Here is a 67746-nt window from a genome sequence, read left to right as displayed (position 1 = left end):
AAAAAAAAAAAAGAAAAGGACAAAGAGGGAAAGACTTTAGGGAGATTGTTTATGAGATCATTTGAGTCACTGAGGACAAAGATGTTACGCTGGCATCATACTTAATGATTTTGTCTAAGGTGTAAGTGTACAAAAGTGATCAGGATGTTGAAGCAGATATCTGGGGTTGAAAGAAGGCATTAAAGGCAATGCCAAAGTTCAGACATTGCTGACCATATCTTTTTAAATTAGCACATTTTGTAACATGGAGATTTTTCTTTAAAGAAAAGAAAAATGAAGAATAAATATAATGGTATAAAATTTCAAAACAAGATTGTCAGAGAACAACAATGGTTAATACGTTGCGTATTGTTATCTTCAAAGTAATTGCTCAGGTTATAAGATATAGACATAAAAAATTGCTCAAACGATAAAGACATAAACCTTTCTTTTCAACAAACTAGTAGCAATTAGTAGTATAACTACCTTAACATATATATATATATATAACTTGTATGTATATAAAGTTTGAATATATATAATTTGTATATATATAACTTGTATATTTATACAGTTAAGATAGTACCTTTGTCTCCACTTTTCCTTCACATTTTAGTATCTTCATACCTTCAAGAATCTTAAATAGTTAAACAATTAGCTGATTTTCACAGTCAATATGATTCCAATGGCAGAACCGTATCTTAGCAACTTGTAAGATAATGCATTGGATGAATTTGCCTCATCTTAATTTCACAAGCAAGTCCTTCCCCACCCTAGTACTCATGAGCGGTTCATAACAAAGTAAGAAGACACTCAGAAAGGAGCGGAGAAAGTGCTCATATCGCCGAGGAAATACACTTCAGTGGCGAACCTAAACTGGTCAGAATTGGATTAAGGGAAAGTAATCTCTTGGGTCTTTTGATTAGCATTGGAAATTGTGAAAGCGTTGTTCTTTATGTCTGTAGCAAACTGTTTTTTCTTCTTGTCTATAGTGAAACGTGGTTGCAAAAGTGCTTCCTTTTTCTGTGGGGGACTCAGTCCCAGACAGGGGTTAAAATCTGAGTTCATGAAATGTCGAGTCCAGGGAGAAGCAGCTACTACAAAGTGGCTCATTATGTTTTCTATCTGAAATAATTCTTGTTTTGCCCTTTACTTTCAGGATGAACGGAAGCTACAGGAGAGCTTAAGGCAAGGTGCCATCATTATCGCTACCTTAATGAAAGAGAGAAATTTTGCCCTCGTTGGTCAGCTGCTGGTAGCGTGAAGGACACAGAAAGAAATTGTCGTTCAGGCTTCTGAAGACACTTGCCTGTCTATCATCGCCTCTCCTTCCCCACCCCTGCTCCCTCTCACTGTCAGCAGGAGAAATGTTCCAGTTGTTTTGTACATCTTAGAAGTTAGGGAATGTGGTGCTTAGATAATAAAAGTGCATCGGTGTTTGTGTCTGTCAAGTTGGGTGTGTCAAATATAAAGAGTAAGTAGGTGAGCAACAACTGCTTTCGTATAAAGTATGTTTTCACCAAGTTCAAAAGTGAGAGTGAGATAATAATGGTGAGCTATTCCTTCAAGGAATGAAAATTTAGAAAACTTCAGTTATTATCTTAACTCTGTTATTTAATAAATCACAGTATAATGAATAAGGATCTAAAATTGTCCTCTCAACCTGTGACATTTTATCTTTTTCTCTTGTACTGGAATTTTCCAATCCATGAAATAGATTACAGAAAATAGAACTACTTTAAACATTCTTATCATTTGCCTCTTATTTCTGTAGATCCCTAAAGCAGATGTAATCTTTTGCTTTTTTGTTATTTTTAAGTTGACTTTTTAAATTTTTAGGACAATAAAAAATAAAAATGATACAGAATTTCAAAACAACATGATAGGAAATTAACAACGGTTATTATATTGCATATTGTTATCTTCAAAGTAGTTGCTCAGATTACCAGATATAGGCATGCAAAATTGATCAAACTATTAAGCATTAACTGTTTCTTTTGATAAACCAATAGAAATTAATAGTACAATTATCTTAGCTGTCTTGTATATATATGTATATATATATGTATTTCCCTTCCTTCTTTTCTCCTTTTTTCCATCACAGTTGTTCTTTCCTTTTGAGCAGTTTCTTTCCCTTTCATAACAAGCTAATGGGGGCTGGGGATTTAGCTCAGCGGCAAAGCGCCTGCCTGGCAAGCGCAAGGTCGTGAGTTTGGTTGCCGGTACCAGAGAAAAACCAAAAAAAGACCAAAAAAAAAAAAAAAAAAAAACCCAAAGAAAAGATAACAAGCTAATGTGAGAGTGACAATAGCTAATTCATTGCATATTGTTATTTTCAGAGTTGTCACTTAGACTACAAGATATAGGCATAAAAAATTGTCCAAACAATGTTAACACAAACCATTCTTTTCAATGAACAAAGAGGAATTAGTATAACTATTTTGTGTGTATATATATATATATATATTTTTTTTTTTTTCCTTTTTTCTTTTCTCCTTTCCCTCATCCCGGATTCTCTTTCCTTTTGAACAGTTTCATACCATTTCACAATATCCATTGTATATTCTGCATCTTGTTTACTCTGTCAGGTTCTTATACTAGGGAGACAATATGATGTTTACACCTGTGAGCCTGAGTTATTTCACTTATGAGTACGGTCTCGAGTTGCATCCATTTGCCTATAAAAGTCTCAAGCTTATCTTTATTTATGGCTGAGTGGCACTCCACTGAATAAAAGGACACATCTTTTTTATCCATTCCTTGGTTGATGGGCGTTTGGGTTGTTTCCAAGGTTTAGCTATTACAAATTGTGCTGCTGTAAACATAGGAGTACATGTATCACTGTGGTATGATGATTTTAATTCTTCTGGGAAGATACCCAGAAGGGGAATAGCTGGACTGAATGAGGATTCTAATCCTATTTTTTATTTTAAAGAGAATAAGAAGAAAGATAGAAATAAAATAAAACAGTTTCAAATTAGGCTAATAGGAAAGTAACAATAATGAATACATTGTGCATTGTCATTTTCATAATAGTTACTCAGAGTACAGGAAATAGGCATAAAATAATGTCCAGACAATATTAGAACAAATCTTTCCTTTCGATGAACTAAGAGAAACTAGCTATATCATTATCTTATCATATATATATATATATTTTTTCATTTTCCTTTCTTCTTTCTCCCATTAGTTTCTCCTTTCTTTTGACCAGTTTCTTCTCAATTCACAGTATCTATTACAAATTTTGGATCTTATTTACTTGTTCAGCTTATCACACTAATGAAACAATTCAATGTTTACCCATATGGGTCTGTTTTATTTCCCTTATGAGTATGGGCTCAAGTTGCATCCATTTACTTACAAAGGCCTTGAGTTTATCCTTCTTTATGGCAGAGTACTATTCCATTGTATTAAAAAAATATCTTTTTTATCTGTGCCTCAGTTGGTGAGCATTTGGGTTGTTTCCATGATTTAGGTACTCAAATTACACTGCCATAAACATAGGAGTACATATATCACTGTGGTATGTTGTTTTTATTCTTCTTGGAAGATACCCAAAAGGGGAATAGGTAGGTTAAATGGGACCTCAATCTTAGGTTTTTGAGGACTCTCCACACTAATTTCCACCATGGTTGCACCAGTCTGCACTCCCACCAACAAAGAAGAAGTATTCTTTTCTCCCTACAGCCCTTCCAGCATTTGTTATTTGTTGATTTCATGATGACAGCCATTCTTTCTGAGATAGAAACTCAGTGTTGTTATAATTTGCATGTCTCAGATAACCAGTGATGTTGAACATTTATTCATATATTTATTTGACATTTGTATTTCTTCATTTGAGAAGTATGTATTCATTTCAGATGCCCATTTTTGGGTTGGGTCTTTGAATCTGGTAGGGGTTCTGATTTTTTTCAATTCTTTATATGTTTTAGATATAAGTCCTTTCTTTGTCCGTGAGACAACTGGCTACAATTTTTCTTCCCACTCTTTGGGTTGTCTTTTAACTCTGTTGATTCCTTTTGTTGTGCAAAAGCTTTTTAATAAGGTAAGATCCCATTAGTTGATTGTTTCTAGGATTTTCTGTGTAGTCTGGGTTTTGTTCATGACTTCTGTGCCTATATCTATGTCTTCAAGATTTCTACCTATTTTTTCTTCCAGTAGATTTAGTGTTTCTGCTTTAATATTTAGATCTTTGATCCATTTTTAGTTTAGTTTAGTGCAGTGTGATAGACATGGGTTGATTTTTAGTCTTTGGCATATAGAAAGCCACTTTTTCCAACACCATTTATTAAAGAGGCTCTCCTCCTGCCAGTTAATGTGTTTATCCCTTTTGTAAGAGATAAAGTGGCTGAGTGTGTTTGGAGTTGCATCTGCATCTTTCATTTTATTCCACTGATCCTCAGGTCTGTCATTTTGCCAATACCGTGCTGTTTATCACAGTAGCTTTGTAGTATAAGTTCAAGTCAGGGATTGTGATCCCCCTGCCTTGCCTTTGTTTCTCAAAATTGCTTTTGCTATCCTAGGTCTCTTCTTGTTCTAAATGGATTTTAGGATTGTTTTCTCTAATTTTGTGAGGTATACTAATGGCATTTTGATTGGGATTGGTGTGGTTCAGAAAGGGAAGAGACAATGTTTGCTCACATTAAATTATGGTAAGTTCAAGAGGTAGTCGAGGAAAGAGAGGGTCAATAGGAGAAAACAAAAAAAGAAATGTAATAAACAGTAAAAAAAATAAAGGAAGAGAGAGAAGAAAGAAGGATAAAAAAGGGGCCAGGAACAAAGAAGAAAAAAAGAACACCAAAAATAACCAAAAGGGCTGTGGCTATAGCTCAGTGGCACAGGGCCTGCCTGGCAAGTGCAAGGTCCTGAGTTCAATTCCTGGTACAAAAAACAAACAAAAGAACCAAAAAAAAAAAAAAAAAAAGACAAAATACAGAGCAAAAGAAGACAGAAATCCAATCAGACAGGAACAGGATAGCCAATCAGATAAGGGAGAATAGAAGTAGTAAAATTCATAAGCCAATCACAGTTCTGTGGTAGTGTCCAAGATAGATCCCAGAAATGTGCTGTGTAGTCCAGCCAAGATTGTTGTCGGATTTGTGCTGGGTATGGAGCTGATCTTGCCTCTGGATTTGGGGCTTGGAGCTGATCTTCTGTTGGTGGAATTCTCCAGGCCCTTTGCTATAAATTGGTAGACCTGCCTGTTTATATTCTGCGTGGCTGTGTGCCGAAGCTCAATGCTGGTTCACCTGCCTTACCGACTGCTGGCTCTTTAATGCTGCTTCAGACTTTTCCACACTGCTGGTCTCCCCTGGACCTGCATGTGTACCCATGGCAGGGCCTGGTCTCACTTGTCACACCTGTGAGCCCCCACCAGGGCCTGCCCTGGTCTTGCTGGTTGCTGTGCCTACTGTAGGTGTGCTTGTCTCAAATCCAGTTATTCTTTCCAATTTCCATGGACACGTGCATCTTAAATATTAATATTTACCTTAAATTTAAATATTACTTGTATTTAGTCATTAAAGATGACCTTATTCTATAAGCACAGAAAATAGATTAGAGTGCATCATTCCAGGGCTTAGGCTGTGTGTGTAATTTATAAAAGTTGCATCAAAGGTTTTCCTTTAAAAATGGACAATATAATATCTATCTTGTAGAATAACTAACATACTAGATGACTTTTGTCTATATTTCTGAAGTATCAATACAATAGAGTTTAGATTTAAGAATAAAAGTAGGATACAATGAGTATGAGTAGTTATTACAATTCATCCTCCTAAATGAAGTGGGTTCTTTGAGTGTAGGCTTGGATCTAACTTCCTGGCTTCCCCACTTTTCCTCTCTCCAGGGATGTACGGAAACATAAATCAGTTCACTCAAGCCCTTGAGGGTGAAAGGATGTGGGTAGTGTGTAGATTTTGGTCAGAATGTCTACATCCCTGCTGAGGCCGTCAGCTGCCTGGTGAAAGGCGCGAGGGCAAAGTCCACACCCTGTGCTCAGGCAACAATGCTGTAAGATTTGGAAGTGCTCATAAAGGCAGAAGGGGAAATGTTACTAAGGTTTTACAGAGAGGGTGAGTGGCTTTAGAAAGAAGGCAGGAAACAGCTATGGCACAGCAAAATCACTGTACTCCATCTGTGGGATGCTTCCTGGGTCAGCATAGAGTTCAGTTTCACAAAGGAGTATTATAGTAAACAAGAATTTATCCTGGAGCAGTTAATGAGCACAGCCCTGAAGACAGAAGAACAAGATGAAGAAGAAGGAAGAGGAGGAGGAAGGGAGGAGGAGGAGAAGGAAATGCCCTCAGTCTTCACTGTTTAGATGAGGAAACTGGGACTCTGGGATCATACTTAACCTTGCCCAAGGTCATGTGCCTGCGTCATAACAAGAGGCAGGGCTTAACCTCAGGAAGACCGATACGTTTAAGCTTGTATCTCTGTAGAATAGTGACTTCTGGCAGAGACATCCAAAAGAGAGACTGTAGGGTGGAAACCAGAAGCACCAAGAGAACATGGAGGAATGGAGTGAGTGGGAGAGGCAATGTGTCCAGTGACGTGATCAAAGTGACTGACTTTCGAGCCGCCTTTCCAACACAGAAACTGGAGGCGTAGGTTAAGGAAATGAGAAGCTTTATTGGTCAAGAGATAAAGATAAATTATGTTACCGTTTGTAAGAGACCCAGAAATAACCTTACACTTAGGTTTTTAATCACTGCTTTGCAAATTTAATTACTTTACTATTCACTCTCACTCTATTTTCTAGAGTCCCTGGAGAAAAAAGTAATATTTCTATCTAAGGATTGATGAAATTGCTTCTGTGTATGGGAAGTTTCTGGAAAGACTTTTATTTCTGAATTCATGTTACATAATTAAATGCAGCTTAAAGCTTATCTTTCTAGGAAGTCAGCACTGAGCAATGTGATCAATGACATATTGGGGAGAAGTAGTTTTTTTGTTGAAGTATTCAGCTTAAGAGGTGACATTGCAAGTTTCCTTGTCTATAGATAAAAGTCAGATCCCTATCTTATGTGATCCATTGTTACTGCAGTCATTTTAATCATTTTGATTTAATAGAAAAATTATTTTATGCTGATTTATTACAACTCATTTTATTTCACACATATAAATGCAGCAATTTTATTTAAGTCAAATTAGAGAGCATTTTCTTATATTAAAAATGAAAGGAAATGTATATACACAATGGAGTACTATTCTGCCATAAAGAAGGATAAACTTGAGTCATTTGTAGGAAAATGAATGCATCTTGAGACCATAATGTTAAGTGAAATAAATCAGACACACCTGCTTAAATAGGGCATGGTTTCTTTCATATGAAGAACCCTAAAATATAAATAAAGAGATAGTAGGAATATAAGTATAAATGAAACATAATAGGAAATCGGGAGATAATGGGAATATAAATAAAAGATAACAGTAAGCAGGGAGACAGACCCTTTCCAAATGTGAGGAAGACCAAGAGATGGAGAAAGAGATGAAGAAGGGGAGGGAAGGAGTGAAAAAGGAGTAAAGATGTCTTACGTACCGATTCCATGAAGAATGTTATCCTCATGTTCTACAAACATGTACTAATAAACAATTTTAACAATAAATAAAAATCTGTAAACTTTACTGTTTTACTATTGAAACTGATTGTGGTTTCACAGAAGTTTAAATAATAATATTTAAGGGCTGGGGATTTAGCTCAGCGGCAAAGCGCCTGCCTGGCAAGCGCAAGGTCGTGAGTTCGGTTCCTGGTACCGGAGAAAAACCAAAAAAAAAAAAAAATAATAATAAAAAAAAAATTAAAAAAAAATATTTAAAACCTTAAGAAACCTGTTTAGAAGAAGAAATACTGAAGTTATTTTAAAAGTTGTTTGGAAATAGAATAAATACAGTATCTGAGGGTTGTAGGGTTTGTTAGCATGGTTGAAAATCAGTGAACTAGAAGTGACTAGTGGTGTTTGGCATTGCACTGCCTATGTCCTTTGTACATCTTTGTTTCAAAATTGTGAAAAATATGCATATTCTAAGAGGAAAACTAAACTATGAAGGATTCTAAATATATTCGCTCTACCAAAGTGTGTCAATAATTGATAAACAGCTAAACAAATTGATGTTTTAAAATCTGATGCCGTTTTCATTTACATTTAGAGCACATGTATATAACTTTCAAACTCTAAATAAATCTGAAACTATAACAATGCATTGCTTTGTATTTTAAAAAGATGGAATTTGAAATCCAGATTCATTATAAGTTGTATAATTTTTTAAAAATTGTAATACCCGGAATCTCAGTTGGATTTCTCCTTGCTCCCTGCATTTTTAGCAGGCTTCCTAGAAGTTACAGTGGCTGCTAAGTAGTGTATAAAAGTAACATACTCAAGCACAGTAGGACAAAGGATTGTGAGCAGCAGCGAGATGTGTTATTCTTCAGGAGTAATCTGTTCCTCGCCTTGCTTTCCTTCCACTGGAGGAACACGTGTTTACCTGGTGACCTTGGTGTTCGTCACGTGACCAGCTGTGGCCAACAAAGTGAGTCAGAAGTGACACTGTGCCACAGGTTCAACTCTTGAGACACCTGAGTTTCTGCTGGCTTTCCTTGACTTCTGCTACTGCCTAGAGGACACAGCCTGGCCTGCTGCCTGCAAAGGCAGCCTAGTGGCTACCTCCACTGACCTGCAGCTCACCCACAAAAGGATGAAAAGCCAAGCTGAGATCAGCAGAGCCACCTAACTCCATTTAGTTAGCCTCCGGCCAACATGTGAGCTAAATAAATGTTTATTGTTTTTTGCAAGTACTGAGTCCTGAGTCTTTGTGTTGCACCCCTTGGTCAACAAAGAAAGAAAATCTGTGGGAGTGTGGTGTTTATTTTCCTTCACACATCTAAGAAGAATCTGAGATTCACACTTAGCTCCACCAGGATGCTTACAGAAGAAAGCGTCGCTGGTCAGAGCAGTGAGCCCAAAGATTTGGGTAACTTGCTCCATATTCGGTAGTTTCTGAAGCAGAAAAGCAGACCTCAGTGTTTTGGAAACATTTTCAAAAGAGGTGAAACTTTCTTAGATGTAAAGTAATGAGTTAGAATTGTAGTTATGAAAACTAATAAATAATAAGAGCTAACACTGATTGATTACCTACCCTAACTTTTCAGCACGTTAAATGTACCTGATGACCCAACTATTCTTCATGGTAACTTTATGTGCAGGTAGTATACATGTCACCATTTAAAACAAGGAAACGGAGACATACATTTTAATTAAAGAACATTCAACAAAGCAGCAAGTGGGGAGAAATGAGGCTCAGATTTTCTTGTCTATCCTCAGAGTTTGTATTCCCAAGCACTATGCTGAGTGATATAACCAACCAAACCACTTTAGGATCACTTCAGAAAAGGCTCTCAAAGATAGATCTCTCAGCATTTTTCTTTAATAACAAGAGAAAATGGATAAAATTCATTGCTTTTTAGTGTTTCTGTATTCTTTCTTTGTTGAGCCCTTTGTAATCTAGCAAATATCCAGTATTTTGGAATCCACTTAGATCTGTGTGTGCAATCAGCAAAGACTGATACCCACTTCATATTATTAACGTCATCCCTGTGAGCGCTAAAGTTATTGGCATTTCCTCGGGCAATAAAAGATCAGACATATTTGGATAAGGAAAGAGGAAGGGGAAAAACAAACGTCAGTACTCTCTTGATTAACAAGACTGCCCTATAGCCATCTGTGCCTCAGCAGGACAGCTAGGGGAAATCCATCAGCCAACTTTATGAGAGAAAGGAAGAGCTAGAGAAGGGCTCCGGACCTGGAAAATATCTTCCCTTGCCTTGAAGTTCCCTTACTCACATATGCCCACCGATGTTTGTTCTTTAGGAATTGTGTGGAATGAATGGTGGCTGGGATGGTGAGCATAGCCAGAGTGGAGCCAGATTTTGTTGTTGTCACCATCTGCAACATTGGGTTCTTTGATTTTTATAAATGTCTCCACAGCTGAAATGCATTATGCAAATTAATTCTTTAGTGAGGATGCTACCAAATACTTCGAATAGTTGTTAAAACATCTGGATCTACTTAGCAGCATAGATAAAGCCTGGCTTGTCTATTGCATTTTTTCTTCCAATTTATGCTTAATTAATCTTCATGTGGTTTCTGAAGCAGGTCTGTATAGACCTTGTGATAGGACAGCTGCGCAAAGGCAGACACACAGATGAAATACTCGAGATCACCCCGTGTGCTAGAAGCCAGACTAATCCCTACTTTGGACAGTTTTTGTTTTTTCTAGAAAACTGGATCACAAAGAGAAAGGATTGTTTTTCACTTACGGTTTACAAAATCTGATTTACATATACATCCAGAATTTTACCTGGATAAGCTCCCTCATTTTCCCTTTTATAAAATTGCAAAGACTTCAAAAGACAAGTCTGGCGATCATTTTGACCTGAGTGGAGATGTGATTGGAGATACCACATATTGGTCAATTTCCAATTGAATTCCAAATAGAATTTCCACTATTCTGTAGATTGTCATAATTGGGTTATTTGGATAAGGTTTGGCAAGGACAAACCTTACATCTTTACATCTGAACCCTTCATTTGGTTGAAAACAGCTCTTCAGTCTAAGTGGATAGCAAAACATCCCTTTGAAGAGGAGGAAATAGATGATAAAATCTGTGTTTCTAAATTTCTTCAGTAGTTTGAAGGGATTTTTTTTCCATCCTGTGTGTGTTTTTAAAACCCTGTTAAGTTCATAGTTCCTTTTTCTTGTTTGAATAGAAAATAATTCTCTTTAATACCATCTGTGTTTTAAAAAATATGTGTTATTGAGCTGCCCCATTCAGGAATTCAGTTGCCTGTTTTCTCAATGGAGGTATGTATGACGTGATGGTAAAAGAATGCCATTCAAGACATTTCCGCCTGTTTGTTTCTTGGATCAGTTGCTGTTCACATAAATCTGGAATGAAGCCAAAAATGTATAACTGAATTAAGAATTTTGATATTTTCATTGTGAATATCTAAAAGTTCTGCCGTAAACTCCCCATGATAAATGTAATCATTATGTACTGCAACATGTACTAATAAGAGTATATAATAAAAAAAGCCTTCAAAAATTTTAAATAAATGCAATATGATATAATTGCAAGGAGAAGCAACTATAGGATAACTATTTTTAGCCTTGGTTTGGAAATCAATATTAAAAGTTTCAATTAATTATGCAGTTATATGTAACTTCCAAATAAATGGGATTTTAATTTTATTTCACTAAAGTTTTTTGCTTAATAAAGCAACTAGTCAATTCTGAAGCCACTATTCTATCTTTTAGCCCACTAAAATTTATAATATACAATTATTTATCTTTATCATTGGTAAAGAATTATTTCTTTCATATACCTGTGTAAGTCAGTGAAAACAGGGAAGGATGATTTGGAAGACAGAGATTTATTTTCCTCTAGAGATTTTTTGATACACTTTTTCTTGGAAGTGTCACTTTTGGCATATGAACTGAAAATTATGTTGGAAGAAATAAGGGATAATGTAGATCTGGTCTCTACATTTATGTAGGTATATATGTATTTATATTTAGTATTTATTATGTTTATTATTTGAGACAGGGTCTTGCTTCATAATTCAGGCTGGTCTCAAACTCACTATGTAGCACAAGCTGCCCTCACACGCAGGGTGATCCTTCTGTCAGCCTCCTGAGTGCTGGGATCATAGGTGTGCACCACTGCATTCAGCTTTCTTTCATCTTCAATGTTTGGTAAAATTTAAACTTAAAGCTCCCTCTTAACAAATGCAATCCAAAAGTTTAACTTTACCAGTATACTTTCATTAACTTCTCTCTCTCTCTCTCTCTTTCTGTCTGTGTCTGTCTGTCCCTCTCTCTGTGTATGCAGAGAAAAAATATCTGGTATATGTACATAATAAATACCTGTTTATACCTCATAATCAGACATAATTAACAATATTGATTGGCAATGAGGATTGAACACTTCTTTAAGTGTTCTATATCTTTTAGGTCGGCAGCCTTACTACTCCATTACATAAAAATAAGCTCACACCTTTACCGGATGGTTTTTAATCCTGAATTATTATAATATGAGCCCATGTGGCTTCTGCCAGAAACTAACCTAACTCGTAGTGTCTTCCCCAGCAATTTCATGCGAGCCCTAGCAGTCCCTCGGCTTCTTATGTTCTTCCTTTTTCACCTTGTCAGTGCTTTCATGCCCCTTTTGCCAATGATCCTCAGCAAAGCTGACACTGCGTTACTGTGTGCCCCCTGGAGGAATGGCCCGTGCACTCACAGACTCAGATCTGGCTGCTCTTCAGCTCATCGGGGCAGCTTGATTTCAGATGCATTGATAGAGCTAAAGACTGCACTCTCCCTGAGGCCCTGATACTCTTTCTATTGTAACAGAGACATGTACTACTGCTGGAGAGAAAAAAGGCAGACTGGTTACTCCAGCCGAGCCTGCCTCCACTTGAACACTTTCAATCCCTGCATGTTTGGCCTTAACTGCTGCTGAACTAGAGAGCAGGCAGTGTCTATTCTTACCTGGCCCCCATGCAGAGGGCTTGCCTCATTTCTTTATCGAGATTAATAGATAGTTACTCTGCTGAATGATGACAGAACCTTCAACCATTCCCTTCAAGGAAAATGCTCATGTGTCCAAGTTAAATACAAAATGGTGTGAATAATTACACACTTCCCAAAGGGTGGATATTTTAAACTTTAATGATAGAAGAGTCTGATTTTTAAAAATACAATTGAGAAAAATATTTCATGAGACTGAATAAATTGAAGATTAAGTTCTACCTGGAAACACAAGTATGGGCAAAGGATATATGGAAAAGCTTTCATAAAATCTCATTGATCTTTGGTATGGTAAAATAGTATGTTGGAGGCAAAGCAGCTATTTAATAATAATTGCCATAGTTTACCCTTTGCCAGACAATTTCTACCTTTTATGTGATATAACTTTCTTGAAAACTCAGTGATTTGTATATTACAGAAGAGCCTTCGGCTCAGAGGCCTCAGTGAGGATGTGGAGATCACAGCCAGTGAATGGTAGGGCTGGTATCCAAAGCCTGCTTGTTATACTTCCTATGTCCTGCCTCTTGGTCAATTACAATTAAGAGTAACAATAAGGAAATCATAGAGATAGTCTATAGATGTAGTGGTAAAACATTTACAGTACATTTACTCAGTTTTATTCCAGGCTTTTGTTTTGCTTCATTCTCCTATGGACTCCGGGCCAAATGCCAGAGTTAGCCATTACCAATGGATGCACCTCTCCTGATCACTAAGCTGTGAGCAGATCAATTCCCGGCCCCTAATGGTTTATTGAGAATCTTTTATGATCAAGCACTCTTGCTTCTGTGGAAATTGTACACAAAGACAAAAGGCTGGATTCCTATTCTTGAGACATTTTCTGCAAATGTGACAAAAGCACATGAATATTCTGACAATGGAGATGGCATATTCCAAAAGTAAGGTGTCACTGTTAGTGCTAGTTCAGAGGAGAGAACCTTCCAGTGTTTGCTGTGCAGAGAAAACTGTCTTGCGATCACCTTAATATTTGAGATTTGACTTAGGCTTCTACTAAACTCCTCTAAATTTTCTTAGAGGGATTCACATCGTTCGGGGTTCACACAGCGCTTGTAGTGTTTATTATGTATTATACTGATGCATTCTCCTTATATACCTTTGTTTGCTTCTAACATATAATCTCTGTGAGGCTGATTATTAAGTTTTAGCCATCTGGTTAACTCTAGCTGTTTTTAAAAGTAGCAGTAACCTGCTAAGATGTTTTCAAGCATAAACTATAATTCCAATCTAGTAGCAGTATCAACAATGCTTAGAGTAAGCCTTTATCTGCTGGAATATAAATCCTTGAGGAATTTACAGCCTTGTTTAAACAAGGAGACAGATTATATAAATCAAGTGATATTTAAGAATCCATTGAAATATATGCAGTGTGTTAGAATTGCAATTTATGAATTCATGTGTCCAAATATACCTTTTTAAGAAAATCAGATTATTCTTGATTTCAAGCTTTAATTCTATGAGATTAGAACAAAAATCCTTCCTGGGCATTTTTCAGACTCTTCTTGCATCAAAGATGCTGGGTCTTAAGCATCCAAGCATCAGAACTCTCTCTCTAGTCCCTACGCTATCCGCCTTCACTGTAGACCTTCAAGAATCCACTGTCCTACAAGGTCTGGGATCAGACACAGCCTACATTTCTGTACGCCAGTGTCCCATCCTCCTCCTTTTGTCCTCTAACTCTCTTTCTTTGATCGTTTCTCCTCCTGCCTTTTGTCCCTCACCCAGTGCTCATTAATACAATATAATGGCTTTCACACCACAAGCAACAGCATCTATAACTTTAGACTCTTTCTGCTTTCTTCCTTTCCAAATCTCGGGGCGAGGAATGAAAAAGCCAGGCTACAGGGTTTAAATATAAAGGTGAGAGTAAAGAACAAGGAGCAAAGTATCACAGATAAAACAAGTATCCCGCCTTCTGTGTACTGAATATTCAGGGAAGGATGCCTTTCAGGGCAGATGTCTGGCTCCTAACAATGCGTACCACATGGACCTCAGTCCTGCATCTCCAGTTGCTTACTGAAGGACACGTCTGCACGTGTTCGCATGCGATTATCTTTTTAGTTAGTCTTAACTGAAACTGACCCTCTGTTTGGCCCCGCCCCTCGGGCTTACTCCCTGAATTCATGGCTTGGTTGGGAATACTGACGCTCTGTCCTCTCCTTTCTCAGCTGTTTCGGTCTCTTGCCCTTTTACCGATATAATCACCTCTGCTTCTTTGAATGTTATTTAATCTGGGATTGCTTTTGCTCTTGCCATCCCTTCTCTATATGTCTTCCCCTCAACAAGCTACCCATGCCCTGTGTGGCGTGCTTTCCTGCAAACTGAGCAGCCCGGTCTGCTTCTGCCTTGGGTCCGAACTCCCTTTTTACACTCACGCATATCGTCCTCATCCATATGTTCCTCTTTGCACTTACATAATGCTTAATCCAACTTAAATTAGTTTGCCACTAAATCAGATTGGGATGGTTTTACATATCATTGTTTTCTTTGAATCCAGAATAATGAACTTTAGTGACAAGTGTGAAAGATGTCAGGCTAGCAAAAAGGCAGGTTCAATACTGGCGAACTTCTCCAGTTTTCTTTCCCTGTGTGTGCTCTGTAAATAACACTCTCATTTATGTTCCCAACACACTATCTTTGATAAATGCTACATGTCTAGCTAGCAAACCCTACATTTGTCTGTTCTTGTATCTTCCATTGCCTTGGTCCATGTCGTCTGCAGTCTGCTCCAGTATTTTCACGCACCGTGTCGCTTGAATGGACTCATACATGTCGGCTTTCTGACCACGTATCTGCTCAGTCCCTCCCTGATACTGAACTTTGACAGATGGCGCTGCTCTTTCTGGAAGCACATCGCCTGCCCTTTATTTATTCTGTTGCCATCCTTCCTACAATATTCTTTCTTGTTCCTGCTTGACTAGCATACATTCCCTGACCTTTCTCCAGTGCATTAGAACATACAAGTTTTAAACTGAATTCAGTGCTAAATTCACATGTAGAGTTGGAGAATACTAATTTGGGTGTAGTTTGCATCTAATTCGCATAGCTTCTCCTCAATTTAGGGGCAAGCACCATGTCTTGCTTTATAATTTGCATCCTTCCTCCTTAATTCAGTGGTATATATCATGTCATGGGCTGTTTTACAAGGCCCAGCCCTGCTTTTTGAACACACAGTGGACATTTCCTGGACAGGTAGCACGCTGATTTGGTCACATTAGTTGTGATAGGCTCGCCTCCTTTGAGAATGTGGTAGAAATAACTTTTACTACCAGCTGACTCTATTTCAAGCCCTGCAGTACTTGATGTACTGTATTTAATTTCATCTAATGGAGAATGCATGTTCTGGAGTATAACAGAGATCACTCTTTACACAACATGGGGTGTTTCTTTGGATAATTTTATTGCTTAGGCCCTGTTATAGTGATGATTTGTAATGCTTACTTGAAGGCAGGCACTTAAATGTACAGGAATTTAACAACATTCTCATACAAACAAAGGGAACAGGAAGAAAGGAAGGCAGCTGTCAAATCATTTATGAGTGGCCACTTAGTGAACGATCGGTGCAGTCCTCCTATGAAGAATACTTAAAGTATTGTGATAACTGGTGCTTGTAACAGGCTTTTAAAACACTCGGTCTTCTTTGAAGTCTATCTCTTTTCTTTAATTCTTTCCTGATGTATGCAAAGAACTCAAACTCTTGAAGTTCTTTTTATATATCTGCTGATTTAATGGAAGCTAAGCTCCATCTGGTGGTAGAATTTGCTTTTATGTTTGGATCTCAGTATATGCATTAACTGGGAAACAAAGCCTGTTTATAACTAACCATATAGCTAAGTATATGTACCACATATGTGTATGTTTATCAGGTTTTCTTATGTCACAAATGTTATAAAATATGATTGTTCTTTAACTTGACATTTAAAATACAGAATTCAATATATATTTCAAAAGTTTCATAATTTTCAGGGTATCAGTGATGACCAGAATGATTTTACTGTGAAAATCATAAATCAAATATCTCCTCTTACCTATGCCTCCTATTGAGATTTTTTTGAAAGAATTTGCCTAATTCTAATAAAAGAAGTTTATTAAAATTCATTTATACTTACTATACAATAAAAAATAAAATGCATAAATACTTGAAAATGTTGTCATAATGTAGATACATCCTTTGTCTGATATAAACACATGACAGTGTTATTACATATAGCCTTAATGTTAAATAACCTAATTTTGTCGCTTTCAGCTTTGTAAAGTCTTGAAAACTAGCCAGAGTTTACACACCGGCAAAACCTCTAGGTGGAATTAGTCCATAGGTCTATTTTGTTCTGTCTCCTCTAAAATTCTAAAATAAGTCCTACATATGAAAATTAGGAAATTTTATTGCAAAAAGATAGCTATTCAGCAAAGAGGGGCCTTTCCTTTGCAAGACAAGTGATCTCAACCTGAGAATAAGCTCCTTGTTTTTAGAAGGCACATACTTATGTTCCAGAGGTGCCACCACAACTTAATGAAACGCATTCTGTCTTCCATACTCCTTATTGAATGGTTATGTATCCATTTGTATTTATGACCACTGCAGTCCATTTGTGACCATTGTCCAAGAACTTCATAGTTTAGCAAAAGGACAAAATGAAGAGAGATCAGTGATTATCAACAACATAAAGGAAATACCACAAACACAGTTTAAAACCACTTTCTCTATCATTTTGCACTGTGCAACAGTGGTAGGGTAGGGTTACTTCAAATGGTATTTAAAAGAAAGGAAAATCTTTCTTAACTATGGCTGATACAAACTTTAAAGGTTTGGTTTCCTTTGAAATACAAACCCAAGCTAGAAAACAAACAAAACTATATTATTTTCAGTTTGAGATCATTTTAATGGTTTTAGGCATCTTTATATCCAACCACTTGTTACACAGAAATGATGGGCTTCAGACAGAGTAATTTTATAAGGACACACCGCTCCTCAGAAGAAAAGCTAAAGCTACAACCTTAAAAGTCATTTCTATCCTTACATTGCAGGAGAGAAGTCATAGTTAAAGAACTGTACACCTATGGTGTGTCAGGGATATGGACTTTGGACAACAAAAAAACATGATAAAGGCGCTTCAATAGGTACAAGGCATGAAAAGATAATTTTTTGCCCCCTAATATTTCCAGTCTCTACATAGATTGTGTAGATTAAAATGACTTCTGGGTATATTCCCAAAAGATCATGGTTGGTTTTGCCCACAGTTCAATGTATGTGGAAAGGCTCCAGCCACTGGTGTTAAAGACACAAAGATGATTGGATTCAGCTACATGGATTTTTGAGATAAATTTCAGTGGAAGCATTCAGGAATGAAGGATAGTAGCTCTGTGGTTAGGAGTTGATAGTTAAATCTGAGAATTTAGGCATTAAAATGTTGAGACTATAGATAAAAATGAAGTGTATAAGAAGGATTTTATATAAATAAATTGCAAGAATATTCTTTCCAACCTGGAAATGCTTTTCTGAAAGCAGAGAGGGAGTGGGAATAGTCTTTTGGGTTTATTATTGCCAAAGTACTTAGGGGGAAAAATCTTACATTTTTGTAGCCCTTTTAGGCTTTTGCAGCCCTTTTTTTCAGAATGGAGGATGTATTTTAACTATGACCACTATTGTGACACCATTTCTCGATATTTTTTGAGCTGCATGATATTGTGAGATTTTATTTCTGTTGCTTTTGAGCAAACAAACTGCTGAACCATTGTTTCAAAGAAATGATGGCACTTGTAAGACCCTTCTGTATTTTAGAAAATATCACCGAGCAGCACCCTGACTGTCAGGTAAGTGTAGGCAGACACTGCAGGTACACATACTTAAAGTGTGTAGAAGGCAGTCAAATCCTCGGGGCCCAGATATTCATGCAAGTAGATCTCTGTGCAGACTAGCATGGGACTATGCCAGGTTTGTGAGGAGAGGCCATGGGATGCTAACTGCAACTGCATGTAAACAACAATAATAGCATCAGATACATATGTCAGTAAGGTGTGATGGTCTGAAATGGATATTTAAATAAACCCTTCCTACAGAAAAATGTAGTTTGTTTTCCTTATCAGTCTGTGAGCTAAAACTCATCTCTGCAAGTCCACCCAGTTTCATGGTTCTGTCACCTGACTCAAATATTTATTGTTTTAAAGTATCGTGGTGACAGTACAAGCTATTGTAAAGTTTCTCATATTGAGGGATTTTTTTCCTAATGTTATTTGCTTGAAGTACAGCAAACACTAATCTCACTGCTCATCTTAGTATTCACAATTTTAAACGTTGTGTATGAAGTAGTCAGTCAGTGTTGGGTTAAGGAACCAAAAAGAATGGATCTGTGTCTGCATTTTATGTTCAGTTTAAGGAAGGATCAGCTCCAAGGCTTCTGCAGTCTGAGCTGGTCTCAGCTTGCCCTGAGCATCTCACAGTGTAATTGTCCCAAGCTCAAGGTGGTTCTAGAATTTAATGATAAATATTTTTCATTACAACCTCTAACTATTTGCTGGTGATGAAATGTAGTGCACATTTAAAGAAATCAAATTCTATTCCCACATAGAAGGAACATATTATTGAGAAATGATATATTTATCTTCAAATATCAACTTTAAGAAATTCATAAAGGTTTATGCATGATTTCCCCCTTGGGGGTTGTTATTTCAGACCAACTTCCCTATCATCCTATGCATTCCCTGCTTGTGTAAGATGCCTAAGTCTCTGGTGCTAAGTCTGATTCTTATTCTTCATTATTTACACAGAATATCAGCTGGGGATTTGTTAACATACTGCCTACTGGACAACATTACGAGAGACTCAGATCAAGTAGGCCTTGAGTCGCATGTGTGTAAATATTGCATGTGAATCTTGTGGTCAAATTCAAGCCCATACTTTGATAAAGGTTTCCTCCGATTGCTTGGTGTGCTTATGTAGCCACTTAGTTGTTCAGACGTCATTGCATGTCCCAAACAAATCTAACATCAAGTGACCCAACACTCCTCTGCCTCATACCTGCCTTCCCCACTGTATCGTTTGTGTGATGATTTTACAAAATTATGCTTGCAAGGAGACATAAGGCAAATAAAATTAATATAGAAAGGTCCTGTAGTTCTCATCTAAAGTTGTAGCCCTTTTCTATTCTATACCAGTTGTGCCATCTGCCCAAGTTAACACAACATCCTCCTGTTCTAAGTTTCATTGACTACACACCATTTCTGTCTCTCTTCCTACCAGATGCTTCTTCCAGCAGCAGATATTCCAAAAGGCAAATCAGTCAATGATGTTGTATAAATGAGAGCTAGTTAACGGGGTGAGTGCAAGCTTTCAGCCTGGGGTGTCCTCAGCAATAAGTGTAGTTTTTAGCAACTACTCAGTTGTACAGTCTGTGTTAACTCAAAGAAGCAAGTTTTCCTTCCAAGTGCGAAAATGATCTGACTTCCTTGCACACCGGATTGTAGTTAACCATTAGCATCCATATTGAAAAATACTTAACTTTGAATTTTAGAAACACCTTGGGCTTGGGGAAATAATCCAAGAATTTCAGGCTGAAGAGATCAGCTGAGGAATTAGATGAAAACGTTGGTCAAGGAGTCTGTAACATACTAGTAAGAATTAAGTTCAGTATGAAGCCTCTCTTTTCAGCTTTACTGTGGCAAAACTGACAAGTAAAAATTGTGTATATTCAAGATGTATAGTGAGCTATTTAAATATATATAAACATTGTGAAATGATTCAAGCTACTTAAAAATCTGTCACTCACATGCTTACCTGGTATTGGTATGATACAAATATTAAAGTTTTAAGCAGGTGTACAGTATATTTTATTAGCTATAGATATGGTGCTTCACACTAGGTCTCCAGAATTCATTCATCTTCAAACTGCAAGCATCCTTGCTCTTCTTCCCCTAGCAAGTACTGGAAACCACCTATCTATTCTTTCTGGCACAGTTTCTAGATTTTGAGTTTAAGGGGCTCATGCCGTGGTTGCTTCCTGTGCCTGGCTTATTTCACTGAATGCTATGTTCCATGTTATGTTGATGTTGCAAATAGCAGAATTTCCGTTATACAGGCTGAATAGTATTTCAGTGAGTGTACACTCACATCATATTTTCATATTTTCTTTGCCTATTCATTTGTCCACGAAGACCCCTTTCCTTATGTAGGCAGTTGTAAATAAAGCAGCAGACAATGTGGCAGTGTGCATGTGTCTGAGATAGGGTCATTAACCTTTTGGATAAATACCCAGAACTGGAGTTGGTGGATCACATGCTAATTTTATTTTTTAAGTTTTAGCCCATTTTGTGTTACTGTTGCACAGACTGGGTAATTCATTTCTTAAATTATTTCTCCCCATTCTACAGGCTGGGGAGCCCAAGATCAAGGGCCCAGCATGTGCCTACAGGCTTTTGCCTGCATCATCCCATGGCAAAGGACACAGAGAGGCTAGAGAGCAGACTCACAACTCTGAACCCTTTGTATCAGCAGGAATCCATGCAGAGAGAGCCCTTACAACCTAAAGGACTCCTATTCGGTCCTAAAACTTGCTTTTGGGATTAAGTTTCCAATGCATGCTTTCTGAGCTACACAGGTACACCACAGCACACTCCAACATAACCCCTTTTTATTTTCATTTTTTTTGTACCTGGAATCAAACTCAGGACCTTGTGCTTGCCAGGCAAGCACTTGTACCGCTGAGCTGCATCCCAGGCATAAACCCTTTTTAGTAAGAAAGATAAATGTGAGCATCTGGCAAGTCACAGTTCTACTAAACCCTGCTACTCTGTATACATAATTGTATTTTTGTGAATTTTTAGAAAGTCATTTAGGCTCCACAAAGTGTTTCTCTCCCTCTGCGGCCTAGCAAAAACAATAAGTTGCACAGTTCTTCCATTTAATAGAGGTTATGCAACTTGACACAGAGAGAACTATTTCTCAAAATGCAGAGGAATAAACACTTTTCAGGCATATTTATCTGTTTGAATTACTTTCGGATGCGGTGGGCCATATATAATGCCAAGAAGAGAACCACTTTACCATTGTAATTTCATAGATTTTTGAAATATTCTTATTGTGTTTCCCCTGGCTGCAACAGTCTATTTTTCTTCAATTTCAATTTTTTGTTAGCTCACCTTTGCGGTACACGATTATTACATTCCTCCTGGGGAGCTGGAACTTGTACCTAACCCATCTGCTTTTTAGTGCTATTGTTTTTCACTTCCCCCGTGGCTATTATTATACAGAGATGGTGCCTAAGTACACGGAAGAATAGGTTGGGTGGGAAGGGAGAAAATTCCTCCCAGGGTCTTCAAGGGTCCAAGAAGTGTGTATATATATATATTTATTTATTTAAAAGAGTAAAAGAAGGACAACATAGCAATAGGGGGATTCACTGAATTACAGACAAAGTGGTAGGACATTATCAATGGTTGTTATTTTACCTGTTGGTATCTTCAAGATAGTTTCTCAGGAAAACAAACAGACAAATCATAGTGAGTTACAGACAAAAATGGTAGGAAATTATCAATGGTTGTTGTCCTATACTTTGGTTTCTTCGAAGTGGTTTCTAGGGAAAACAAATACAGATATATATGAGTGATCAATTAAATAATCATTGACTATTCTCAATGGTTGTTGTTGAAAACACATAGAATAAACATACATCCACTTATAAAACAGCATAAGAACAAGAGAAACATTACAGAGTTATGGACAGATTGGTAGGAAATTATCAATAGCTGCTGTAATACATGTTGGTATCTTCACAGTGGTTTCTCAGGAAAACAAAGACATGCAAGAAAGATCTAACAAGTAGTTACAGCCCAAGGGTTGTGAAAAATAGCAGATTACCTTCTCATTAGTGACTCCCCTCACTGAGGTGTAACGGCAGGAAGGAAGGCCAGGATTGAAAAGAAAGACCTAGAGATCAGCACCAGTGTCCAGCAATAGTCCGTTTACTTTTTCCCCTATAGTCATGATTATGTGGGGCTCCTCCTTGAAGATAATGGTCTGGCCAGAGGGGGAAGGCAGAGTATGCCCTGGGCTCCTTCATTCCTGTTGGACCAGCTGGTAGGAGGGGTCTGAGCTCTGGGGCCTTCGCTTCAGAGGTCAGTCCAATCTCTAGTGGTCACCTTTACAGTCAGGGCATGGCCCAGGGGGGTTCTTAGGGCAGTCTCTCTTGAGGTGGCCTGGCTTTTGACAGCAGTAGCAGATGAACATAGTCAACAGGTTCTTCTTGGGGCCCCGAGAATCAGACTTAGGGTCTGTTTCTGTTAGTGCTGCAACAAAGGCAGCTGTTATTCTCGGTCTCTTTGTTTTCTCTCCTTGGCCTCCTCCTCATCATGGCTATAAAATACTGAGGAGGCATTTGTAATTACCAATATCTCAGGTGAGCTACTGGGGTAAAAGCCATTTTTTGTAGCTTTTTTTCTACTATTTCGGGCTGACTGAGTAATAAACTTATCTGTAATAAGAAGTGTATGTTATGAAGAGTAGAATTTGGATTTGGATTTGGTATAAACATAACCTCCTAACTATAGTTATCCTCAGATAGAGACTTCAGCTTTCGTGAGGGAGAGAATGACTGATTTCGAAGTTTCAGCCTCACTGAAACTGCTGAAGACATTTTCACTCAGGAACATGAGCACTTTGCTGAGGTAGGGGCCATTAAAAAATTGTCCACTAGAGGGAGTAGAACATCATAAATATTTCTTTGCTGCTTTGCTTAAACTGATCAGGAAAGCAAGATTCAAGGGGAAATACCTAGAATTTCTTTTTATAGTACTTTCCCCAATATTTTTTTCCCATTCAAATCTTATTGAATATTCTTATAAGCTGAAAAAGTGATGCTAGGAAGAATGAACATGTTATGTCAATTATAGCAATACATTAATTAATATTTTTACTTTTGCAAGTGAAATGTTCACAACCTAAAATCTTGTGGACACGCAATCCAGAGCAATTGTTTGGCCCTAACAATGTGAGACTCTTGGGCGGTAGTGTCTTCACCACGTTTTGGTAAATCTGCTCTTTCATTTGCTGTTAATGCAATGAATACATCTGTTTGTTTACCCTTCTGGGACTCAGCTTTTCCAAGCTTTTAAGATAGACCACGGCATTTCACTAGGTTATTCTTTTTTGTTATATCAAAGCAAAGCTGAATGTTTAATTTTCGCGATTAAAAAAAACTGCTACCTACATTAGGAAAAAATAAAAATAGCTAATTCTCAAGGATAGAAATACTCGTTGCAGGAGGGATAGTCTGAATTCTTTTCTTCATATTTTCATTCACATTTCATATGTTTTTCTTAGTTTCGGTAAATAATTTAAAATGTGCTCAAATTCCACCGTAAATTTTCAAGTTCAGTTTTGGATTAAATTTCCTTGTGTTGGAATAATTGAAGAAAAATTATCAATGATTTATTTCATCTATTTTGAAACAGAACAATAAAACGGCTTTTAAAAAAATTCAAATGAAATATGAAAGATTCAAATATTAGGTTTCTCTCTGGTAAAAATTTAAATTTGAATTTACATAATTTTCATCAAGGAAAAAGAAGCACATGTCTGTTTATGGAAAATTCACTTTTAGTGAAAAAACTTAATATTGTGACATCTTAACTGTTGAAAAGCCATTTCTAACTCATTTTCTTCTTTACTTACCCGCTGTTAGTATCAAGGGCTATAAACAAATTTTTCTGGAGTCCTCCAAGTTCACTAAAATTTTTTTTATTTAAATAGAAATAATTTTCTTTTTTTCCCCCTTACAACACACACACACACACACACACACCTCTGCAAGGGATGTGGCAGTGTGCAAACAGCGACATGGCCTGGATTTTACCCTACTGTTTAGTAAGTGACTTGGGGATTGGTGCTGATTGTCTCCTGATCTTCTTTTCACTTCCTTTCCTATGTCTGCGTTCTTCCACTGAATGATATAATTAGGTCGGGACTTCTCCACTGATAAGTACAACCCTATCTCCACCCACCTTGAAAGTAAGACTTATTCCTTTGCATTTCAATTCTATTTATGTTAGAAAAGCTCAATGTGCAGTAATGCACAGTGATTATTACCAACCAAAATGTATGTGTTGCACCGAAGGACAAAAATTAAAAGGTAAATATTTTTCTCCTTTCCCTAGACTGTGCTGTTCCTCTGTGTGCTTTAAATCTGTCCAGATATTTTCTAGCATGTGCTCTCCTGTATACATTACATTAGTGTGCATGTGTACTTTCATTTTTTTAACAAATGAGGGGACATATGAAAAATTACTCTTCAGTCACTTGTCTTTTTTTACTAACAATGTGTTTTTAAGATGTTTCTTTGTCGGTGTTCACAAAATTTCTTCATTTGTTGTGGTTACATAAAACGCCATACTTTATTTAGACCCCAATCTTATATTGAAAGATATTTAAATCATTTCCACTACATCAAATAGGGCTGCAATACAGAAATTTGTATAAATAACTTTGGAATTTGGTACGTTTCCTATATTTTTAATAAATAAAATCCTATGGATACTGAAAACATGGCTGGTTTGTTATTAGTTACTTTTTATTCATAGTTTGCCTCAAAGGTTTGAGAATGCCAGTTTTTTATGTTGCTCAGGGTCTCTGAAACACATTTATTTTTATCGACAAAATATGTTAGCTGCCACGGGAGTAAAAAAAAAAAAAAGCTATTTGCTAGAGTGAACCTATACCAGAAAGTGAAAGAATCATTTGTCTCCATTTATAATTATCTTCAAATGTCTCCCTTTGTAATCATTTGTAATTATTCAGGTAATGTACTTTTATGCAAAAGATTGGAGGAAAAATGTAATTCCCTCACTATTTTACCAGAGTCACTGTGAACCAAGTTGGTAAACATGAAATTATCTATTAAATATTAATATTTTTATTAACTGAATGACAAGCATTGAGTGATTAGGTAAAAATTTAATAGCATACACACTGGGTTATTGTATAGTAATTAAAAGTGCCAAACTAGATGTAGGTGAAATCTTATGAATATATTGTGAGAGTTTTTTAAAGAAAAATAATAAGCAGAATGAATCACAATTTTAATCTTTGTTAATTACTAGTTTATAAGCCAATGCATTTTACATGAAAATATACACAAGATACTTCACATTACACAGAGCTTTATAGAAAGTTAAAGCTGTCAGATACAATAGCATGGTTAAAGAAGGGAAAGTGAATTGAATGGGGAATAGCCATGAAAGAGAATTAAAGGGTAATGAAATAAAGAATAATATTCCTCAAGTACACTGATTGGAATTGGTATCTCACTACACTTGTGACTTGTGTGGCAGTGCGTGATGGTATATTTTAGAGATAGCTGTAGTTGGGAGTTACTTTTATTCTGGGTCCACTGATTCGTTTTCCAAAGTGGTTAAATTTATAAAAAGATGAGAGATATACGGTGCTATTATAAATTTCTTATAACTTGACCTCCAAGCAAGGACACAGGAACCACCGGGCTGCTGGCCACTTGCACTTTCCTTCCAGGCTGTTTGCAGTACCCGACTCCAAGGGTGGGAGCCCAGCCTGACAGTGGGTAGAACTGTCCCACCGGTGAGGCGCAGAGCCAAGGGGAACTACCATAGACTGCATCTGGAGTCAACGATAAACGCCAACTGGTAAAACTTTATCGCACTTTAAAATGTACCTGGCATTATTCTGAGTACTTTTCACAAGATCATCAGTCAGTCTCCAAAATGAAGCCGTAAGGGTTAAGGTTGAAGAAAACGGGCCACACAAAAGTTTCTGTTAGAACTGGGCTTAAACCCAGTTTAAGCTGAAGAGCCTATGTGCTTAGCCAATGTAGCCTCTTTGAGGGGGAGCGGATGAGGTACCGAACACAGCCCATTTAATGTTTTGGGTTCCAGTATGCTTCCAAGACTTCCGGGTCAAATCCAAGCATCTGCGGGAAGGCCTGGCAGGAGGTGGATGGCAGAATCAGGAAGACAGAGTTGGGAGACTCCTGTGGAGGTGGCATTCAGGAGAAGCAGGGGTTCTCTTGGTCCACTTAGGTAACAAAAAGGTCTCCATCTACCCCGTTACTGTAGCCACAGAATGAATTTCAGAATAATGAGGTTGCCAGGTTAGTGGCAGAGCTCTCAGAATGGGATACTCTGTTTTGGTGAGATTGGCAGCCTTCTCTGAGTCTCCTATGAGGGTGAATAAAACCCCCAAGCATCATGAGCCAGATGTTTGAATGTTTTTAAACCTTGTAATTTTGTAAATTGTCTTTTCCTGGCTGGTCCCCTACACTCCCACCCTGGCTGAATGTCACGATGTTCTTAATTTCTGTTGAGTTTTGAATGAAGAAAATGTAACGTGAGTTTGTTTTCTCAGCAAGGTGATGGCAAAAGGATATTTATGGTGTTGAAGAATTTCAGCTTTCTCTCGGACATGTAGGATGTGTAGTATATTTAAAATGCTACTCTCCCGGATATCTCTCTTCTGTGGAGATAATAAAATTGATCAGATGTTTGAGGTTAAATAAACTGTTGTAATGATCTGGCAGCTGCCTGCTGGTTGTGGTTTTCAAAAGCAATTACTCACTCTGAAGTAAACTTTGAACTCTGCATTTTAATTGAAAAACCTAATTGTAGGCTATTGCTCCTGATTTAGCATTTGATTTGGCAGATTAGGAAGTAAATGGATTTGTGGAGGAGAGAGGAAGGGAAAGTAGGTAGAAATGTTGCTGAGCTCAAATTCCTGTTCATATGTGAGGATTTTCATATACCTGTGTACACTGCATGACGGTGAAAAAATATGCTTGGACCAGTAATTCTCTCAGGCATCTATTTGAGATTGATCTGCAAAATCCTTCTTTTTGGCTTATTTTCTCCTTCCTTGACTCTCCCCTCCCCTCCGCTCCTCTCCCCTGCCATGGTATGTGTGTATGTGTGTGTGCGTGTGTGTGTGTGTGTGTGTTTGTATGATGCTATAAATGTTAGTTTCTTAAATTTAATTCCCACCTGAAATTTCCATTTAAGAATTGTCAAGAATGTTATCAGACCACATTATGTGCCTAATCCAAAGCTTTTTAAAGTCTTGTAAAGGCTAAGGAGTCAAGATTCCTTTTTCACTAAAGCACATCTAACCATAGCTGTAGGAATTGTTCACATGTCCAAAAGAATACATCAAGTATGTGTTTGAATCATTACAGTTCTTAATGCTTACAGAAGAATAGAGTTACACCCAAATTTTCCACTCAGGACAATTAATAGCATCCTTAAAGTAATCAGAAAATCATTAGAATTGATTTCTGCAATTTTGTTCCCATCTAAAAGGAAATTTATTCCTTTCAGGTTTACTTCATACGGACTGTACTGTGCATTTGGGTGATACACACTTTGTAACCTTAAAACATACGTGTGTGCAGCGTATGTGACTTTTTGGGGACTGTGTGCTCTAAGATCAATTGACAGCCTGTATGGGGATTACCTGTGAATTGAGTGACACATGTGGCAGTCTAAATTAGGGCTGAAATAAAAGGCAGGAATATATGAATGCATTAATTTTATAAGATGTTTTAAAATCTAAGTTACATATTCATTTGGAAGTTTAATTTATTTTTAGACATTTTGTGGAATGCAGATTTGGCTCATAAGAATTTCGCTGATATTTTCATTGACCTCATAAATATAATGCAATCTCTCTGCATCAGCTTTCCGATCTGTGAAAAGAAGATAAATATTCTTCCCACACACTTTGGGCTCTTCTGTGTTCTTTGTACTCCACTGTGTTGAAATAATAAGCAGGCTTGCAATATATGACTTTAAGTATTGCTACAGAATCCGGTGTCCTCTTTATCAGCAACAAAGTGTGGCTGACATTTATTTGGCGTTTCCGCATCAAGTTTGAAGATATTATAGTTAATGAAAAAAAGAAACATCTGTGTTGATATTATGAGCATTATCCTGAAGTATGGAATCAGAAGAAATACTTGCTTCCTACTACACAAGTTCCAAAAGCCATTTTTGTAACCCCAACCATCATATAGGTCCTCAAGTAAAAATACAAAGAAAAGAGACTGTAGGTATGAAGACCATTTGATTCCTTCAAAATAATTTAATACAAAGTTTATTCCCATTTATTTTATTCATTGCTCTACTTTTTGCCAAATGCATTGGTTTAGAAAATGAAGAAAATGGTTTCTGCAGTGACATGAAATATTTTACTTCTGTCAGGGTTAAAAAAGAGCTGAAGAAGAGTTAGTTTTTCACAATAATATTAATTGTAGCAGAATGGAGAGATAATAGATTACCACTTTAGTAATGGGACATCTTTAAACTTAAAGAAAATATTTAGCCACACAATGCTTCTTTAAAACAACTATACAATTACTGAAGTAAATATATTCTCTTTGATGGTCTTAGGATACAGGAAAGATATGTCTGAAGTAGAAATTCCAGAGTCTGGAAATAAAGAGAAAGAAAATAAAAAGAAAATAAAAATACTTCTAGCATGACAGCATAAAACATTTGAGAATGTTTGGCTGTCAAAAAACAAGGTGGGATTCCATCTAACGTATATTGCTTACTTTTGAATTTGGGCAAAGCATAATATTCTGATAAATCACAGTTTCCTCATCCATAAATGGGGGTAGTACTTCTAGTTAGATGACAGTCCAGATTAAATAACTTAGTATAACTGATATAAGACAAAAATACTTAATATATACTAGCTACCATTTTTCCATTCTATAATATTTATTTTTATAAGTAATGATAACTGAGTTTCTTTAAAATTATCATAAAGAAATTATAGAAATCAAAACACAATGTCATTTGATATGAAAAATGAAATTAAAGTTTTAGGAAACTTAAGAACAATCATCATATAAGTCCATAATTTATATTCTGGCATATGAATAGACTTTTATTTAGTTGTCAAAGCTTATAGGGGAAAAAGAGAGAGAGTAGATTTATAGATTCTTGCACCTCATTTACAGATATACACCATTAAGATCAAATTATTAGAGCAGGAAAAATACCGGAAAGAATAACTTTTTGTCTTGAGGTAATTTCTCATTTTATTTCTGTGCAATATGTTTTGATATTAGACCAAATGAGTGGATAGTTTGTTCTTTGCAAGAAAGATAAAAGGATCAGAATTATACTGCTGATATAAATGAAAATTTTATGACTAGTAATAGCCTGGGGGATTTTATCGTAGTTAAAGCCTACATTCCAGATTTCTGCCCTAGGTATGACTCTTTTCTGTTGTTTGGCACTCAGGCATGAATACCTCACTAGCAATTCTCTACTATTACCTGAAATTCTCTGCATCAAAAGAGAACTGCGGTGAGTGTGTGTGTGTGTGTCTCTGTGTGTGTGTGTGTGTCTGTGTCTCCCTTGGGAGACCCCATAGCACAGCCTGCGGGTCACCAGCTACTACCTGCGGTGGGATCAGGTTCACTGAGAGCAGAGCGCTCGCTGAAGCAGAGGCAGGACTCTGAGTGTCTCCAGTTACTTGGTCCATCTGCTTTGGGCTCTGGTGGAGGTTTAATGATGAAGACCGCATTTTGCTTTGCAGACGTACACTTGAGTCTTATTGAGATGATTTGCTGCAAAGAAACTCTGGCTACTGCTCAGGTGAAACGGCTTTCTTCCCATACGGTTTCACTTTACTGGAGGTGAGATCCAAGAACTGCTTTTTAATGAGAGAAGAAGGATTTCTCTAAGAGGACTTGCTGGGATTTCTTTGTTCAGTCTACTTTCTTTCATTTTGAGTTGATTGAAGGACATCAGATAGGATTCTTGTTTCCCCCTGCATGCTTCTTGTCAACTATCTTGCCTTTCACAGCCTGCCTACACAGGGACATTTACAGCCTTCCACTGGAGCCTGCCAGACCTAGGTGTTATGCACCATACCTCCAGGGATCATTACCATATGGTATTTTAGGAGAGGACACAGTTCATTTCAATGCAATTCAAATGAGCAGATTTCTTTTCTTTATTACACCATCGCATTTGGCGGCAATCCACCAGAGGCAGAGTCTAACTCTCAAAGGAATGCTCTGCCCATTCTGTCCATTTAACAGGACATTTGGCTCAAAAACCTAGTCGGTTGATCACACATGTGCAACAGATGTGTGAGCATGCGTAGCGAAAATAAAAAATAAAAAATCCCAGCAGTGTACTGTGGGAAATGTAGCAGAACTACTGGAAAACAGGGACACAAAAGAAGTCTGGTACTAAAACTTTGATTTTTGTCGTTGGAAGGCAGTGTTTCTCATTAATCTTTTCCTCCTTCCTTCAGAGGGAAAGGTATGGGTTTCCATTATTTTGCAGTGATTATTCCTATAACACTGGTAAGGAAAATTTGTTCATTTTCACAGGCCTCATCGTATGAAGATATAATTCTAAATATTTGGACCAGACTTTCTTGCGCCCCTGCCTCTGAGGAACTGAGTGCTGGCATAGTTCCACTGAAAAAAAAAACACCCATTTACAAGAGAGGATATCAGAAATATACATCCTTTCATCCGTGCCCCACAGGCTACATGGAAAGAGAGAGCACCAGCTGTTTTTCTCATGGTGAATAAGGGTTACTTGGGGAAATCTCTCTTCCTGTTTTTATATGGAGAACTAAATTGTTGCATAGCCAGTTAATTTTGGTTAGGTCAACAGCAAAAGGTTAATTATTGGAACCTTCCTCTTTTGCCTGTGTGAGATTAATAGGAACCAAAAGAAAAAAGTGAAATATAGTGACTTAGTCTAGAAGGGCTGTTGATTTGGGATGTTTTTATTTTGTTTTTATTATATTTGGGGAGATTTTACAATTACTCATCCTTGTCTTCTAGGAAATAGTGTAAGAAGAGTTTGGAAGCATGTGTGATGTGAATCTCATCAGATTCAGAAAGAAGTTTATAATAAGTTAGCATTGAGAAGAAAATAAATTGCTTTTATTGTATAAGGGAACCATGTTATAAAAGCTAAAACCATTGAGTAACGTATGTGATAACTTTGAAATAATGTTTTCCAACTCTGATACCCTTCAATTTGGCTAGAATAATGTTATACCTTTTTAAAGTTTATATTATGATGTTCCATTCTCTTTCTGACCTTGGGTTAATTAACCCATCAAAAGTCATATGGACTGATTTCCTTCAATGTACTATAATGTATTTTTATCCATCTGCATGCTATTATGTAACCTCAGAATAAAGAAGCCATATCGCTGTTGATATATTCCACTTCTGTCTTTGGATTTGGTCAGCATTACATATGGAAGGAGTAACCCACCCTGTATTGTTATAAGGATGGTTTTTCATTCATATCCTTGTTGCTCTTAATAAATGTCCTGAAGAAAAATATTCTGCAGCAGTTACTCATAAAGATGCAGAAAATGGCAAAACCACAGCGTAGAAGGAAACCTATGTGAAAACAGCGGTTGTGTCTTCCTGGATACAGAAAACAAATAGAGCTCTTGAAAGCACTTGCCAATATGTGCCTGCCAAATAAAATATTGTTTTATGGAGTCAGGAAAAAACTAATTTTAAAGGTTATTGTAGGTTATTTGTGGTCACTTCTGGTGGCCATGCAGCATGATGTCATCCCGAATTCTGCTATATTTATATTTCAGTCTTAGAGGTCTTTTGTCTAGGACTCAAGCTCAGCTACTAGAGACATCTAAAATACTTTTATTATTCAATACTCATAAAAATCTAGACTTCAGAGAATTAGAAGAGATGGAAAAAAATCCCGCCAAGAAATCATTCAGGCAGAGTCATCTCTTGAAATCATACCTCCACTGTAGACATCTTCTTAGGACGCATTTGCTGGAGAATGTCTCAGATGACTGAGAAATCACCATGTATCCAAGTGACTGTCCTGGAAACGATCACCTTTTGAGTGCAGAGAGGTGGACCCCTGGCAGAACCATCCCATCTGACAAGGGAAGTAAGGAGATCCTTGCAGAGCCCAATCCTTTCTCCCTCAGAGAGGCCTGCTGGCTGTGCCTCCCAAATGTGTCCTTCTATTTGCTTCTGTGATTTCTTACAGTAAGTTCTCTTCATGTTGTACCAGGGCCAACTTTTGTCTTTGTGGTTTTCTTTTTTCTTTTTGGCTTTGAAAACCCCTGTTTGTCAAGGTAGTTCTCATTTAAAATAGGAAATGTCAACTAGTCACTGGACAAAGACAGACTAGGCAGTGAGATGTTAGCAACTGGATGGATCGAAAGTTGAGGAATTGCTTGATAGCTTTTAGATTTTGAAAAGACCACATAGCTTTACTGAAATGTGAAAAAAATACATGTTTATACTTGAAAACTGATATTTTAAAAGTTGTATCCATATACCAAGGTGATGTCTCCTATACCATTTTTAAATCCATTCATTCTTTCAAAATATATTTTTTGCATATCTTGATGTGCAAGCCACATTGGTGTTAAGCAAGAGAAAAAATAAGAAGTCATACAACAAGAAAAATGAAGCAAGGAAGAAAGGCATGAAGTGTTGGGGTTGAAATTTCAAATGAGGTGCCCCAGTAATAAAATGATTGTGGTTGGAAGAATGCATAAACTTACAGAAAAGGTGACCTATGTCACTGCCTCTGAGAAAGCATTGCAGGCGGAGCAAAAGCAAATAAAATCAGTCCCCAGCCAAGAGGGTGTGTGGTGTGTACAGGGAATAGCACATAGGCCAGTGGGAGTAGTGTGTTTGTGAACAAGTGCACATCAAACACACACATGCACACATACATGCACACATGCTCCCACACACCCTTACCCCCCATTCATGCAGGTGCTTCAAAATGCCTGCATCATTCAGAGCAATTACTTTGATAGCATAATTTTGTGACTGAGCACACAAGTCTGCTGTTCACAAATCTGGTTTCCTTAAATTTTTGCAAGTTTGCTTCCTATAGAAGAATGAAGTTTTAGTGAATCCTATGAGCTGAGCATTAATTCTGAAGTCCCAGCCCTAAGTCAGCAACTGTCAAGTTAGATGTCGTGGTTATTTGATCATGACAGTGATCATATTGCACCATTGTTTTACAGCATGTTAAGCACTCCAAGCCTATAAACAATTTTTATCATGAGATTGGCAAGGATTCCTTACAGAACCTTTCTTTTTAGGAAGCCTAGCTGTGAAATTAATTCCTCATCTTTCCTTGAGTAGCTTTGAAAATGTGAAACGTGAGATTCCTTCAGCTCTGATAAAGGAAAGCTAGAGAGAGTTTAGGACACAGGAGTATGTGGTGAGTCAGTAAAGAATACAGAAGGAAATCAGAACTGGAACATCAATCATCCCTTTAGTACAGTTCTCCAAAACACAGAATACTTGTTCACCTGCTAACTTTAGAAGGGTGTGATTTGGAGTTTTCATGTTCCTGGGCCACTGTGCACTGGGAGTACTTTTGAAAGAAAGACAAAATGAGCCACAGGAAGAAATGACTGGAGCTTTCCATTCCTCCTCCTTCAACTTCAGGAGGAAAGGCACCCACTTCCACCCTTCGGCATGATGATACCTGCTCATTGAGAGCCCTGCAGCAAACCATCCAATGACTGGAGAGCACATCAGTCATCCCCAGTGGGGACAGGTTTGCCTCGTCCTACACGAAGACGGGAACAGTGTCTTGTCTTCCAAGATTTTCTTTATTTTAAAGTCTGAAGGGAAAAAAAAAAAAGAAAAGGACAAACTAAGCATGTTAGGTGGAAAGGTAACCAGGAATGGGATGGACAGAAACCCTAGGGGAGTCACTGCAAGCTTCGCTGAACGGCCTCAGACCATAGCTTTGTGGCATCTCTGGGTGTGTTCAGATTAAGGGGCGGTGCCACTGACAGGGCTGAGCAGCTGGCCTTCCGTGGGACCCAATTTCACTTGGGCTCTGGCTGTAAATCAGCTTGAATGATTCCAGGGACACTCAGTGGACTCTTTCTGCTCCTTCTGTTACAACACTGACAACTCAGCTCACTCCTAGTGATGATTATAAAATGTATTACAAGCTCTCGAAAGAACTTTCTGCAACTTCAGCTCTGAGATTTACTTAAGCTTTTTCTCCCAATGCAATGAAAAATGTGTGTCATTACACATCATGGTAAGGGTTATCCTACCCTGATAGAGGGTTTGGCACATTGAGTGGAGGATGGAAAATAGAGCTAGTTATGTGAATGATGAATGTTTAGCACAAGGAATTGTATTTTGGTCTCTCAATATTTACTTATTTATTCATTTATTCACATAAAAGTGGTCCATTCAACTAGGAAAAATATTACCAGGCATAGGAGGGCTTATAATGAACCACAGTCCTCTGACCTGCAAGTGTTTCTATCCACGCTCCTACTCCCAAAAGATAGCTCTTGTAATTTTACACTTTTTGATCTGTATTTTTTCACAACTCCAAATCAAATAATATCATTACAACAATGTTTCATTTATATAAAATGTCCAACTGATAATTGATGCTACCTTTTATTTATACTATTATGGGAAATTTTTCCACACTACTTGTCTCTGGTTTGGGCTATTACAGCTTTCTTTCTTTTCTTTCTTTCTACCTTTCTTTCTTTCTTTCTTTCTTTCTTTCTTTCTTTCTTTCTTTCTTTCTTTCTTTCTTTCTTTCTGTCCTACCTATCTTTCTTTCTTTCTTTTTTCTCTTGGTTATATTAATATTATGAAATTTGAGAATTCCTATACCACTAACTTCTTTTTTCTCTTCCTTTTATCTTCTTCCATCACCAGTCTTTGCTTATTTGAAATTTTACTTTTACATTTTCAAGATTGGTAAGATTTGATTTTTGTGCAAGAACCTAATTTTGTTTCTGGGCACCACTGACAATATAATTGTAAAAGTTTTAAAAATTATATGGTATGAAAAGCCTAAACTTCTCCTGTAATAAAGGACAGAGTAGGATTAACTTATTTAATTCTAAAAGGGTCAGTTATCATAATGTTTGTGTCTGCCATAGCATCAAAGGGTTATCTTTTCTTCAATTCAGCAATAATTAAATGTTTCCTTTTTGTTGGCCCATTATTCTCCAGCATTGGTTTTCTGTTTCACTGAAGATTATTTTAACATTTTTTCCCACTGAAAAACAAAAGATAATTTTGGCATATATATCTAATATTACATGTATTTTATATATAAGTATTAGTATGTCTCATCTGTTGCTTTAGTTACATTTATCATTGCTGAGACAAAATATTGGACACCCAAAGTTAAAGGAGGAGAGATTTATTTAGCACATAGTTTGTAGAGGTTCCTGGGCAGAGTAACTTCACAGAGGAAAACAGTTCATGGCAAGCAGAAGTCAGAACGATCAACAACAAAACCTTATCAGTGTTTTTTTGCCCCTTTTATACTGTATCCAGGCTGCTGGGGTTAGGATGGTGCCCATCCAATCAGTGAACTGATTCATGAATCACCCACCCTTAATCCCAGCACCCTTAATGTCTGCATTGCACCACCAGTCATACACTCTAGATTCAGCCACCTCTGAAAAAGGCCTATCTAAAGCTGCATGAGGCTTTGGGGGGGGGGGACATCATCTAGACACAGACCATGATATTTGGGTATTCATTTTTCTTTCCACTTGCATGTTTACATTTTTATTTTAAATTGACCGCTAGGAACACAGAATTGAATTAATTCCAGTTAGTGGTATATGACTCTGTCATCATTTGTCTACACATGAGAGGTAATAAAAATATAGTGAATGTCTAAATTTTTAAAAATTATTGTAATGAAAGACACATTGCCACAAACCCCCCTCAAAACATTCTCCCTCACACTGAACACACTCCATCATTCTTGCTAATTTCTGAAGCAGTTCTGGAAGTCCTCTTTCGTGAATCTTTAGTTGTGCTGTCGTGGCCCCCCCAATGTCCTGAATGGGTTCAAAAATGTATATGTGTGCTAATAAAATTATTAGCAAACATGTGCTAATAATTTTTTAAATGGCAATAACAGAGGGTCTTTTTGATTTTGGAGAGGAGTCAGATGTCCCACAGTGTCATATCCAGTGAATAACATGGATAAAGACACAGCAAAATGTTTTTACTTGACAAAAATTGCCATATCAGCACTAATGTGTGACCAGAGCATTGTTCGGATGGAGGGTTTGTTTCTCAGGCCATTTGCTACTAACATCTTTTGTGAGTAAAAACCCTGTAACAAACCTTTATAATTTTCAGAGTGCATTATCATGTTCCTGGGTCCAAAGTCAGCTTGGATAATTCCACCAAGGTGAAAAGACACAATCAACATACCTTGATTTTTTTTTTTTTTTCATCAGCAGGGTTGGGTAAGTTCCATTGAGAATTTTGTATCTCGACATTGGTTTCAGAATCATAACCATAAACCCAAGTTTTATCATCAATGATGACCTTTTTCAAAAAAGCTGGAACCTGAAGAAGCACAATCCCGCAAATCCAATGAAACTGACAAAATTAAAATGTCAGGTCAATGCCTTGTTTGTGATCCATGGTTTAAACTATACTTCAACACATAATTTCTGTCAACCAGAGCTCATAGCCTACTGAAACTTGTCACACACTCGTAATAAAATAGTGTGTGCCACTTCTCATATTAAAAATACCTTCCTTTCTGTTGGATGGTGCATTGTAGCAGCATTCATTGTGTGTGTGTTTTTTAAATCAGACTACACTGCACTTATGTAATTATGAATCTGTCTAACAAAAACCAAATTTTAGAAGACTAAGTTTGATTTCTTTTGAAATATTATAAAGCAGATATCATGCAGTATTCTCTTCAGAGAGTAGATGTTTTTCTTAGCATTGTCTCTAACATTGTATGTTGGCACAGATGACTTTACTTAATTTATTTTTGATATAATATAATTCTCACTATATATATATAATTTTTCATCCTGATGACATACATTTAATAGTCTCATTAGTTCATATTATAGACTACTAAAATGAATATTGTTATGGTTTGTGTCTAGATGTCTCCCGAAGCCTTATGCCTTTGCAGGTGGGCTTTTTTAGAGGTGGCTGGATCTAGAGTATGAAATGCTAGGACTAAGGGTGCTAGGATTAAGGGTGAGTGATTACTAAATAAAACCACTGATTGGTGTGGCACTGCCATAATCCTGGTAGCCTGGACAATCTAAGGGATGGGAAGAGGTTTGTCTTGTCCCTAACTGCTTTGCTACCTTCTGCCCACCATGAACAGTTTCTATTCTGCAATGCCTGTCTTCCATGCCACCCTGCCTTGGAGCCAGCCAGTTATAGACTGAAACCTCTACAAACTGTGAGCCAAGTAAACCTTTCCTCCCTTAACTTTGGGCTTGAGGTATTTTGTCTCAGCAGTGAAAAAAGTAACTAGGAAATATTATGATGCATGTTTCATGTATATGTTTATATGGTGAGGTTATCAGGGTGTAGAGTATATGATAACCCAATTTCAAAAGACAACCCATGTATTTTTTTAGTGTGCTGGAACCAAAAATTTCTTCTAACATTAAAGTACAAAAGAATGGAATTACATTAAGAGTGTGGCTTGGTTTTACCTATTTTATTGTTGCTCATTTAACAGCAATATTGGTTTCGTGGAAGTTACATAGAAGATAATCACTATTAATTTTAAGAGAAAAATTAATGAACTTGATAATTATATGTAGTTATAGAATCACCACTACATCAAAATATGAATAAATTCTAACACTCTCCCACTTTTATTTCCTCATATTCCTTTGCCCCAATCTAGTCCCTGGGAAAACACCAATATTCTTTCTCTTACTACACTTTATCTTGGAAAATTTCATAAGAACTGAACCATGTGGAATATAGTCTTCTATCTGCTTGTTTCATTTTCTATAGTGCTTAGAAAAGTTTAGACACATTCTTCCACCTACTAGTAGTTCATTTGGTCTTGTTGCTGAGTAGCATTCCAGTATATGGATAAAATACAATTTTTTTATATATTTGATGATTAGTGGAAAATTGGATTGTTTCCAATTTTTGCTTACTATAAGTAAAGCTGCTAATCATAAAATCATTGCTTGTAAGTATTTTTGGTTACCTATTTCTGTTGGCCAAGTATTAAGGAGTGGAGCTGCTGCATAATTTGTTAATGTTTAACTTTAGCAGAGATCAAACAATTTTTCCAAAGTGCTGAAGCTATTTTGCATTTCTATCTTACTTTTATCATGTTATTAATTTTACCTATATATTCAGCATTGCATTTTACTAAATATGCATTCTGAACATTTTTTCAGGTGTATGACTTGCATTTTAATTTTGTTCACATTGTCCTTTGATAAGAAAATGAGACTTAGTAATTTCTGCATAGTCATAAAATCTGCAAATAAAGTTTGACTTACTCTTTTCTGATGTGTCTAAATTTTTCTAAGTATATGTATAGATCCACGAATTTTTGCCTATTGTACTTGGTAAAATTTCCTGTACAATGTTAAATAAAATTCATTTGAGAGGATGTTGTAGTTGATACATTGTGTCAACTTGAGGAGTCTGGAGGCTTGGCTAAGTGACTCAGCAGTTCTGCATCCTGGGGTGAAAAGGACGTGCCTTTATTGCTCTGAGATGTTGTTCACTGTGTCAATGTGTGAAGTTTAGAAGGTTAAATGGGTGACTGAGCAGGAGGCCAGGGCCCTTAGTTTGGACACATCCTGAGCCTATAGAGGAGGAGGGCATGGAGATTATGTGAGTGCCGCCCACTGGGTGGGGGTAGCCTGCTTACAACATAAGGGAGGGAAAGAGGCTTGTTCTCCATTTTTGCCCTTGCTGCTTTTGCTGTGTTGTGCCGCCTTGAAGTGTTGCCCGTGTCATGCCTCCCTGTCTTGGAGCCAGCTGATCATAGACTGAAACCTGTGTAAGCTGTGAGCTAAATAAACCTTTCCCTCCTTAATTTTGGGCATTGGGTATTTTGTCTCAGCAATGAGAAAAAAGTAACCTAGACAGAGGACATTCCTGTATTTTTTCCCCCCAACCTTTCTAGATAGTCATTAGTCATTAATTATTAAGCATATTTTTATTTGTAGATTTGACATTGATGCTTTAAAAAAAAACAGGGCAGTGAAAGTCCCCTCTGTGCTTAGTTAGCTGGGATATTCTCCCGTAATTGATATTACAGTTTTCAAGTACTTTACTTCATCAGTTGGTGATAAAATATCAGTTGATAGGATCTTTTTTGTTTTGTTTTGTTTTGTTTTATTTTGGTACTGGGAATTGAACTGAAGACCTTGCACTTGCCAGGTAGGTGCTTTTTATACAATATACATTTATATATCACATTCACGTACACAGTTTTGGAAGTTCTTCCCTGTATCCCATGTACAGTGAGGTCTTTTTCTCTAGCCATATCGAGCACTGTTCTCAGGTTTGTGTGAACTCCAGTAATTATTTAGCTTAATGGTTTGCAGTTGTTTTTTCTGTTGTCTTGGTTATTCCTCTCATGTGGGCATGGACTAGTGACCAACAAGAACTTGTTCTCCAGACCTTCCCCGCCCCCCCCCCCCAAGCAACTTCCTCCTCCTCACCAGCCTATTCCACAAATGCTGGCTATGGTGGCTTCCAAGATACCAGTCCAGGGGCTGGGGATTTAGCTCAGCAGCACAGTGCCTGCCAGGCAAGCATGAGGTCGTGAGTTCGATTCCCGGTACCGGAAGAAAAACAACAACAACAACAGCGAAATTCCAGTCTTTCTTTTTAACTCAAGTACATGACAAAGCTCTGTACACTCTTCTCCCTCTGTGTTGTCAGCTTTCCTTTTCTACAACAAAATACCTGAGATAATGAACTCATAAGGAGAAAAAAGAATATTTTGGCTTGGAGGTTTGGAGGTGGTGGTCCATGACCAATAGACTGCATTGCTTTGAGTCTGTGATGATACACGATGATGAAACCTCTCACTGTGTGACCAGGAAGTCAAAAGAAAGACAGGAAGAGACCTGGTTCTCACAATCTCATGTAACAACATGTCACAGTGGCCTAACATCTTCCATTGGCCCCAATTTTTAAAGGTGTCAACAGTTTCCAATATTGGCATGCTGGGAACTAAACCTCTGACACTTTGAGCTATGTTTAAGAGCCAAACTGCAGCACATAGCCATCTGCCTTCATCAGATGCCCTGCTCTTTGGGACTGAATACACTGTCTCCTGTATGATGTCTAAAAACTATCATTTATATGCTATGTCACTTTTCTATCCTGTAAGGGGGAAAAATAAAGCCGCTTCTGACACTGTAAGAGGACCAGAATTAAACATCTGCTGTTGAGTTATTAATTTATTATTGAAAAGTTAAATTTTGTTATTTTCCAATCCATGTAAGTATTTTTGTAGTCTTTTTTCTTTAATCACATATCCCATTCTTTCTTTTAATTTTCGTTAGAATAAAATTTTAATGATGTATGTGTTCTACTGAGGGCTTGAGTCTGTTTGTTACTTGTTCTTCTTCATAGTGTTTGATTTCTGTATGCTTTGTAATTTTGAATATGAGTTCATAACTTTTCGAGGGTTGGACATAATTTTTGGAGATATACCCTTACAGTCTTGGCATGAAGTTAGTGTCCTTTCAAAAGGCTATGAAGATATTTCACTCTGTGCTTATAGTTACCCTACTCTAGGGCCACTGCAAAATAAATTTGTGGCTTAAAATCTGTCTGAAATTTCCCTTGGTATAGTATTAGTTTGAAAAGCCCATCAGGAACCTATTGCCATTTACACATTCTTAGGAGCGTTATTCTTTCCTCCACCCTCGCTGAATTTCAAGATAAGAAAAAATTTCTTTTTGCTAGCTGCAGTAGTGTGAATGTGGGTGGGAAGTGGAGGGGTGGGGTGGGGTGGGGATGGGAAAGCAAGAGTCGGCGGGGGACAGAGCTTATGTGTGTGCAAACCAAGAATATGTCACCATGTCCTCTCCAGGGTAAGACTTTCCATATTGAGTTGGCTCTAGGGTTTACCTCATATTTCTTGTGACCCCTGAAACCCTGAAAGCTGATTCAAAAATTCACTTGGGATTGACATCTTCAAAGTGAAAACAACATCATTGCTTTATTTTTTCACTTTGCTTTTTAATGCAAATAATTCTTACATTTTCATGAAACATTCAAAAATATAATTGGTGCTATCTATATACATTGTATCCAGCAATTTTGGTGTTTTTCAGGGCATGTTGTATTAGGGTATATAAGCTGCCATACTACTTGAAATATTTTTCATGGACCTTTTGTTGTTCTTGTTAAATTTTGTAGTATACTACTTATTCTATTACATTTCTTTCACTATTATGAGTATAAGTTTTATATTTATTATTGTTACTATTATTGTTTGTTGCCACAAAACTAGAGGACACATTTTTATGTTCTAATTTCTTAAACTAAATTTTTTTCTAGAAAGTCATATTTTAATTAGCTTAAAAATGTTAATTTTGAAAACAGAAGACTGGAAATTCAGAAAATAAGTATATAATATTCTTTACTCTTTGTTAATAGTAATGGATTAGTGAAAAGGGGCATATAACAATTTAAATAAACAATTAATATTATGCTAAATGATTAGATATTTTACACAATTATATTTCTATATTATTCTTTTAATGAGTTACACAGTCTTTTTGAGTATATATTGTCTGTCACATGCCAGACAGAACTATTCACAGGTGCTACATTATTTAATCCACAAATTAGAATATTTTCCTGTGGGCTGGGGATTTAGCTCAGCGGCAAAAGTGCCTGCCTGGCAAGCGCAAGGTCGTGAGTTCGGTTCCTGGTACCGGAAAAAAAAAAAAAAAAAAAAGAATATTTTCCTTTGAAATGTACTTAAGGTATAAGAATGTTCTATTTTTAATATTATACATATTTTAAATATTATTTGAGACTAGACATATAAGTGTAAAGTTTTAAAATTCATTAAGCAAAATATCTGGATATAGTAAGATCTTCTTGTTCTGTTTCTTTTAAAAGTCACTGGTATGGCAGAGATTTCCAGTTCCCCATCAGAGGTCATATATTAACATTTCATGAAGAAAAGGAAATTTGGATCATGTCTATGATATACCAAATAGTAAAATAAACATACACAAGATAAGAATATTTGTCTGTGGTTTGGCCTACACAGATGCATTCCCTGGCCAGCTGACAACTGCTTTCTTGGGAACTGTGAACATAAAAAAAATTATTTTGGCATTAGTTGGCTTAGAATGAGTTTAGTTATAGTTATAGCCATAGCAGCTGCCAATGTTGGTAGTCTTTGCAGAGATAACAGAAAAAGGAGAAAGTACAAGGTATGTTTTTTGAACTTATGTAAATCTGAGCTTGTCAAAAATTTTCTCAGATTCAATGATTGAGGAGCTATAACTTGTGTCAGTTCCGTAAGCTCCTTGTAGTTAATTTCACATCAGCGATCAAGTAGACATGTATTATATTGGAAAGTAAAGGAGAAATAAGTCTTTAAACAATGTATCCCTTTATTCAATAAGTCTGTCATGATCCAAACCTAAACTTCAGGAGACTTCATTCTCACTTTTCAAATTAAAAGATCTTGCAAATAATGAAAATCCTTGAAAACCCAATGGCCGGCTAATCTTTAGTTATCTACATTCATCTGTCCCAGCTGTTAGTTATCTTAATGATTTGAGTAACATTCCAATTGAAAGATTTTCTAAACTGGCTGATACCAGTATGGACCCATAAACAGAAATAAATCTTGTTCATTGAACATGATTGTTGATTTTCTCAAAACATCAACACAGAGCAAAGATTTTTGCAATGCAGGTATGATGATTATATCAAAACTTAAAAGTTCTTTCCCTGGTGTTTAATCAATATAGGGTCTTCTAAGCATTTCCAATTATGTATCTCTCTCTCTCATATATATATATATATATATATATACACACACACACACACATGCATATATATATATACAATTACATATATATACATATATATGTATATATATGTAATTGTATATATATATATAATTTGTGAGTCATGGAAAAAATTTGTACATCATGTCATTATTAAGTTTTGATCACTAGATTCAGTATCAGCCTATCATACTCATAGTTCTTAACAATGAATTTAGGTGAAAAATTTGAAAGTGCCTTGTCTGTTGTATTATCACACCAAAGGACTAAATACATTATGCTAATATAATTTTCTCATCACTTTTAGTATAGATTTACATTAGGTGCCATTTCTTACCATAGCAGTGTACTGTATTTGGCTTTCTTTCCTCATAGATCACAACCTTAAATACATTCAATTTAAGACATATGCAAAAGGTAGAATCTCACAGTTACAAAAATTTAATTAGCACAAAAGGATATGTCTTTTGATTTCAGTCTAGACTCATGTACAATGCAATGTCTTAATAGTTACATACATGCATCACCAACTATTGTACAATGTTGAGATTAGTACAATACCAACTCATTAATTGGTTCAAGTTTAAGATTATAAGTAGGCTATAGTTTATCCTTTTAATAACATCACCCTTATTTATTCTGATTCTTAAATGCTGAGAAAGTTTGAGTCAAACTAAAGCTAACACACAGGGAATTGTGTTTTATCCTAGATATGCCTGTGGAAATATTTTTTTTCCAATTCTGTAATACTGTTCTGCATTCTCAGTATTGTAGCATTTACCACTTTCAATTTGACTTTATTTTTTACTTTTATATCTTCTGTCGGACTATAAGCTTCATGGAGGCAAGAATCATGTCTACATTGTTCATATCATATCTTCAATATTTCTTATAGAGTCTCTCTCAAAATAAGAACTCTATGTGTTGAAAATATTATTGAATGAATACATTGCCTTTTGGCGTAAGAGAAAGTATAACATTTCTGCTCTAATATGTAAAATCATAATACACAAAGCAACAAAGATAGTTTTAAAACTGGGAAAACACTGAAGAGAAAATACAGGGATATATATTTTCTAAGCTTGCAGCTACTTACACTGTAACCTGCAAGGTCAGTCTGGGTTTCTATAGGTTGTGAATATGCTTATTTGACTTAATTTTCTTGGTAGTGATAGAATGATTTCATGGCTACAGAGGAGGTAGAGTTAAACAGGGAAAGTAAGAATGAAGTGGATTTTTGCCATTAATTGTCATACTTCACTAAACTTATAGCCCATTTTCTAAGACTGTAGTAATATAGATTTCCTTGGAAGTAACTAGGACTAGCTAGAAATATAACAGCAAATAATAGAAGCCAAGCATTCTGTGAATTTAGAAGTAAAACTCCTCTGATCGAAGCAGACATTACTATGACATCCTATACTTGATTTCCTGACATTCTCTAAAGAGAACACATAATTCAGGCCAAGGATGCCTGTGCAAGCTGGGTCAGTTATTCAGTTTCTAAGAATGGCTTTATTTTAGATTTTCCATGAATGGCATTGGATGGCATAGTTCTGGTAAAAGAACTAATTGTGAAACATAAAATAATATAATTTGCTTAGTTCAAATGGAGGTTTTTTCCTATACTATATTACGTCTTAAACTTTCACCAAAAATAATAATACCATTTGGAGGTATGCCTGAGTGCGAGAGAGAACTGCCTGCCCTAAGTCATTTCAGTCTTATTAGATGATGGAGCAAAAGCCTTTGTGAAGTTCACTTCACAATAGAAGCTGCAACAGGAGAAAAATTGTAGGAGATTGGCTAAAGAACTGGATTAGGGAGCTGAAGACTGGTTTTAGCTCCATGCTAGATACATCATTATGCCCGAGTTGAAAATACATGGTTGGATCTTCAGTCTCCAATTTGTATTTGTAATACTCTCAGTCTGATCTACCTCATCAAAAATAAGATAATGAACATGAAGTTGTATTGTTACATGCCATACCCATTTGAGATATTACTTTGGTGCATTAAATGTCACAGAATTCAAGAATGTTGCCATTTAGAAATGGGATTTGGAAGAATTATAGGTGTAGAAAAAATAAAAAAATAAAGAAGGGCAATTGAATGGGAAAGGAAGTACTTAAAATAGTAGCAGAATTAGAAGTCCTAGACTGAAATTTTTCAACTCAAAGATGAAGAAGATAACAATGTGTGACATCTTTCCCATCTTAGCCAAGAACTACAGTATATTTCTTAAAAGTATTTTGTTCCTTCAGATTGCCATTGAGTGACTTAAAGACCTGAACAGACCTACTATATTCTAAAATGTTTTATTGGCTGAATTTCTTGGGATGCTAATCAACTGTTGTGCCTTTAACTGACAGTTTTTCTGAGCCAAAGAGTGGCTTAGAGGGAAAACTAATTCATTTGAATTATCTCTGGTGCTTGCTCATTCTGGCAATTTATTTTTCTACATGGAAGATGACACTCTTAAAGAAATAATACCAAGTAGTATAAATAATTGAATAAAGACTTAAATGAAATAATTTCACTGGCAGTGGGGCAATAGCCAAATAAAATATAGGGTTTTAATAAGCTCTGTGAGAATACTGAGAAATTTTCTGAAAACTTCTTTCTTTGCTCAGAAGAAGCATTTTGTCAATGTGCTCTTAATTTTATGACATTAAAGATTATATAAACAATCAAAAATAATGTTGTTTCCTCAATTTAAAACAAGTCTTTATTTCATTCTTTTTGAGTGAAGAAAGGAAATGAGAAGTATTCAGAGCAGAGAGTTAGTTTCATTTGTTCTCTTATACACGAATACAAATTATAGATATTTTGAACATTGTTCATGTGGCTATTGTCATTTTATATCTTCTTTTAAAAATGTCTATTTAGGTCTATTATCTATATGATTTTATTGTTGTCATTCAGTTTAAAGTATGAATATAGGTATTTGTGCAGCTCTGTTCTACAGGACATCTGTGAGGATTCAAGGACAAAATCGTAGCCTTTCACCCACGATCCCGACATGCACGCTGTATCTGAAGACATAGTCATGTTTTGAAAAAGAAAAAAAAGTGACAAAACTTTTCCATCAGTGTAGTTAATCCCAGGAAGAAGTCAGAGATGGCACGGAAATGCAACATCCTGTGCAGCAACTCCTCACTCCAAGCATAGTAGCTCTGTCTTATTTTCTCTCTTGTAAGAGAAGACAGGTGAGGTGATATTCTCAGCTGAAAAGCACATCTCTCAGCCTCATTTGCTCGATGTATGATCCATAAGATGAAGAATATCTTATAGGCAAAGGTAAAAAGTGGTTGGATGAGACTTCTGGAAAGGCTTATTCAGATTACAAGTGTTCTTTTATCTTCCTCCCTGTCTATAACTCTTGTTATGAGAAGCTAAATTTCATCTTCTGGTATAATGCAGTAGGATTAGACTACACTCATGTGGAAGGTATGGACAGTCTATATAGGACAGACTCTAGATGTTCAACATTGAGTAAGACCTACCTTTAAGCACCATGGCCTGTGATAACTAAAATTTTCTGTTATACCAGTCTTACCCCTCTTTATATCAATGAATGAGTTTTCTAGAGCTGCTGTAGTAAATACCACAGAATGGGTGCCTTAAACAATTAGAAGTTTATCATCTCACAGAGTTCTGGAGGATGTAGGTCTGAGATCAATGTGTTGGCAGGGTTGGTTCCTTCTGAGCGCTGTGAGAAGGCAGGCCTCTCTCCTAGCTCCTGGTGGTTTTCTGGCAATTTTTTGAGTTCCTTGGCCTGTAGATGTATCAGTTCCATCTCAACTTTCATCTCTTCTTGGCATTCTGCCTTCATCTTCACATGCCTCTGTCCGAATTTCCCTTTGTCATGAGGACACCAGTCGTGTTGGACTAGGGCCCACCCTGATGACCTCATCCTGTGTGTGAGAAGGCCTCATTTCCAAATGAGATCGCTTTCTGAGTTACTGGAGGTCAAGACTTCATCGTTTTTAGGAAAACTCATTTGATTCCTAACAACTGACGTACAAATTGCTTCATTAAGAAAGGTACATTAATCCCCTTTCAAAAAATATATATATATATATATATATATATATATATAGTCAAAAGAGACTTGCATTATAGCAAAAATCAGTTCTGTAAGAGTGTTCATATCTCTGATATTTAGTATTAAGCAAGAGTGGAGGATGATACAGATTTTCTCAGTGGCTCAGTCTGTTCTTCATCATATGTATAAAGTTTATGAGAAGTATTAGATGCCATGAGTAAGTTTGTTTTCTATATACACTGTTAAATGTGGAAGGCGTACCTGCATACTTTTACTTCAACCTTTTGGAAGTGATACAATAAATTATTAAAATAAAAGAGACAATCTAGGAAATCAATTGTGAAATTCGTGTTAGAATTAATTAGGAAGGTTTTAGGAGACAGTCTCTTCTGAACCAGTTTAAAGTCCTATAAAGTAATTCTCTAATGCATTTAAAAAGGTATCTTAAATTGGTAGTAGTTGTGATAATAGCGTCTAATCAAAGAATTCTAATTCTGTGAGATGCATGTCAATTTTTATCATCAGACATGTTTTAATTATTAGAACATATCAAAAATAAATAAACTAAAATTGGAATAGGTATGAGGAATGGACTTTCCACATATCACATTATTTTCTTAAATCCCCACAGATGTTAAAAGTGACGTATACGATGAATATCTAATCTTCGATAGAATTTGAGTAGAGTTTGATGTATGGATTCACACAGGTACCAACGTAGACTACCAATTACTTTGGCGATTAAAAATAAATGAATAAGAGTCTCAGGTATAGCAATGTAAGTAGCTCCATAGACTCTCACCCAGTGAACCCAGTGAAAATAATTTTAAATAGAAAACAGATGTAGGGGCTAGGGATTTAGCTCAGCTGCACAGCACCTACCTGGCAAGTACGAGGTCATGAGTTTGATCCCTGGTACCAGAAAAAAAGCAGAAAACAAATGTAAAGCCTATGTAACTAGCCCTAAGGACAAATAGTAAATGAAGAAGTATCTACACAAGAAAACCTGTGTCAATGCGGTAAGCAACGGTGACAATAGTCTGGGAGTCATCCACCCGGTCTGGTAGTCTAAAGCAGGAGGACCTCAAGTTTGAGCCCAGCCTGGAAAGACTAGTGACTTGGTGAGACCCTGTCTAAAAAATAAGAAAATATATAAACAAATAAATAAAAGGGTTGGAAATGTGGCTTGGTGGGAAGACAATAGGTCCTTAGGTTCAATCCTGGTGGTGGGGAGAGAGAGAGAGAGAGAGAGAGAGAGAGAGAGAGAGAGAGAGAGAGAGAGAGAGAGAGAGATCAGCAATAAAAGAGCACATATTTATATGATTCCATTCATAGCAAATATCCAGAAAAGAGAAATCTAAATAGGCAGTAGTTTAATGATGTTTTACCTGTATTCAGCAGTGTGAAAATAAAGATGTGATTAACATAGTGTATAGAGTTTTTTTTGAGACGATAAAAGAAAATTCTAAAATTCATGGCGGTAGGCAAATGTAGTAGTGACTGTATTGAAAACTGTTGGGTTTTACATTTTTAATAGATAAATTGCCCATTACATGAACTATACTATAAAATCTGTTATAAATAGACAAACAAATAAATAAATGGAAATGAACAGGAGGTTCCCTTACCCCTTACTACGGAATCCAAACAGCAATAACACTTTTTCTTTTTCCAGTGGATGAAATTTAGACGATAGTATTAGTTAAGCATTTTAAGTGCCTGTTTAACAGCATGCATTGGAACTATTGCTTTCATCACCTTATCACGAAAATATACATTGGGTAGAGCTGGGTGGCCTTTGAATTTGAAAAAAATAGATTTAATTCGTGTTATAATTTGCAGTTCACCACTTTTTACCATTGCAGCTTACTTTCTCACATGATAATTTTTCAAGAAGACTTACAACTCTTTATATGCCTAATCACATTGAATACAATCTACTCTATCAATAATGTTCCAGTAGTATTCTTCAGAAAAAGGCATCCCTGCTGAACACAATGCTTTCTAAGCAAAGACTATCACATGCCACACACTGTAAATGAACACTGTGCTTTGATGACAAAACTATTTTTGCTCTGTTAGTGCTGGGGGCAAGAAGAATGAATATAGAGTCCTCTAAGAGTCTTAGTGCATTTTGACCTCTTGTGTTCTCTGTGTTTTGAACTGGCCTCAGGTTTAGCTTTTATTTTGTTCTTGTCTCAAGGAAAACAAACTTCTAATCCAGTGAGGTGAAATGAGTCCATCATAAGGATAAGTTCAAGTACTTACCTCTAGCCCCTGTAAGTAGGGGCCCTATTTTTGGAAATAGAATCTGTAGATGTAATTAAGTTATGACAAGGTTGTCATAAAGGCTGGATCCTCAGATAACAAGTGTCCTTCAGGAAGATGAACAGTTAGATCCAGAGATTCAGAAGAAGAAAATCATGGAAAGATAGAGACAAGCCTGGAACAACACTTCTATAATCCAAGAAACAGTAAGGATCGCAGCAATCATTAGGCCCTGGGAGAGAGGCATGGAATAGAACATTTTTGTTAGAGCTTCTAGAGAGTTTGTTGGCACCTTTAACTCACACTTTGGGCCTTCAGAACAATCAAAGAATTCACGTCTGTTTAAATCTCCCCACTCGCAATAATTTTGTAATATCACCCCTTAGGAAACTAATGCACCAGCATAGCCAATTGTGATGTTAAATACCTGTCTGGAAATAAGCAGCAATTGCCACTGTTAATCCAGTTTCACTGTTCTTTAATAAGACTGCAAACTGCACCACATCTCATGTTTGTACTTTCACATGGTTTATTCATGGGAACTGGTTTCCACTGTTCACTTGATGCATTTTCCAATCTACAAAATTAGGAACTTTGCACCTGCCTGGTAAGCATGAGGTTCTGAGTTCAATTCCAAAAACAAAAACGAAAAAAAAAAAAAAAAAAAAAGAAGAGGAAAATTGGGAATTTTGAACTCATAAATGATAATTTCATTTTGAAATGAATGGAGTTTTAAATTTGTAACTTTTTCCTTCAGAGTCACAGTTTCAGGCATACAATTAAAATCACCAAGTGAGATGCATTCTTTACTATGATTATGACAGTCGCAGTAGGAATAAAGAAATAAAAATGTTAGGGGTGAGAATGAAGTAAATGTTTGTGTTAGTTTCCAGTGAAAATAGTACTGAATTATTGTAAACTCTTCTGGCTATTTGTATTATTTAAAAATACATATTTAGAGCCAGGGATATAGCTCAGTGGCACAGTGCCTGCTTGGTAAGTGTAAGGTCTAGAGTTCAATTCCTGGTATAAATAAATAAATACATACATACATACATACATACATACATACATATCTACAGGGAGAGGAACATATGAATTTGGCAAGAAGATAGAAAAGCAGGAGCAAGAAACGAGAGAGCAGGGAGCTGTGGGAGAGAAACACTTGGGAGGAGCAGAGCGAAAAGCTAGAAAAGAAAAGTGGTTTTCACCATCCTTTTTGTTCGCTGACATTTTTAATAATTAACCTTCGCTCTCTTCCTCAGATTGGTGCGTCGTTTCAGATGGACTTTTTCTATCTTCATATTTAATAATGTATTATTTAAAATATAATTGGTAATTTCCTCACCCCTTTAAGGGTTTGTTTAAATGTCATTTTGTCTAACAGTATACTGACCACTCCAGTCCTGCCCCGACAGCTGCCGCTCTTCTGCAGGCCGTGCCCTGTGACGTTCCTTTGCCTTGTTCTCCGTTTGTCTGTTCTTTGCCTCAGCTCTTTGCAGGGCTTGTAAATAACACATCCTTGTTTCCCTCCACTCTTTAGCACCTCTTACAGTGGTAGCTCCTTGAAGTTAGGCGTTGAATCATTGATAAAACTCATGAACCTAAGGCAATATATGATATATTAGGTAAGCAAGAACTATTTTTAAACTTAAATGCATAAATTTTCTTTATAATAAATAAATTATTAGAATACTTTCAGGAATAAAAAATATTCACTTTAAACATTACAGGTGTCTGTGATCATCACATATCGAGCTCGGAGTCTAGTGGCTTGTGTATTCTCTCTTTATCCTTGACATGAAACAATATATGTTTAGTGGGGATTTATTGTTTGCCTGATCTTTGTCTCCTGAAATTTCACCTCCTGAAATTTCTCTGTAACATAGTTTAGCAAGATGCTAACAAATCCTGAAGAAATACATCTGCTCTCCTGTTTTCTCCAGCTCTTGGTCTCTTCAAACTCTAAAACTGTCATAGATTAGTGGAAACACGACTGCATTTGAAATTAGTTCAATAAAACAGTAGATGCAGATGCTCCATTAAGGGTTTTAAAACAAAATTGTCAGTCAAAGAAAATGGCTTGTAAATGTCTGGCCATCACTCCAGTGATCCCTGATGCAGAAGTGAGTCTTCCGGCAGTGGGGGAAGAGGGGATCCCTGCTTGCTGACACATGAATGACCAAGTTGGAGAGATTTCTTCATCTGTCTGCTAATCCGTGGTGTGGATGTGCAACTGGATGCTGGTACTGCAGTGCACTGGAGACGGACTTCCAGGAGGTGGTGAAAGATAATTTACTATAATAGAGTTGGGGGAACTCAAGGGACTGGATCGCCCAGATAGTCGTGCTGTCCTTCTTCCTCACGTGTGTAAGTTTTTTGTATAACCTATAGACTATAAGGGGCATGTTTTCCAGTTTCATTGATAGTTCAGTCTGGCATAAGTGATTCCACATGGTGGTTGACGAATGGCTCATGGGTTAACCTCTCCTCCTATTCAAGAAATAGATCTAGCAAGATTTTCTTTTTTTCTTATAAAACTATCTGTTGGGTCTCAGTGTATTTATTGCAGATGAAATTTTAAATATTTCTTAAATTGATGAAAACTCTTGCTCTTGGTTTTGGGGGAAGCTGGAGCATCATAAATAGAGTTTTCTTATTCTCTCTCTCTCTCTCTCTCTCTCTCTCTCTCTCTCTCTCTCTCTCTCTCAAATGATGGATAGTTTGAAGAACAGCAGCACCCTGCGTTCTTCAGAGGCCTGTCTGTGCTTTAGGTCAGACTAGCCGTGTAACTTACTAGTCTCTCTTTATATCTGTACATGAGAAAAATTTCTTTTAAATAACAGTATCAACCTGGAGTTACTCAAGGGCTTTAATAGAAAGGCTTGGAATATGGCATTGATTATATATTCAAAATGTCAAAGCTTCTCAACTAGAGAACAATTCACTATGCTCATCTATCACATTCTACTCTCGCTCATATGAAACAAAGACGAACAACCAAATGTAATATACCCACACAATCAGACTGAAATCCCAACCTTTTTCTGTCAATTCACAGATAAAATCTTTATACTACAGATGTTTTGGATTGTTTCCCTCAAATTCATGGGAAAAAAATAATTCAAGTGAAAAACACTGCCAATACCCTGTCTTTCAGTATAGCATATTTGTAGAGTACATTTCATCTAAAAATGCATATACTATTTAGCCCATTTATGCTGAAGATTGCAATTTTTGAATTTATACATGAAATTCCTTTGTATTACCTAGAAAAATTTAAGGAACAGGAATTTTTTTTTTTTTTTTTTTTTTACTCGGAATGAAACTCACGACCTTGTGCTTGCCAGGGAGGTGCTTGTGCCTGCTGAGCTATATCCTTGGCCCCAAGGAAGAAGAATTGGAAGAGAAAATAATTTCATTCCATTCTATTGTTAACGGCATTCCGAAAATGGAACAGAAGACATTAAAGGGTTATTTAGCATGTTAATAAGTAGGCAGTCTAAAATGCTGAGTAAAATATTCTGAATTCAGAATTCAAGAATTCAAAAATCAGAAAAAGATAATTGAGAGGAAACAAATGCATCCTTAATTTATCAGGAAGGTTAAGTTGGAACGAAGGCTTTTGTAACATTCTTGGAAAGTTCCCATTTTCGAATTCACGGGCTGCGATCCTCAGAGGAGGACAGCTGCTACTCAGACACCTCACCGAAGCCAAGTGGTGGGAAGATGCACTGTGTCCAGCCTGGCTCCACGAGAGAATAGGCTCTGGTCTTCCTGGCTTGGGTTCTCAATGCTGGAGGAGACATCACACATTCTTTGAAAGTTGAATCCAACCCAAACTCCAGTAGATCTCCAGGCCTGCCTCTGGGTGGTCTTATGTGAGACAGTGGAGCCTGAAGAAGGCTTGGGAAATTTAATATGGTCACTTTTAGTTTAAAGGTTACTCCTGGGTGGTCCTCTGCAGTTCATAGGGTTTGGTTCTGGAGTCTCTGTAAGAGATTCATAGAAGTCCAGGAATCTGAACTCGGCTAAGAGCTAGTCTATGAACAGTGATGATTTCTCCTGAGAATCTCCATGTAATAAACTAGAAAGACTAGGATAGTTCTGGGAGGACTACATAGCTCATGCTAACACACCTCACCAACTCTGTGCTACCAACCTCATCCAAGGCCTAACTCAAGGCCTAACTCAAGGCCTAACTCAAGATCTAAATAATGTACATTCGTATATATATATGGATATACAAAAATAATTTCAACTTCACTGCAAAAATTATATAGGATAGTGGAAACAACCTGCGCTTTGAGACAGTCAGAATGTGCTCCAATATTCACTCCAATATTTGCTGATAGAAAGACTGAACGAGAGACATGGAACATTATCCCAAGTGGTAACACGTGCAGAAAAAAATTCAGAAGTTGTTCAGACATGTATTTGTGTTAATCTGTTCCGATAAATAACTGTTTCAAAGTGATTAATCTTAGCTGTTTTCCATGTTGTGAGATTCTTTCCAGGTACTGGCAATGAGTGAACGTCCTCTGCAGTGCCGGGGAGGGTGTTTGAGCTTTTTGTAGTGACCCCCAAGGAGGTAAAGTGGAGCTGGACAGACAGGTAGACTGAACTCAGCAGAGAGACCTGGAAACAGGCAATCTTCTTGCTGGTTCCTTGATCAAAATTTGACCATCCTCCATCTGTCTCTTATGGTCCAAGAGCCCAAACCACTAAGCCTATCACCTTTCAGGAGTCTGACATCATGCAGTGTGATCCCAGTGCCCCCAAGCTTCCTTTCCCTGCAAAGGGGATAGCATCACTTTTCAGGCTGCCAGCAGGCAAAAAATCATGCAAAGCAGAGAATTCAGACCAGGTTCCTTGTCAGACAGGGTTGTTGAAAGAATGGGGACCGCTGGATAACGACACTTCAGAAATTCGCACACAGTGTTATCTGTATTGATATACACATTTTCCCCTTAAAAACATTGTAAATTTTAAAAATTAGCAAATAAATCAAGGGTGAGGACCATTATTATCATGGTAGGTCTTTGTAAAAAAAAGAACAAGAATATAGATTAAAAGTAGGACAGAAAAAGTTGTGAGGGAGAATGGACAAAACAGTGCAGCAATATGGTACCTGTTTTTCACATACAGGTAGAGAATCTGTCTTTGGCCTGCTCATAGATTCTAGTCTCACTCGTGGAGCTCTTTATCTGAGCTCTCAAGCTGAACATGTAGCAATTGTGTCCAATCAAGGAAATCCAAAATGGAATTTCTTATCTTTCTCCACTCAAATCTTTCAGAACCTTTCACACATTGTTTTATGGGAACTCCATCCTTCATGAGCTCAAACAAAAGGTCTTGGATCAACCTAGACTCATTTTTTTCACTCACATGCCATGTCTAATTTATCAACAAGCTTCTGTCAGCTGCATCTGTGTTGAAAGCCATGACATCTAACATATCCACTGCTGGCATCCTGACCCAAATCAACCTGTCTCACTTGGATCTTTTTTGTACTCCCAATTACTTCCCTCTACTTACACTCTTTGGTCCCGTCTCAGCTGCTGGAGGAATCTTGTTAAAAAATAACTTAGATCACATTTCATTTGAATAATTCCTGTAGTCTCCAATACTTACCTCCACTTCCGTTCTTTCCCTTTCTAAACTGCCAGAGGAATGCTTTGTAGAAAGTAAGATGATGACACTCATTTGAATAAACCCATCAGTGGTTCTCCAGCTCCAACTTTGGGCTATAATCCCTACACACTTAATTGATCGACGTTTGTTCTTGTACCCCCCTCCCCATTCTACTTAAAACCTGTAGCTACACTTGGGTTTTTGTGACTCACCTCTGTGTTTTAAACCTATTGGTGCCTTTATTTCTTAAACAGGCCTGGTGGTACACTCTCTCCTCTTCTTGGAACTTTCCTCTTCCAGATATTGTCATTTCTTACCCACTTCATCTTTTAACTTTAAAATTGCAAGCACCCTTTGCTTTGTGTCTCCATGGCAATCACCTGTATTGAGCATAGTGTATAATTTATGTGTCAACCTTGCTTGCTCCCTGCATTCTTTTATCTTTATCTCCAAAAGTAAAGTTTCGTTACTGCAAGAATTTGTTATTTTGTTTTGCTTTGTTCTGTTCACTATTCCATCCTCAAGAACTAAAAAAGAACTTGCTTTCCAGAGTTGACTGAAGTTTCCTGATTGTGGCACAAGCAGTCAGTGCCCATGGGTCATTTCTCTAGTCATCTGGGAACCAATCTTACAGCCCTCCCAGGAGCTGTTCCATCAACTTCCTCAAATCCTGGAAGTAGTAATTAAATAAATCAATCCTTTTGCTGCTTATATTTGCTAGAGTCAGTCCCATTTTCTGATTGAGCTCTGTTATAATTTAGAGAAAGGAGTTATTTGAAAACAGTTCTGCTGTGCATACATGTCCTAAAAGCGGAGAGTAGAGAGTTGCTTCAAGTTGACTTTACATCTAAAGAAGATTCCCAGAACACTGTGAACCTGGTGCCATGTTGTGGCAGGTTAGGTAGACTGGTATCTGATACCAACTTATTAAATCTAAAGGTCGTAAGCAAACACAGGATGGCCAGAAGCTGGTAAGTAAGCCAGCTGTTTACAGAGGTTAGCACAAGGGAGCACATGAGGGTGAGTCTACCCAACTGATACGGGTGGTGCATGAGAGAATCCCCCCAGGCTCATCTTAGTGTCTGCCAGACTCAGGACTCCCTAGGGAAGGGAGGCTGGAGAACCAAGAAAAATTCTGACTGAGGGATCAAAATGGAGCAGATATACAAGAATATGGCAGGAGAGAGAACTCATGGAGCAATGCACTAAAGTCTTTCTTTTTTTTTTTTTTCTGGTACTGGGAATTGAACTCACAACCTTGCGCTTGCCAGGCAGGCGCTGTGCAGCTGAGCTAAATCCCCAGCCCTGCACTAAAGTCTTTCTATAGCTATTTCTACAGCAACAAATCTGAAAAGCTAGATAGAATATAATTTCCAAACATAATTTAACTTTATAAAATTAAGCCAGGAGAAAGTAACAAAATTAAACAAATAATCATAAAAATGATTGAAAGGGTTCAACAATCTAGAACCACAGATTTTCACATCTGAATTCTTTCAAACCTTTAGAAAGTAAACAGTTCCTAGGTTATATGAACTATTGTATTCCACTGCTAAAGCTTTATCATGAAACCTTATAGAGTTACTCTAATGAGCAAAAGTGTAGCCAAACTTCACTTGTAAATACAGATATGAAATAGTTGTAAAGTGCAAGAAATTTTAGTATAAATAATTTTACTATAATTTTTATACCAATTTATAAAAATCAAAACTACCACAATAAAGCACGTATAGGTACAAATTCCTTATAATGACTGTGATTATTATGCATATCTAAATTGTACCAATAAACTTAATAAAATGAAAAAAAAGTGTCTGAGATTCAACCAGATTCTCAGTCATAAAAAAAAGATATTAGATGCCTGAGGTGTTGTACACTTACAATATCAGCACCCTGGGAGGCGCAGTAGGAGGGGCTCAAGTTCAAGACATGTTAGTAACTTAGCAAGATGCTGTCTCCGAAAGGGCTGGGGCTGTAACTTAGTGCAGGAATCTTGGATTTAATCCCAGGTGCTGGGAAAAGAAAGAAAAACAAGACGTTCATCACTTTAGTAGCAAAATGAAATATATTTAAAAAAATAAATATGAAAGAAAAGTGGGACTTTTAATTAAAAAACAAATTTCTTCCAGATTATGAAAATTTAGTAAGCATTTTCAATAAGAATTCTAAATTAAATAGGAGTAGAAGTAAACTGCATAAAGTGACAAACTGTTTTACACCAAACTAAAAAATTTTATCATTCTGTATTTAAAAACTTAATTAATATAAACATTATGTGGGATTTTTGCTATTTGTCTGATTTCATTGGTATAAATATTGGCAAATAACATTTTTCTTATTATATTGTATGTCTAGAATGAAAAGACTTTATAAACAAAATGAAAGGAAAACATTTGAATAAAAAAATTTGTTTGAAAGAAAAATGATAACTACATAAAGATTGACCATCTTGTTCTATATTATTTGTAAGGAAATGTCAATGGAAATGAAAAATGTATTTCAAGATAATTTAAACATACATAGAATCTATGCCAAAATAGTTTATGAAATCATAGGAAGAACATAAAGGGATAGCTAAGCTATCAAAAAAGTACCATGTTCCTGGATGAAAAGAATTAATATGGTAAAAATGCCAGTTCTTCAAAATTATCCTATAAATTTAAGGCACTTTCAAGTAGAACTTCATCAAGTGTTGATTTTAGAATTGGATACAATCATATTAAAGTTTAGTTGGAAAAATATGTGTGAGACCAGCCTTGGAAGTTTGATACAGGAGAGAGGGAAGCTGGGGGGCTTGTTTTACGCATTCTTCCTCAGGCTGCAAAGTCACTGTAATCAAAACAATATGGGCTTCAGCCATATGCATCCATGAGAAAAATAGGGAATCTGGAAAAAAAAATATCTGTATAGGAAAATTTCATGCCTAAGAACATTATTTCTATGTAGTGAGAAAAGAATGACCTATTGAATAAATGGGACTAAAAATGAGATATTTATCCAGATGAAACAAATTTAGACTCACATTCTCTGATCTTTGGTGTCTAATAGGTTAGCCAGAAGCCAGAAGTGCTATTTAAATTTAACTTAAAATTAATTAAAGCAAAATAAAAGACAGACAAAAGGACAAAATAGGGAAGGGCGAGGTGGGAGGGAGGGTAAGGACACACAGTGCACCCGGGAGAGGAGCGTGAGGAGGGGGGTGTCAAAGGAACTAACATGCGCTATGTACACTCGCCAACTCCTTTTGACGAATGGAGCCTTTCTGCACTACAAACAGGGACTCATAAAAATAACTATAATTTTTAAAAAAGAAAAAGATTAATTAGAATAAAATATAATTTTAAAATTCTGCTCCTCAGTGGCCTTAGCCCTGTTTCAAAGTGGTCAATAGCTACATAAGGTCAGTGTCTACTTTATTGTTATAGTACAAATTATGCAATTTTTCATCATTACAAATGGTCTGTTGACAGTGTAGCTTCTCTCTTATTTAGACATATTTATATAATTTGTAGATGCATATGTATACAAATACAAACACATATATCCATATAAATGTCTATTTATAAGATGTATTATTTATACTATATACACTATATATATGTAGTAGTTCTGAAAGGATTTAAATTTAAAAGTAAAATACTTTGAAGAATATCATCAAAACTACATGAACAATATAAGAGTTGAGGAAAACATCTCAATTATTACTAGAAACTCAGTAAAAATTTAAAAAGATATTTTATGTAACATTAAAAATTATAGCAAAAGTGATACACAGAGAAGTTTATAAATCAAAATATCACATTATATACTTCACATATACAGTTAATGGCAAGTTGTCTTTTATTGTATTAAATTTTAAAATTTTAAATATTCATAGCAGTTTTATGCACATGTATACATAGATATTTTCAAGGTTTTGTTCGTAGACTTCGTAGCTGGTATGAATACTACCAGGATATCTAATATGCTGCAGACACATGGGTGGGTTATGTGACTTAAAACAAAAGAGGCAGGTTTTGTAATTTAACCTGCACTTATTTTACAAATAGATCTGGGAGGTGAGTGATTTCTAGTCAGGAGAAGAGAAAAAAAACTTTCATAGAAACTCTTTAGATTACTGAACTCCAGCTCTTGACCATTACAGAATGGTGCAGATATTTTAAATTTGTATGGTGTATATCAAGTTGGAAGCTTCTTCTAGTCAGGCACAACTGAAGCATGTATCAATCCATGGTTGATTAAAAAACAAAACAAAACAAAACAGGAAATAAACTCATCTCTCCACAGATAGGTAAGGAAACATGGTTGTGAGTCCTTGAGAGATGCGTAGTTACTATTCTTAGATCAAAGGGAGACATTGAAATGTTTTCAGCTGTTTTATGAGAGAACTCTAGTCTAAAACTAGATTTATCTCATCTTTTATGGTGCTGAGTGCACTGGAAAGGGCCAGAGTCATGTAAAGGCAGGCAGTTGGGAGGCCATCTTTGTGGTCCAGGAGAAGATGCTGGTAGACCTGGTGGTACCAATTGTTGGAGGGTGATTGAGGGAAGGAAGGAGTAATGAGGGACCCTATATGGCCCCTAATTTTCTTTTTCTCCTTTCCCATACTAACTGGTGAATTCTGAATACATCTGTGGAGAGTATGAAGGCAAAAGTCAAGTTCTATGTTGGAAAATTTCAAGTGTGAAATGAATATTATGAACTTAAGCAAAAATAAAACTCAAACAGATTGAGACTGGGGACATGATTTTCAGAATTATCAGCCTGTGGTTTAGGTGACCAGTCATCCTGTTTTGCCTACGACTTCCCCTCCTTCAGCACTGAAAGTCTCAAGTCCTCAAATATCTGCAGTCCTTGGCAACCAGGAGAGCTGCTTCCCTAAATAGACGGTAGTTATAACATGTAGCTGGACTGAGTAGCCAAGGAGATCATACCGAAGAATTGAGTTAGGCAAATGCCTTGACTTACAAACTCAATTCATTCCCAAGGGTTGATTGTAGCTCAATTGTCAGTGGAAGGCTGGGGCTCCTCTACAGCCTGCAAAGTCTCTCTCCTGTACACAGGTAGAGCTCAGTGTCCTTAGAGAGACACTGGCCCAGCATTTCTCAACCCCACACAGGAAAGAATATTATAATGTTCCTTCCAGAACTCTTTAAGAGTTAAATCTGTACCTGAGAATCTGCAAGCACAAATGTCCAGCATTTGGGCCATCACTCAAGGCTTTGGGTGTGAGGTAAATCTAAAATTCCAGTCATAACCTAAGTTGTTTGTTTGTCAGGTCTGTTGTAACTTGTGGGTCCAGTATATTTCAAGTAAAGTGAAGCTTAGAAACCATAGCTGGTAAGGTAGGAGGAAGAAAGGTGTCAGATTTCTGGAAACCAATGGTGAATGTTTCATAAAAGAAAGTACCCGTCATAGGATTCCGGTGAATGTCAGACCAGTAGCTTTGACAAGACAGTGGTCACAGATGACCTAACAAGAGAAGGCTCTAGGGAGTGATAAGGTAAGGAGCTACCCTGGACAAGACTGAAGGGTGAATGGCGGGAAAGGGGGTCAGTGAGGGCTGCCAGTCACCCCAGCAACTTGGCATTTAAGGGGACAGGGAAACAATGCATTTACTTGAAGATGCTCGACAGGATACAAAAGGGCTGTGTGTGATTCTGCTAAGGGTGGGGTGTTCAGTAGGTCTGCAGGGCAACATTGAGTATTCATGTGAAAATTTTAGCATATGTTTAATGTGATTTTATTCTTCCTACCAGGTGGTTTCCTACATTTATATCCAGCTTCTCAGGTGCTGCCATGATTAGAGTGTTAACATGGCCTCAATCACTTTGTAAGCTTTCCCAGGGGAGGTTGCTGGAAAGAAAAGACGGCAAACAAATTAAAAGAAAATTATTTTAATTAGGAAACAAACTAAAAGGTATGTAAAGGGGGAAGAGAAACCAGAAATAGACAGAAAGAAGGTGAAAAAGTGGTCAGTGGCTTGGATGTTTCCATCAAGAGGAAGCCTTGTTGCAAAGTGGGTCTTTGAGAATGCAAGCTGAAAAAACAGAGAAGCAGCCAGAAGAACGGGTGAGAGCTGGTAAGGTTTTAGGTGTTTCGGGTTATTGCTAATGCGGTGTCAAGCCTGTGGCCACAGCTGGGGAAGGGCAGAGGGAGAAGGTTAGAGGTGAAGATCTGATGGCAGACTTGGAATGATGTGTCTGTATGAATTCTAAAGTTACCAAGAGTGGGGCATAAATAGATATGACTAGAAACTGAAAGAGAATGAGTCAAGAGCAGATCTGAGAGCGTGACTGGGTCAGCACCTCACAGTAAGGAGCTGCAGTGTGTAGTTTACTGTGGTGCTGTGAGCTTCAAGTGGGAGGAAGTGACCTGCTTAGGATGGGCATTGGAAGCAGCACAGAGCTCAATGCTTGCTTTCTGGCTTTGCGATACATGGTGCAAAACAGAAAAAAGAAAAATTCCTTACTCTAGACCGTTTTAATGACGATGTCAACAGTACCCAAGGTAAGGAGCTCATGAGAATATTCAAAGAAGTATTGAAGTTGTAAGACAATGTATTAGCATCTGTGTCGTGATTGGGGGGCAGTATAAAATTACAGTGTAGGATATTAGGTTAAACAATTATGAAGTATCTCAAGATGGCAATAGATGAGAATTCTACCAAGTGTGGGCCCTTCTCAATGTGAGGCTCCTCTTGATGACATGCGCCTCATGGGAATGAAGCTGGCCTGAACTATTCTGAAAATTCTTAGACCTAGAAAAAAAGACTGAGGAATGAGAAGAGAATTAGATCAGAGAAGGAGGTATACTGCATGTTCTTACTTAGTTAAACATAGACATACTGTGTCCTAGCCAGTTTTCTAAATGTTTAAAGATTATAATTTAATCTTCATACCATTATTCTTCCCTCCTCTTGAGCAGTTCACGGCTTTGTGGTACTCAAGGTAGTGGGTGAGCTTGAGAACTGCAATGCAGAGGCAGCTCTCCTTGCCTTGCTCTTTACATGCATAAAAGCTTCAGAATTCACAGTTTGTTCACCTTATTTAACTTAATCTTATGGAGTACAAGTATATGTTATCTAACATTTTTTACATGTTTACTCCACATAGATCCTATTTCAGAGTGTTGTAATTGCAAATAACTGGATTAAATTGTTTAACAGAAGTTTAAAATAGTTGAAAAATAAAATAATTACTTGTGGAATGTGACAAAAGGAATAAAAAATAGTCCTAATACATGGGTGAATTTTCACACATTGTACTCTCATTTGCTTTGACTACTATGTATGTAAGAGCTCAATGAGGCTATCATGTATTACTTGGTGTATATAGTGAATAATTGTTTATATTATCTGTGACAAAAATCTCAAATTTATTCATTGTTTACAGATAATCTCAGAATGTGAAGTGTACAGGGAAAGATGTACAAAAGATGCAATTAATTTTAGTCCAGTTGATTATAAATGATTTTTTAAAAAAAGATACAGCTGCTTACATGATTTATTAGTTCATATAATTATGTATATATTAAAATTGAGTTGATTAATGTTCTGTCTAAACTTCGATTTTGTCTTAATGAACTAATTATAAATTTTAGTTTTTGTCAATTTGATATAATCCAAAGCAGAAAACAAGGAACAACTAGTGACAAAGACCTGATTTCTTTAAGGCATTCTCCAGGATAGACCCTTTCCTTTCCTGTAATGTGATCTTGGTGAATGTAACTGTTAGCACAGTTATACATGCGGCATGTTAGGATGGCACAACAGGATGAAAAGTGAAGGAAACATTCAGTCTCTTTCCATCTTTCAACATTATTAAAAAAGGAGTTTTCACTTAATTACATTTCATAGTTAATCACATTATTATGTAAGCAACCAAATTTTCAATGAATTAGAGTATAATGAAATATATGATAATTATATAAAGCCCATGGTTTTTCATTATTTTGAATATCTACCTTATGCAATTTAAGTGATACAAAAGCTTATAGCTTTCTACAGTAGGGTTGGTAACAGTTTTTTTTTATAGTTTATTGCTAAAATAACTCACATTATCTATCTAGCTTTAGAACTCTGGTACATATCATTATAAAATAAATGTCAATTCATGATGTTTTAAAAATTCAGTTTGGATAAAATTCTTGGATGTTTTAAAAGTTCAGATTGGATAAAATGAGATGTATTTTTCTTTCTCTGAGTATAATATTATAGCATTAGAACAGAAATAATTTTCACCCTTACAAATAACTTCTAATTTTAATCTGAACACAAATGTTCATTTCAAAATATTTAGAAAACATGGAGAGACAACAAGAAAGAGTGAAACTATGAGGGACCCCTGCAGTGAGCCCCGTCACCCGCCAGGTGTGAAGGCTCAGGGTGAAAAGAAAGAGCAAGAGAGAAAATGGCTGTGCAGTGGGGCACTGGGTTGACCAGTTGTTCTCGGGAACAAAAGGCCACAGGGCAGCCAGAACCTCGGTATTTAATGACCACATTTGTATTGAGGGAAGTGGTGAGGGGATTGTGGCTGGATGTGTTAGACAAGTGGCGAGGCAGGCAAGGTTTGTAAAAGGGGGAACAAAGCATTCTTGTGAAAGGGACAGAACAGCCAGATTCAGCTTGTGGTGCATGAGTAACCTGCTATGTAGCCAATTCTGGGAAAGAATTTTCTCTGGAGTCACACAGGCCTCAGTGGAGACATTATCTCATAATTTAGCCCCACCGTTTCACGGCTGGTCTCTCTGGACTCAACTGTGGCCATTGGCAAAGAGCAACACCAGCCTGATGCCACCCACTTGCTATCATGGAGACACATACACAACGTTGGCCAGACTCACTAATTATACTGAAAGCAAATTTAGGGACATCACCTCTATCTACCTGTGCTGCTTGCATCACATTTAGGCCTGAGGGAGGGTGATGTGGCCATCCTCCACAGAAAGTGTAATTTCTTGTCCTACTTTGTAAAGGTAATCACCTAGGAATAAATTTTACCAAGGAAGTGATAGATCTATACAATGAAAATTATAAAACTTTGACAAAAGAAATTGAAGTGGACACAAATGGAAAGATATTGAATGTTTATGTATCTCAGGAAATAATATTATTAAAGTATCTGAAGCAATCTATAATCCTCACAAAATTGAATCAAAATAAAATTAAAAAAATACCAATCTCTATTAAAAAACAATGACTTTCTTTACAGAAATAGAAGATAATACAATTGTATGAAAATTCATATCAGACCACAAAATACCCTACATAGACAAAATAATTTTGAGCAAAATGAACAGAACTGGAGGCATCACATTTTTTATGTCAAAATATACTATTAAGCCATAGTAACCAAAACAGCAGGGTGCTGGCATCAAGAAAGATACATAGACCAACCAAAGAGAAAATGGAGCCCAGAAATAAATTGACATACAGTGGCACCACAGTTCACAGACTTAATTCTTTCCACAATTCCAGTCACAAGTGAAATTGATCATGAACTGAATCAAATTTTCCCCGTAAGGTCAACAGTGAACTTAACATTGTATCTACAACCAACTGATTCTTGATAAGATTACCAGAAACAAACAATGGGGAAAGAACAGTCTCTTCAATAAATGGTGCTGAGAAAACGAAGAATGAAAGTAGACACCTATCATTCTTCTTTAGCAAAACATACTCAAAATGAATTGAAAACTTAACTGTAAACTCAAAACTATGAAACTACTAGAAGGAAACGTAAACCTCTCCACGGCATAGGTCTAGGCAAAGGATATTTGGATATGATCCCAAAACACGCAATGAAAGCAGAATAGTCATGGGACCACAAGACATTAAAAAGCTTCTGCACAACCACAGAAACAAACAGCAGAGAGAAGTACAACACCGATAAGGGATTAGCATTCAAAATATATAAAGAACTCAAACAACTTAATAGTAAGAAAAAAAAAAAAAACAATTAAAGAATGGGCAAAGACCTGAGAATATTTTGGTATATCTACTCACCAAGTGGTAAAAAGTTGGTGGCATAAAGTGTACACACTAATTGTATCTTGAAGTTTTAGATTTAATAGCCATGTCTTGCCAGATGTCTTCTGTGTTATAAAATATATATCATATATATGTACGTGTGGTGTATATACACAAAATCCCAAACTGCAACCTTAGGTTTTACTACAGGAATTCAACATAATAAATTTAACCAATTCATTGCTGTTGGATAAATGGATTTTCAAATTTTCTGCACTATAAATTTGATGGGAATTTAAGAAGTAATACAAGTATTCCTAATCTTTAATTTTCTATTTCCCAAAATGAGAGAAAATTTTGGCTGAGGGAGGTTCTAGGCATGTTGCCATAGTAGCACAGAAAATGGAAGAAGTAGAGGAGGCTCTACTTGTGAGACTTCATTGACTCTTGCGAGAAAAAACGATTTAAGAAACGAATAAAAATGGAGCTGAAAAGAGGAAGAAAAGAGAAAGAGAAGAAACTTCAATGTTAGAAAATGATTTGGGGAAGTTTAATAGAGAAGCAGAGATATTAGGAGCAGTTGCATATTGCAATTTGTAGGATTTTAGTGAAAATAAATGGGAGAAGATCTTTCACTTCTGCCATGTGATTATAACTAGAATTTCCCCTTCAAAAGTTTTTATTGAAAAATATAATAATATAATATTTTAAGTGTTTTTGAATATTGGATTGATATTTTCTTTAAAATACAAAAGAAGAAAGAAGGATTAAAACTGCCACATCTTTTATATTATTGAAATAAAAGGAGATGGACACACTTGCAATGCAATCTTCAAATATACTGAGCTTATTACTTAATATGATGAATGGTAAAATGCCATGGAAATTTTGAAAATTTGGCCTAAATTTGCAAATGGCTGGCTAAGAAATGAGTATTTCCTTAGATTCATCGCTCTATTTTTAAGTGTTTCTTTTTTTGGTACCATATTTTCAAATATGACAATCTGATCATAAAATATGATATCTAATTTTTTTATTAAATTTGTTCAAATATTCTTTCTACATCTATTATCTAATTATATTTTTGCATGGTTAGCCTATACATTTTGTTTCATTAAAGATTGGATATTATTTCATGAAATGTGCAATTTTCTGCATTTACTTCACAAAATGCATGGAACAATATTTTCACCCTTAAGTGAAATGCTAATATATTGCCTTAAAATTAGTTTTAGGCAGTGGTACACATATAGCATGTTCTAAAACTATAAAATGAAAGTTTTATAATTATTTTACGTATGTAATATCTTAACTTTTCTATCCTTTTTCAGGATTTTTTCCGTAAATTTGTTTTCAGACAATTTGATTATGATGTGTTTTATTTGTATTTGTTCTACTTGTGCTTTGCTGAAATATTTGCATCTGTAGATTTAGTCTTTCAACAAATTTTGTAATACAATGGTCGCTATTCTACAAACATTTAATATTCCATTCTTTTCTCTTTTATCTTCTAAATGCCAATTTTACATAGCTCTACATTTTCCTGTTGCCTTTGACACTCACTTTATATTTTAAATTTACTTTCTATGCTTCAGTTGCATCATATCTGTCAATTCATCTTCAAACTGACTCTTCTGGCATGCGTAGCCTACTGTTGAATCCATCCAGTTATTTTTAAATTTTCACATATTCTCAGTTTTAGTTCTAGAAATTCCTTTGGTTCTTTCTTACATTTCCTATTGTTTTCCCAAGAGTTTTCACTTTGTCATTAATTATGAACATATATTTCCATTAAAATTTTACATTGCAAATTTGCCACTTTCACATACTTTTCTGTTAAGTTAAACAACCAGATTATCTTCAGATTTATTAGCATTGACTGTTTGGGAGTGTAAGGGTCATTTGGGTGTTATTGTCTTTTCTTTCCTTTTGGCTTCCTCTTTCAAAATATTGATAATTTTAGAATTTTATCTGGGTACTGAAAACATAAATCTGTAGAGATTTTGTATTTAGTTATGTTCTTCTCAAGGAAGTTGTTTTATTAAGCTACTTGGTAGCTTGCTGAGCTTACAGCAAACTGTTTTTCCTGTGGGGAGAAACTGCTGAAATTTCAGTTCAATATCATGAATTTTAGCAAATTGCTTGGATCTGCATTTGTACGGTTTAGCGGTCATTATCCAGAGATTGTGATGCAATTTATTTCCAAAACCTCACACTTCCTCTCTCTGCTCTTATTTTTTCCTTTCTGAAATCCTTCGTTTCATTTTCAGTTGCTGTGATTATCTTTAACTGTCTTTTCTAAACTAGAAAGACTATACATGTCCAATGTTTGTTTAATCCACTTCTTGTAGTATAGACTGGGGCATATCTCAAGCTGTAAGCTGTGGGAAGTGGCAAACTCATTACACTGTAGTCCTCTATATCTAAA

General features: G+C 36.5%; 1 protein-coding gene and 1 long non-coding RNA gene across 2 annotated transcripts in view; both read left to right on the top strand.

Annotated features, from left to right (window-relative positions):
- Ispd (isoprenoid synthase domain containing) overlaps positions 1-1616 on the top strand; it is a gene marked incomplete at its 5' end in the record, with an annotated part of 254789 nt that extends 253173 nt beyond the window's left edge. The window contains 1 exon segment of the mRNA XM_013510696.1: positions 1139-1616. Within this exon segment, the coding sequence (XP_013366150.1) occupies positions 1139-1243 (105 nt within the window).
- Positions 1617-26146: 24530 nt separating this feature from the next.
- LOC102021533 lies at positions 26147-31799 on the top strand. The gene is made up of 3 exons (XR_259850.1): positions 26147-26225; positions 30941-31139; positions 31406-31799. It is a non-coding gene; the product is annotated as an uncharacterized LOC102021533 (long non-coding RNA).
- The last annotated feature ends 35947 nt before the right edge of the window (positions 31800-67746 follow it).

Source organism: Chinchilla lanigera, unplaced genomic scaffold, assembly GCF_000276665.1.
Source record: "Chinchilla lanigera isolate Chin_1 unplaced genomic scaffold, ChiLan1.0 scaffold00009, whole genome shotgun sequence".
NCBI classification, from domain to species: domain Eukaryota; kingdom Metazoa; phylum Chordata; class Mammalia; order Rodentia; family Chinchillidae; genus Chinchilla; species Chinchilla lanigera.
This window is presented reverse-complemented; position numbering and strand designations above follow the sequence as displayed.